Source organism: Bidens hawaiensis, unplaced genomic scaffold (genome assembly GCF_021521415.1).
Source record: "Bidens hawaiensis isolate Kalapana, Puna unplaced genomic scaffold, B.hawaiensis_p1.1 tig00007072_1, whole genome shotgun sequence".
NCBI lineage: Eukaryota > Viridiplantae > Streptophyta > Magnoliopsida > Asterales > Asteraceae > Bidens > Bidens hawaiensis.
In genome coordinates this window covers 966,257-1,033,810 of record NW_027491487.1, presented here as the reverse complement: position 1 = coordinate 1,033,810, position 67,554 = coordinate 966,257, and the positions used below count along the sequence as shown (strand labels likewise).

The 67,554-nt window shown below is 39.3% G+C and overlaps 2 protein-coding genes, 1 non-coding gene and 2 pseudogenes across 4 annotated transcripts; 3 read left to right on the top strand and 2 right to left on the bottom strand.

Moving 5' to 3' along the window:
* Window positions 1–3,042: 3,042 nt before the first annotated feature.
* On the bottom strand, window positions 3,043–3,624 carry LOC143634514 (histone H2A-like). Its single transcript, XM_077102567.1, has 2 exons — window positions 3,371–3,624; window positions 3,043–3,282 (listed from the first exon to the last, which is right to left on the bottom strand). Exons 1-2 carry the CDS (start codon window positions 3,578–3,580, stop codon window positions 3,043–3,045), a joined length of 450 nt encoding a protein of 149 aa, XP_076958682.1. The 5' UTR covers window positions 3,581–3,624.
* A 10,240-nt stretch (window positions 3,625–13,864) lies between these two features.
* Window positions 13,865–20,838, top strand: LOC143634499 (uncharacterized). The gene is made up of 12 exons (XM_077102561.1): window positions 13,865–13,933; window positions 14,925–15,236; window positions 15,462–15,650; window positions 18,076–18,101; window positions 18,184–18,492; window positions 18,602–18,797; window positions 19,025–19,117; window positions 19,206–19,297; window positions 19,422–19,539; window positions 19,615–19,700; window positions 19,888–19,939; window positions 20,010–20,838. Exons 1-12 carry the CDS (start codon window positions 13,865–13,867, stop codon window positions 20,511–20,513), a joined length of 2,046 nt encoding a protein of 681 aa, XP_076958676.1. The 3' UTR covers window positions 20,514–20,838.
* A 1,145-nt stretch (window positions 20,839–21,983) lies between these two features.
* Window positions 21,984–22,632, top strand: LOC143634513 (small ribosomal subunit protein uS8-like; annotated as a pseudogene). The gene is made up of 3 exons (XR_013153870.1): window positions 21,984–22,114; window positions 22,192–22,352; window positions 22,470–22,632. The product of XR_013153870.1 is annotated as a small ribosomal subunit protein uS8-like (transcript).
* Window positions 22,633–24,202: 1,570 nt separating this feature from the next.
* Window positions 24,203–24,277, top strand: TRNAI-UAU (transfer RNA isoleucine (anticodon UAU)). Its single transcript has one exon. It is a non-coding gene; the product is annotated as a tRNA-Ile (tRNA).
* Window positions 24,278–53,506: 29,229 nt separating this feature from the next.
* LOC143634512 (22.7 kDa class IV heat shock protein-like) lies at window positions 53,507–54,027 on the bottom strand (annotated as a pseudogene).
* Between the last annotated feature and the right edge of the window lie 13,527 nt (window positions 54,028–67,554).

The following is a 67,554-nucleotide window of genomic DNA, read 5'->3' as shown; positions in this document are numbered from 1 at the left end:
GCGCCAATGGTGAGACCTCAAATGAATTATGTTAGGATTGAACGTGTGTGAGTGTGAAGTCTTGTTTACTCTTTTCAGGCGACGATGACTCTATGCCGAATAATGGTTGCTTTTTGTTATACTGATTGAACATGCCATATTACAATAAGAATGTTTACATATATAGAGACCCGGAGGAATCTTTCCTGGGACCGTTACCCTAGGGTCTAGCCTATTATTCAATGGTTATTTCCCTCCCTCTCTGACTTCCACAGGAGGCTTGCTTTTGTCCGCTGGGTATGTCCTTTTCTCTAGGAATACGTAAGCTCCAGCTCTGTCGGGTGTCAGACAACAGCGACTGGTCCCTCGTTGACCTCAGTCTTTATCTTGGTGTGCACTGGGTATCCCTGGACTGGCCTCACTTCTTGAGCTTGCTAGTCTTACTAATGCTTCTTGGGCCTTACCAGGCTAAATCTGAGGTACATGAATATGCCTGCCCAGGCCTGGCTCCGAGAACGGTCAAAAAATTTTGGGCCGAAGGAAAAAAAAATTTTTGGGCCTTAATACAATGAGGGGTCTTGTTGGGTTTAAACAATTTAATTTTTAGATAAGCCTTAATTTTTTGGGCCTTATGATTTGGTTGTGTAAAACCTTTTTTTTATATATAAAAATAGGATCAAAATGTCCCAAGTAAGGTTAGAACCCACAACCTTTTGGTTGAAAGTTATACCCTTTGCCATTAAACCAAGCTAGTGGTTGTGTAATTATGTTTAAACATTATATATACATATGTTTTTCGTAAAAATATATATATAATATATTTTTTTTAAAATCCGGGCCTATTGGGATGTCGGGCTGGGGTCCGTCGACCACCCTGCCCTCCCTTATAGCCGGCCCTGTGCCTGCCCCTCAAACACATACATTACATTTCATTATATAGGGTCCAGGAGGACCCTTTTTGTCCCTTGGACCTTTGATTCGTTCTTTATCCTTTGGTTTCTTCTCTTCCCCCTGGAGCTGTAGCTGGCTTCTTGAAGCATGCGTGCCTTGGGACCTCCTTCAAGTCAGGTGCACAGTAACTTCTGACCCCTTTGACTTGGTCTTTTATCTTATTATATCCTTTGTCCTTGGGCCTCTTTTCTTGGACTAGGTATCATATTCTTCAGTTAATGGGTTGTGACCCAGCTCAAAAGCTCAATTCCCGGGTAGGCTCTTCAGGTGTAAATTAGTGTTGCACAAATGAAACGTGATGACTATTAATCGATAAATGTTGAATAATGTAATAAAGTGTTTGAAGGTAAAAATGAGTCAAGTAAAACCCATAGCACGTTAAATACAGTGCATAATGAATGTAAAGGAGTTTATAAAGTTAGAGAGTACAAAAGCAACCTTTTAACCTGCTTAACTTATTTTTAGAAAATAGATAAGACAAGCATGTCTACTCAAGTGAAACTAATATGTAATTATAAATAAAACACTGTTAAACATAATTTGTAATTATTTATTATAAATTATTATTAATTCCAAATGTTTGATACCAGCTTCGTGTAATACACAGAGTTATAACCTAGTTATATGCAATATATTACACTTTTTGTAATGATTGGAATTAAACCTTAATTAAAATTGGTTGTGCAAAATTTGAACAACTTGAAATATTATTTTATATTAAAATTTGAAAAGATATTACCCTTGCATGAATGAATGATACATAACATCACTAGTCTGTGCTCTTTTATTATAAAAATTTTCATACAAAATAGTATGTTAAAAGTTGGAAACTTTAAATCTTCAAACTTATAAAATCACAAGAAGTTAAAATAAATATCGTCGGTTTCTTAGATGAGTTTAAGATTAAAGTTTTGTAATCCAACAAATATTTTTAGCCATGTAAAGCCATAATTTGGTACACCATGTATGCCCGTAATTCGCTTGGATAATATGATCTGACCTTCAAATTCTCGCAAATGTACCCATAAACCATATGGATACATCATTAACAATACTGACGAGATCAAATTGATACGTAGTGGGGAACTGGGGATAGACCTTACTATCCCGAACAACTCTGATCACGCACCACATGTAGTGGGGAACTGGGGATAGACCTTACTATCCCGAACAACTGGTGTCATATGTCAAAATATACCTAAAAGAGTAAGTTGGGTAGTGACTATTCTAATTGACAAAGATTGGTTTAAATGATTATGTGCACCTATCTTTTTATTATTATTATTATTGTTATTATTATTATTATTATTTGAATGACAAATTCACCTGTGTAATTGGCAAATATTGCAAGTGTACCCGTCAAAAGGGTCGAAAATGATTTAATACAGTTCGGTTAGAGGTAAAAACTGGTATGCTCTACCAACAAATGAAATAATTTGAAATAAGACTTCTTAGGAAGTCCGTGTCATTTGAAGCTCATGATCAAGGAGTTCTAGATGTCAAGACAAGTTCATGCAACTCCCCATGTATCAAATGTAGGTGATATCAATCACATAAGATCTTAATAGGTGAAACTTATACGAATTCAGTATTATTATTAACATCAGTATGTTTGTATAGTATTTAGCATAATGAAACCTTAACTTTCAACAAAAATTATACAATAGGCAACTGAATGTAGAAAGGATTGAAGTAGAGGGTAACTATATTGACATTATTAAATCTCATAATGTGTTAAATATTGTGCATAAGGAATGTAGAGGTGTTAAAGATAGGAGAGTGCAAAGGATTTTAAACAATTTTGAACTTTAGAACAATCCACAACAAAGTCACATGCATTTGATGATAAATATAGGATGTTTAGACTTTAGATTGTTAAACAACATCAAACTTTTTGTATAAAGGTTAGTTTATGATGCCTAACTATAGAAATAAGCCTTGCTTGAAATTGGTCATACAACACACCTAACAAGTAGCTACAATATTGAAAATAATCTATTGATTTCTTAAAACAGAGTGACAAAGTAATAGCTTTCAAAATGTAACAAAGCATGCACGTAAATTAATAGACAGAAACTAAAGAATTATTAAAACAGAATCAACAGACATAATCTAAGCCTTCTTTGGAGACTTGGCAGCCTTAGCAGGCGACTTGGGCTCTTTGGCAGCAGCCGCAGACTTCTTTGGCAACAGAACAGGGTTAATGTTGGGAAGCACACCACCATGAGCAATCGTCACACCCGACAACAGTTTCCCAAGCTCATCATCATTCCTGATCGCCAACAACACATGCCGAGGAATAATCCTGCTCTTCTTGTTATCCCTTGCAGCATTTCCCGCCAACTCCAACACCTGATTCAAAATCAGGTTCAAATTCAAATTAATACCCATTTCAAAACAAAACCCTAATTGCTAAAATTAAACAGCAACTGAGACTTACTTCAGCAGCAAGGTATTCGAGAACTGCGGCGAGGTAAACCGGAGCTCCGGTACCGACCCGTTTGGCGTATCGGCCGTTCTTGAGGAAACGGCCAATTCTGCCGACGGGGAACTGGAGACCGGCTTTGACGGAACGGGTGACGGACTTCTTCCTTGGACCGCCGGCTTTGCGACCTGCAGCACCCTTCTTGGCTTTTCCGGTGGTTTCCATTTCGATTACTTGCTTACTTGCTCTTTGTGAGTTAATTAATTAGTGAGTTAATGGTTTGAATTTGTATGATATTTGGGTTTTGGTGAGTTGTTTATATAGTGGTGTGATTGTTGAAGTGTTTATTTTTGGTTTGAGCCATGATTGGGGATGTAAATAAGTTTTGGGTCGAATTAGGAATCTCAGAAGGATGATGCGTGGGTACTTCAGTTGGTTGATACATGGGTAAGTTTGGTGGGTGGTAGCTCGAGTGCCGTGGTGTTTGGTATACTTGATGTGGAGTGTTATCTAAATGGTAAATTGGACTTGGCTCAATGTTGGGATAATGATTCGGCTCACTTTGATTGTGATCTATGACGGAATTGAAAAATGCTTCGAAGTAATCTTTACTCATGATATCCTTTGGAAATTTGTAGTACTTTCTTACTCTTTTTGCTTCATGATCGTAATACTCCATTAATTTATCATAAGACATCTTTGATGGGTGGTTTAGAATGTGAAAAGGGAAAGAAAATGTTATCAACCATTCTTATCCCTGTTCAAATAAACAAGTAAATATATTTTTCTTATGCTTGGTTCGAAGCTTGGGTATTGTTTTATGATACCCAATTCGCTAAGATCGATGACTCTCATACCAACCTGTCACACCCCCATCTTAGGCCTAGGAGTGCGATCAATAGTTGGTACCACAATTGTAATTAAATCAGAGTTACGAGTTATTAGCGGAAGTCTTATAAAACATGTGGATTTAAGTTGTAAATATTTACATTACAAAAGATGAGACGAAAGTCTCATTTAAGTTTACTTGTTTATAAGTTTACAAAATCACCATTAGTTATAATTAAGTTTAACAAAACATCCGAGCCATCAGATTCTTGAGCCCTTCGTCTTTTCAAGCGTTAATCCTGATTACCTGCAAAATGTTAAGAAAATACGTCAGCAACGAATGCTGGTGAATATGCTGACGCTAAAAATATTTTCTTTACTTAATTACCCCTCGAGACCACGTAAGCCTCGGCGCATCTTGGCTTAGGAATAATCAAGTTAAAACAATATCATTATAAACTTGAGTCTCTACACTAGGTCACCTCAGCAAAACACCGCAATTTTTTGACGTACTTAGGTACCATAAATATACACATGGTCAGTCTCACTCGAACGTACTTAGGTCCAACCCATCGTGGCTGAAGGTCGTGACCAAGCGTGGTGCGATGTGCCCACCGCATTTTACCACATATGTAAGGATCCAGACAAACGTATACTACAGCCTGAGAGCTAGGCTTTTACTCTTATTCATAATGTTTTTAGAGACACTTAGTCTCATGTAAAGTTTTTCATATAACAAGTTGACTCGTTTGAAAACAAGTTTGTAAAAGTTGGGGCGCATTCATCTTTTGATCGGGATCGGTTTCCAACACCGTCCGTGGGTCTTTTCCTTGCTATCTCGTACCTATAGTACAAGTATAACTTTTGTTAATCGGATATACAATCCGGCTTAAGACCTTTAGTCTTATTTTAAAAACTTTACCTCGATGAACCTTTAGTTCAAAATATTCTTTTTACTTTAAAACCTTTAGTTAGAAAGTAATATTATAAACTCTTAGTTTATTTATAAAACCCTACGTTTCTTCTTCTTTAAGAAACATATTCTTTTCTTTGTTATTCAAGAATACTCATTATTACTTAAATAATATTTATAACAAAGAATTATTATACACACATGTATATACATAAATATTTATATTTCTTTTCTTTCTCTTCTTTGTTATATTTCTTTTATTTATCGTGGTATCGAGTATAACCTCGACTTAAGGTTCAAGCCTTTTATGATATTTTATTATTATTTTACTCGGGCATTATGCCTACCTCTTTTGGCTTAATAAACCCTACACACTTGAGCATCACTTCGTCACCGCTTGATTTCCCTATCTCTTGATCAACACCTTTTCCTTTCACGTAACTCGAGACGTCAACACTTTATGGCACACACTTCGAGACGATCGTTGGGATGTCGATATTACAATACTTTTCTTCTTGGTGTATCGTCGGGATATGGCACGATTATCGACGTATGGAACGGAAAACGAGGTAATGATCGGGTATTTGGCACAAACTTCGAGGTAGTAAGAGAGTGGTTTTTAGAGATAGAAAAATAGTACTGATTTGTGGTGTGAGGGAATGAAATCCCGATGGCCTCTATTTATAGGCTGATTTTGGAACACATCGCGGTACGCGACGGCCTCCCTGGCAAGCCCGTCGCGTATCGCGACGTAGACTTAGCCAGTCACCTCGTAGGCTTGCCACGTGGCGACACGTGGCGGTACATCGTACCACCGTCTACCACGTGGCACACGTGTCGCAATCTGTCAGACCACGTCATCGCGATATGCGATGACGTTGGTTTTCGTTGGTAGCGTATCGCTATTCACCACCTTCTAGAAACTTTGACCAAGCTCTTCGCGATACGCGATGGGCTTGTCCTTTTGTCCCGTTGCGTATCGCGATAGGACAAGAAAACAGAATTTTCATTTTAAACCTTGGAGTTTGGAATTTGGCAAGATTGGTCCTTTGACTTTGGATTCTTGACACTTTTTGCTCGAAATTTCCGTGATGTTACACATAAGCTTCTGAAGACAGTTTGTTTTAAAAAAAGATAAGAAAACTGCTTTTATGGTCTTAGAAAATAAGGTAACATCCACCATCTTCACACTTCTTAACATTCTAACAACACCTATTGTCCAACACCACCACCACCACCCACTGTCTACCATCACCATCATCTATCACCCACCACCACCGTCCACCGCCACCACCCACCAACCATCGTCCGCCATCACCACCACCACCGTCCACCACAACTATCGTCCACTACCACCACCCACCGTCTGTCACCACCCACCATCAATCATCACCACCACCCACTGTCCACCACCACCACCACCCACCGTCCACCACCTACCACAATCGTCCACCACCACCCACTTCCATAGTTCATACACCACCACAAATTATTTTTAACAGTCTACAGACGTTAAATGACTTCTATCTGTCGTGATATGTAATTATGTATGATAGATAACTAATTTTCAGCTTATGCAGACGATATTCAGTTTATAAAACAAACATTATTATATTTTCAAATTGCAGACATTTAGACCACATATTTAGTTGCATATATGTAATCAGATTACAGACAGTTTTTTGTCTTAAAAAACAAACATCACCTAATTCTCAAACTTCAGATTTTAGAGTTTCATAGGGGTTTTTTAGGGACACCAAACACCCTCCTATAAGCCATGTATAGGGGCTATAGGGCTATACGGAGGGTCATACCTCGCATGTACAGCCATTTATGGTGTCTGTAACAGGACCCTTTACATAGGGCTGTCAATTCCTGACACGATCCTAAATCCGACACGAAAAAATATAGAGGGTCGGCTGACACGACCCTTTTTCTTAAACAGATCAACCCGAACCCGACCAGTCTAAAAAGTGGGTTGACTTGTTAACCCATTTTAAAATTTTAGGGAAGTTAATATTTTAATTTTAGAGATAAGAAGTACTAAATTTTAAGTTAAATTTTTGGATTTTTAATTTTTCATACGTCTATTAATTTTTAAAAATTAAACTAATTATTTTTTAAAATATTTTTATCCAATCTTTAATTCTAATAATTTTATTTTATTAGTCCTAACCGTTTATTCTCTTATTATTTTCATTCATTTGTTCTTATTTTGAGCAAAATATATGAATATAAGTTTGTTAATTAGGAATGAGATATAAATACACAAAATAACTAGATCTATCACAAAATTATTAAAATGGTTTATATGAATAAGAGTAATTGTAATTGATTGTCTAGGTTATTATTAATTCACTAGGTATTACTTGTATTTGTAAATGGACGTAAAATGGGTTGACCGAACACGACACGAATTTAAATGGATCTACACGACACGACACGAATAAATATATGAGTTGGGTTAGGGTTGAAGAATCTAAAGTCGTCGACCCGCCAGCCCAAAACCTATTAATCCGCCAACCCATCAACCTGACAAAATTTACTCTTTCCCTACCTTTGTTTCGTGGCGCCTCTTTCTCCATAATTCCAAGACCTTTCCCTCCAAGATTCACAAACGAAAACGACGGCGACGAAATCAGTTTCAATGTGCTGAAGATTTTGAACTTCATCAATTAGGGTTTTACAACCGCTTCTGTCTATAATTCTTCTTCTTTATCAGGTTTCTTTCTTTTTGTTTTACTCCTATTTAATCTTTTTCATAACTAATTTAATATTAATACAGGCCTTCCATTTCACTTCGCACCCAAGTTGTTTAGAGTGTCTAATATCATCCCAAGCTGCACAATTTAGTTGCTCATGCTATTCAGACCACTCTTCTATTACAGTATCATTATTCTTTATGTATATGAACCCATCAAGACTTATATTGTCAATAATTATTGTGCTTTGCTCCTTTTAACGAGTTCTACAATTGTCTATTCAATTTGTTTAACATGGGTTTTTGATAACAGTTGCTATATATCATTCGCTAACTTTACTACTAGGGGTGAAACGAGCTCGATTAGGCTCATTTAACTTACACGGAGCTCGGCTCGTTTCCATCTCTGTTTCTAAAGCTCGAGCTCTGCTCGTTTTCTGTTTATTAATTTGTTTTTATATAGTTATAACTATTTTCTTATCTATATTTTTTTCAATTACAATTTTATCTATAACATAATGTATATCATTAAGTTATTTTTTCATAACATCATATATAATGTTTTGTTTTGTTTTGTTTGTGTGTATATATATACACATATATATTAAAAATTATACAAATAACAGGCTCATGAGCCGGATTGAGCTCAATAAGTGAAGCTCGGGCTCTTTTATTAAACACGCTTACTTTTAGGCTTGAGCCCGGGCTCGGTCAAGCTTTTTTACGAGAGTAGCTTTCGAGCAGTTTGGCTCATTTGCACCATTACAAGTAGCAATTCCACAAGTTTTTGTGTTTTTGGTTAAGATGTACTACTGTTTCCTTTGCTATGTCTTTGTTGCTGCAATATGCATGGCTTGTTGTAAGTTATTACAAGATGGCACCACAAGATAATGATGGAACTATATTAGAAATAATAAAAAACAGAAAACAATATTATATATTAGAATAGAGATAAAAATAGAGAATGAGATGTGGTATGATTTTTGAAATTAAACAAAATTTAGAGATAAATGTGTTTTTAAGTTAAATTATAGAGATAGAAATAGAGAAGCTGCCGTGAATGCTCTAAGAAGTTTTTGAAGATTAAACAGTTTCTTTTAAAAAAATATGTTTTTTATTAAATTATATAAATAGAAAAGGAGAATGGGATGTGAATGAGCATTTCATGGGTTTCTCTATACTTACATTATTTGCACATTCCAAAGAAAAATTCAGAGAAACACACAAATCATCATCACTTGACCAGTTCTCTATTTTAGAGAATAAATATAGAGTGCATAGGGTATTCCTGTTAATAAACATCAATTTTTAATACAGGGGAATCGATGCAAGTGCAATATTGGGTTTAAGAATTTGAAAACAGCGAGCTCGAGCTAGTATCAAGAAAAGAACTGGCGCCACACTTCTCTCTTCTACCTATCCATCCCTCTTTAAGTTACAAATGCCCGACCCGTAACTCCATTGGCATTTCCCGAGGTGAGTATCCTTAAAATCTCTTTGTTATATTTTATTATGTTACTCTATCATATTTACCCCAACTGTTAGTGAAAATGCCTCAGTATCCCTTCTTCGTTTTTTGGCACTCATAGATATTGCTGGTATTTTATGCTTGAGCTGCCAAACATGTTATTGACTGTGTTGACGCCCTTCTTAGGTTTCATTAGATTGATGATAATTATGAAACAAATTAAGTTGGAATGACCGAACATGTGTGCCCAAGGAACTGGCTTTAAAGAAAACACGTCATATAGGTCAAACAGATTGCATTGGTTTGACCGAACATTTGTGTTTGGGATTAGAGTAGGATTTGTTTAAACTTAAACTTCAAATGGTTGTCTTTCTCAATATTATAGTTCATAGCAACTATATTAGGGGCTGTTTGGCAAGTGCTAAACCACTAAGTGCCGAACCATTAAGATGTCTGAATGATTAAAATAATCTGAACCAGTAAGTGTTGTTTGATTGAACCTCTGAATGAGTGTACGTAATGACTATTTTACCCCTCTGGGCTATTAGCAAACAATCAGTTTGAACAAACAATCCACCGATTATCGAATATGTTGAACCAAATTGAACATAACTACGAACAACAAAATAGATATCGCAAAATATGAAAGTAACAATTGAACAAAATTCTTTATTCTTGAATAAATTGCAACACAATCACAAAAGGTAAATTAAACCCAAAAGAGGTCACCACACCAGTCCACTCTCATATGAACTTTATTTCCTTTATTTAATTTAGAAACAAGTCAACAAATAATAAACAGACCAGCTCGATCTAACTCATCTAACCTAACCCTTCCTCATCCGATCTAACTTCGGTGGCCCAAGAAAACTGGCGACGGAACCCAATATTCTTGGTTGGCTGTAGCGATTTCTTTCCTGACTTAGCTGGGTCTCGACAGCGTAGGACAACGGCGGCGGCGTCTGTGACCGGCGGCTCCACGGAGCCGGTGGGTTCTTCTTCCGGCGGTGGTGACTCGACTGTTGTGAACGCCGATGATGAGGAGGCAGATTGGTTGAGAGGAGTAAGAAGCAGCATCAAAAGATTTATGAGGGTAAACTTGTCCACTGAACCATTCAGCTTGATTTGCAATCTGACCGATTAAGAGGTGAATGAAATCATTCAGATATGTTAATTTATCAAACCAAACACACTGAAATCTGAGCGAATCAGATATGTCCTCTGAATGGTGCCATTCAGAGGTAAACAAACAACCCCTTAGTCTTATAATGTCAAGATACCCGAATAAACATATCCAAACCAACCTGTTAATCGAAACCCGATTGCCAATTAAAACCAAACCTTATTAGGTCGGGAACTGGGTAGTTTTTTCAATACTCAATGCCCCAATAACCCGAGCTATTTAACAACCCAAACCTTGATTACGTAAGACGAAGAATGCCCCTAACATGCGTTGGTAATCAGGAACACAATTGATAAGATAACACAGTTATATCAAAGGGGATTCGCTCTCATTAATATTGAAAACAAGAATTTCTGCGTACATAAACAAAGAAACAAACGGAGCATCTATAGCCCTGGAACATAACATAAACAGACTAAATACATGGAACAAACAAAGACTGACTAAACCTACTAACCCGGCCATAGGCTGACCAACGGTTAGCTTATCCAAAACTTAAACAACAATCTTCTAGATGGAATCCCATGCACGTGTTTTACTCATGAATTATCTTCAACAAACCCCATAATTCACAGTCCATGACCCCCAATTCATCTCTGAAATAGACAAACTTGTGTTGAGGAAGTGCCTTAATCAAAATGTTCACTAACTGATTTCTTGTGTCACAATACTTCATCTTGACTTGACCCTGTTCTACCATGTCACGGATGAAATGGAACTTCAGTTCAATATGTTTTGATTTGCTGCGAAGAACCGGATTCTTTGAGATACAAATAGCAGATCGATTGCCATAGTGAATGGTTGTAGCACCTTCTTGACTCCACCACAAATCATCTAACACCCTTCTTAACCAAATTGCTTGACAAGTAGCACCAGTAGCTGCCACAGACTCCGCTTCTGTATTTGATAATGATAAAGCAACAGTTGGTTGCTTCTTTGAATTCCAGATAATTATACCAATTTCTATAGTGAACACTTGAGCTGATACACTCTTTCTACCATCCATGCAACCTGCCCAGTCACTATCAGTTTAACCTGATAATACGATCTGTTTGTCACCTTTACCTTTCTTGTATCATAGTCTAAATTTTAGTGTACCAGCCAGATACTTCAGGATTCTTCTTACTGCCCCAAAATGATGTTTGGAGGGAGATTGCACTAGTCTTGACACATAGCTGACTGAGAAAGCAACATCAGGTCTAGGACGTGTAAGGTACATCAATCCTTCCACAATGTTTCTATAGATAGTAGGGTCTACCTTGGCTGCTTCATCTTCAATCTGTAACTTCTCATCTGAATTCATAGGAGTAGGTTCAAAAGTGCTTTCAACATACCATGTTTTTTGAGAAGTTCAGTTGCATATTTAACTTGAGACACAAATACCCCTTGGGATGATTGCTTCACTTCAATACCAAGAAAGAAATTGAGTAATCCAAGGTCAGTCATTTCAAAGTTAGTCATCATTCCTTGTTTAAGCTCATCTGCAAGAGATCTGCATGAATTGGTATATACAATATCATCTACATAGATGTATAATGTAGGCTCATTGTCACTTCTTTGATAACCATTTTCAACAAAGTATGCATCAATCTTAGCATACCTGCTTCAAACCATACAACGCTTTGTAGAGAACATATACGTGATCCTCCTTTCCTTTCACCTCATTCCCTTTCCATTAAGGAAAGCTGACTTCACATCCAGTTGGTACAAAGACCAACCTAAATAGGCTGCAATAGACAAAATGATTATTATTGTTTCAAACCTTGCCACTGGGGCAAATGTCTCTTGAAAATCGATCCCCCATTTTTTTTGAGAATAGCCTTTGGCCACCAGTCTAGCTTTGTACTTGGTCACTTCTTCTTGAGGGTTCAACTTGGTCTTGTATGCACCAGTTAAGTTCCTGTCAACCGGTGGTTAACAAGTTTCCAGGTATTGTTGTGATTAATTGCATCCAATTCCTCTTTCATTGTAGCCTGCCATTTCATTCTTTTACAAGCTTCATTGTAGGTTTGGGGATCAGTAGTGGATAGTGCAAATTGACAAGACCTGTCTCAAGGTTCCTGATCTTCATTGGAGAGGTACTAGTATCTGTTGGAACAATCTAAGACCTGTCATCAGTAGGAGTAACAAATGAAGGTGAGGGAACTCACCTTGATTAGAGCTTTGGCCTGGTTCAGTTGTTGAGGAGTGATCATAAGGTGCATCTTCATCTGACAAGTCTTCTGAATCATCTTCAACCAACTGATATGATTCATTGACAGTTTTGCCCTTCTAATCCCACTGTGCATCTTCAATGCATTCAACATCTCTTGTTGTACTGTTTTGCTTAGTAATAGGGTTATACAACCTGTACCCTTTTGTCTGACTGGAGTATCCTATGAAAAATACGCTTGTCAGATTTGTCATCTAAATTTCTTCTGCGTTGGGAAGGAATCAAATCATATGTAATACACCTAAACAGCCTCATATTAGTCACAACTGGTTTTATGTTCATCCAAACTTCAAAAGGAGTCTTGGTTACTAGGAATTTAGCTGGTGACATATTTAGTACATGTGCGGCTGTGGCAGCAGCCTCTGCCCAAACATAATTAGGTAGCTGTTTTGCTTTAAGCATGCTTCTAGTTAGATTTAGCCTTTAGGAGTGTTCTGTTTCTTCTTTCTGAGACCCCATTTTGTTCAGGGGTTTATGGCGCAGTTAACTCTTTTTTGATACCATTGAGTTCACATAACGAATTGAACTCATTCGAACAATATTCCCCACCCCTATCTGTTCTTAAGACCTTAAGTTGGTGCTCACTTTGCTTTTCAACTAAGGCTTTCAATATTTTAAATCTAGTGAAGGCCTCAGATTTATTTCTAGGAAGTAAATTAGGGGTAAGGCTTCTCAAAACCTTCTTAACTCCATTAGGTTAACTGGGGTCAGTTGAGTCAGATCATAGGCCACCGCTATGGATGGCACCTCATAGTCGAACTTAGAGGTAAGGGTTCTCAGAACCCTTTTAACCATCTTTTGGTCTGTTACTTCTTCCCCATATGCACGTTGCTGGCTCACATAGCCATTACTCTAGAGAAGTAGTCACCAATCAACTCTCCACTCTTCTTCATAAGTAGATTTTCAGAATCCCTTCTCATCCCTTGTAACTTTACGGCTTGAATTGTGAGTCACCCTGAAAATCGATCTTCAGGGTTGTTTCTTTGGCAGACGATGCCGAGGCTATTCTCGAAAACAATTTATCATGAAATGTCTATTGGATCAAGGCCATGGCCTTAGCATCTTTCTTCATTGCATCTCTGGGAGCCTGTGCACTAATGTTTAGTTCGGCAGTATCCATTTGACCAGGCCCATAGATCCTTCGACTCAAGGATCGTCTTCATGCGAATATTCCAATACTCATATCCTTCCTCTTAAGACTGGGATGTGCGAGTTATTGGCTGGTTCACTCCTGCTTGAAATAGAAGGCACTCATAAAAGATCAAGGAAGAAGGTATGTTCGCTCACTCCTGTGCTCTGATACCACAATGTTGGTAATCAAGAGCACAATTGATAAGATAACACAATTGTATCAAAGGGGATTCACTCTCATTCATATTGAAAACAATAATTTCAGTGTACATAAACAAAGAAACAAAGGGGCATTTGTAGCCCTGGAATATAATGTAAACAAACTATAAAACTGTAACAAACAAAGACTGACTAAACCTACTAATCCAGTCATAACAACCTACTAGATGGAATCCCATGCATGTGTTGTACTCCTCATGTGAATCATCTTCAACAATATGATCATAGATACGGACTTAAAAACCATATTTGGAATGCTTCATATGATTGAAGTCTCACTTTTGTTAAAAATATATATTGAAAGGAAAAAAAGAGATAATAATACAAAATAGTTAGCAGTTAAATTTGCAATTGAATAAAGAGAAAGACATAATAAAATAAGAAGAGATAAATTTATATAATAAAAGAGAGAGAGAGAGAGAATGAGATGTGGGGTGTGTTTTGTAAATCAACAAAATATGAAGCTAATGTGAATGCTCTAAGTAACATTAATCGGTTATATATATAAATGCTTTATAATATTTCATAATACTATTATGTAAATTAGATTCAAAACTTGTCAATTATTGAACGTAGTATAATAATAATAATAATAATAATAATAATAATCCCAACACTTGTTTGCTACCTTTTACTAACCAGTTTTGTATTTGCAGGAAAATTATGCTACATGGTTGATTGGTTTTATAATAAACTGGTCATTAGCAGCAACTTGTAGCAGTATCCCAGTTGATTCATAGATATCTAATCCTATGAAGTTTGTACGTTACTTCTCTCTCCACTCATGAGTTTGCTTGTGTTTATGATTATTATCAAATGTAGATACTTGCACACATGCATTTTGTGTGTGTGAGTGCATATATGTTCAAATCTTCATCTCAATATATCTGTCTTCTGTTTTTATTTATGTGCAGACGAGTTTGAAACAAACTGGTGGTTACAATCTTCCACCATGCCACATTGTCAAGTTATGTGGCTTCCATATATTACTTGATTGCCCTCTTGATCTATCTGCGCTAACAATCTTTTCACCAATATCTACTGCTCTATATGAAACCAAGAAGCTGCTTGACAAGAACAATTTAATATCTGCAGAGCCCTACTATAAAACTGTTGAAAAGTTGCACTTATGGAATGCTTCCCTGATTGATGTTGTACTGATATCTAGCCCAATGGGGATGATGGGGTTGCCATTTCTTACTCGCACTAAAGGTTTTTTGGCAAAGGTATTTAAAAATGATTTCTTATTTCAAGAATACGGTAATGGGTCAAAATGGGTGATCAGTTTGACCTGTTTTTGTTAGGGCTATGCGTTTAAATACCATGTGAGGGATTGGCTCATTTCAAGTAAATGGGTTGAAATTACCACCTCTGAAAACATTTGCTATTATTTCTTGTAAAGTTAATGTTTTTTTGTTGTTTTTTTTGTTTTTGTTTTAAATTATAACTAGATATATGCAACCGAGGTGACTGCAAGGCTCGGTCTGCTTTTGATGGAAGATCTTATTGCAATGCATAAGGAATTTAAGCATTTTTATGGACCCAATGAGACTAATTTATTTCAGTTCAAGTGGGAAGAGATTGAAGCTCTTCCACTTGCACTGAAAGATGTAGTTCTTGGTAAAGATGGGACGGAGCTTGTGTTAGGAACAAAGCGGCGCGCGGAAGCGAAACAGCACACACATGCACAACGATAAACACGCATAAACGAAAATATAAACGACACAAGAATTTAACGTGGTTCGGTCCCCGCGAGGGGACCTACGTCCACGGGCTGCAACTAGGTTTTCTTATTAGCTCAGAACAAAGATTACAATTACATGATGGGATATATATAATAAACAAGATTAGGGTTAAACATAATTAGGAGCCAAAACCGGGCCTCCTAATAAAACCGGCCCAAAGGCCTTCATAACCCAACAATCTCCCACTTGAAGGCCTTGCGATAAATTCCAGCCTGCCATCCAAGTAAATATAACAATCTCATTCATCCAGTAACTCTAGTAATCTTCAGTAATAGAAATCTACCAAGCCTCCAGTTCCAAGAACAAGCTAAAACTTCAACAAAAGAAGTTCTCCAAGCCTCCAGTTCTCTAGGAACAAACTAAGATTTCTACCAATCCACACCCTGGTTGCATCCGCCCTTCTCATCAGTTACCTGAAAGGCCTATTGAAGCTCCCGAGAACTCCAATCCGGTCATCCCAGACCCAGCCATGACAAAACTCGCCAATGACTCATCCTCAATCTTAACCGACTCTCACTTACTCACACAACCGGCTTCAAAGACTTCCAGAGGATAAACACTCTCCAAATCAGCAGACTATACCAGGAGAGATTTTCACATTCGGATTCCTGGTCCTCCGAACCCAACGTCCCTTTGGAAACGAACCTAGAACACACCGCGTGCTCCCACTGTTGCCAAAACCCCGAACATGTTCAGACCTCCGAATACGCTCAAACTAACATCACTGTGGCTCCAGGCTTCATGTCTGCAAACTGAAACCCCTTAGCTCTACCCGATTCAGCGAGCCAGGACCTTATAACTCGGAAGTTGGTTCACTTCTTCCGACGATACAAAAAAAACTCGTATCTTCCAAAAGTCTTTAATTAAAAGATTCAACAATGCTTCATTGAAGTGAGTAACAAATAAAGCATACCATAATCTTGAACCCAAGAGTCGTCACCGCCTTCACTGAGTCCCAATGTATCAACCTCAGATACATTCTCAAAAGCAGAATTCCAAACCTTTCGACATCGACCCTTAAAATGTCTCACCTCTACGCAACCTACCAAGTCGACTATGCCCAGCCCCCACTGTTTCTGTTATCCCAACCCATGCCACACCAACACTCCATGAGATGAACCCCACTCGTACTATCCCGGCAAATAACTTTACCCAACACGAGATTATGAACCTCTCAAATGGTGTACCACTGATCACCACCAAACAAGATATAACTTCACAATTCCAAACGAACAAGAAGTAATAATCACAGTTTCGAACCAGCTAACAGGCAAACAGCTATAACAACAGTAGAACTTTCATGAAATCAAGCGGTACCAAAGGTTCTATGACCGTACACATGATCAGTTAACTCAAACCCTAACCGAAAGATCATCCAAACGAGCAATAGTTTACATGACTTGCCACTAACCTCATTTTTTTTTTCACTTATGCCGTCACCAGCACACCCGCTGGTTCCATTTTCTCCAAGTTTATCCATCACCAGTACTATATCCAAGTTCACATGACAAACCAATCAACCAAAATCCATAACCGTCAACATTCCGATCATAACCACCTCGTCTTCAGTTATAACAATAACAAACGAGAACAAATCGAAAACAGTGAACAGACACAACAAGGGCACGGGCCTAAACTTGACGATTGTTCAACAGAACACTGCCAAATAAACCGATTTGCTCTTGCAATAACCGATAAATCAACTAACTGTAAATAAACTATATAAAGTTACCTCAGACTAATCTCTTGCAAACAAATCTGAACCCGAACCTAAATGGTCTTCACAAAACCCGGTTCCCTAATTTACGGTTGATAATAAATAGTCAAACCCTAACTCAGCCTGACAGCCACCAATCTTGACTGTCGATCACTGATGAACACGAACCAGAAATTAACCCTGCGATCTCCAAGAGTTATTCACGGTGACGGACCTACCCAACCCTAATCACCAAAAAACAGATTCGAACCAAAACCTTCTGCGAAATCGTTACCAGTGCAACGAACCGTGTGTCCAACAAGCCAAAGCTCTGATACCACTTGTTAGGAACAAAGCGGCGCGCGGAAGCGAAACAGCACACACATGCACAACGATAAACACGCATAAACGAAAATATAAACGACACAAGAATTTAACGTGGTTCGGTCCCCGCGAGGGGACCTACGTCCACGGGCTGCAACTAGGTTTTCTTATTAGCTCAGAACAAAGATTACAATTACATGATGGGATATATATAATAAACAAGATTAGGGTTAAACATAATTAGGAGCCAAAACCGGGCCTCCTAATAAAACCGGCCCAAAGGCCTTCATAACCCAACAGCTTGGTAGTTGGTTGCCATTGTACAGGTAACAGTTGCATCATCAAGTTCTAGATTGAAGATTATTTATATATATTTATGTACAAGGAATAATATAAGATTCTTCTCAGTGCAGCTGATGTGAAGGACTGTTTGCAGAAAGTTGAGTGTCTTAGATATGCAGAAGAAGCTTGCTATAATGGCACTTTGATGGTTAAGGCTTTGAGCTCTGGTTTAGAAATAGGTTCATGCAATTGGAGTCTTAAAGGTCCAAAAAGGAATATTTCGTATATTTCGAGCTCTGTATTTTCATCTGGAACTGCAATGGATTTTGAATTCTATGCTCTCCAAGGAAGTGACGTACTTATATTTTCTGATTTTGCTTCATGGAATGAGAATAATTGGTCATCTATTTCCCCCGTTAATGACTCAACGAAGAGGTAATGGCTCTTCTATATAAATTACTATGCTATTACTATCAATTTATTTTAAGATTTCCTTTGAATATTAGGAAAGGTTTTGATATTAACTGGGAATAAACTTGTGCAGTGAGAATGCATGTACATGGGAGTCACTTGGTTTTGATGAGAGTTCAGAAGAAATGGAGAAATTAAACTTCATATGCTCATGTTGTATGGACTCTGTGAAAGCTGGTGGCTCTGTTCTAATTCCCATTGGAAGGCTTGGCATCATGTTGCAGCTTCTGGAGTTGTTTGATTCACACATTAAGTCATCTGACATCAAGGTGTTTTATTTCATTTGTTTTAATTATTGTTCTCTGCATATAGTATTTTTTTTTCTTAAAGATTTGGATTTTTATTGCTGTCATTCTGTTTTTATAAATAAATTAAGGCATTATATGTGTATAATGTCAAGGATGCTGTATCTAACAATATGGATTATATATAAGTTATTACAAATAGAGTTTGTTTTTATAAGAATATAAAATATTGGAATTTTTTATTTTTGTAGGTTCCGATATTTATCATCTCGAGTGTGGCAGAGGAGTTGCTGGCGTACACTAATATTTTACCAGAATGGTTATGCAAAGATAGGCAAGAGAAGGTACTAGTGCTCATTATATATGTTCAAAGTTCAAACTAAAGGCATATGATTATTTTATGTGTTATTATTGTTTCTCTGGATTTTACAGCTGTACTCCGGGAAGCCTGTTTTTGGTCATGAAGAGCTCATAAAAGAGAAGAAGATCCATGTATTTCCGACACTTCATTCACATCAATTACTGTAAGATACGTTATGTACTTCTGGAATTTCAATAATCATGTACTCGTATATTGCTTGATTTCGTTGGAGATTATTTACCATGCTTATGCTTATTTTAATTTCTAGTTTCATTTTTTGTACACAGAATGGTGTGGCAAGAGCCATGCATAGTATTCTGTTCTCATTGGAGCTTGAGGGTTGGACCTGTTGTACATTTACTTCAACGTTGGCATGCTGATCCGAACGCACTTTTAGTTGTCGAGGTATTATTCATCTCTTTAACTTTTGAATATATAGCATACCACCTGTGTGGGAGGGTAATATTTAACTATGCCCAGGAAGGAGTTGACACTGATTTTGCACTCTCGCCTTTTAAGCCTATAGCAATGAAGGTTTTGGAGTGTTCTTTCGTTTCTAGTATAAAGTAAGTCATATGTCAGTTTTCCGTTTGCATTTTCTTCTAATTAAAACACATTTTTATATTATTATTATTATTATTATTATTATTATTATTATTTTATGTACACACTTAAGACCAAAAGAAACAGATAGCATTTCTAGTTTTTTAGCAAAGAAATTATTGTTATAGGTTATCACTCTTTGCCTTGTAGGTTGGAGAAGGTTCCGCAATTGCTTAAAATGCTTCGGCCAAAACTGATATTGGTAACATTATTTAGCAAATTTAGATTTTTCATTGTAATTGCAAACTTTCTAACATCTGCTTTGTTAACAGCTTCCAGATTGCACAAAACCATACTTCAATTCTTTGAACGAGTCATTATCGTGTCTATTTTTCACTGAAGACGAAACAGTTCGTGTGCCAAGCACTAAGAATCTTGTAGAACTAAATATTGCAACAGCCTTGGCTTCACAGTTGACTTTATCGAGGTTGAAATCTGAAGAGTTGACCGTTTCAAGGTTAAAAGGCAAACTCTTTGTGGATCAAGGGAAACACTATTTAGTTGACGAAAAACTGGCAATGTCTTTAAGAATGACGCCTTTGGTGCATTGGGGTAAGGTTGATTTGCAAAATCTGGTTTTGGCACTGGAGAAGATTGGGGTAAAAGGGTCAATGGAAGAAGTCAAAGCTGAAGATGAATGCGTGTTGTTGCATGTATTTGAGCCTAATAAGGCTTTGATACAAGTGAAAGAAACAAGTACTGTTATCAGCACTGGAGATGAGAGTTTAGCTTCTCTTATCTCTGATGCAGTTCATGGCCTTTTGAATGGCGTTTGAGGTCTCAGATTGGGAAATAGATAGATCAAAACTTTTGATGTTTTGTTTGGTAGAATCGCTTTGTATACTTTTTGATGAATGAACAGAATGTTAATTATAATTAGTTAGTAATAATGTTTGTGTTGGTTATTTTGCAAAATGATTTGAGAGGTATTATGCATTTTGTTTCATTTCTATGCATAAAACATACCAAAAATTGATATTGGTTTGAAAATTTTATCTTACTAACCAAAGTTCCTAAATGTTTCACATAGTCGCTTTAACACTGAAATCACAAACCCTAAATGGCACATTTAATCCCGTCTATGACTACTCTCCCTTGTAACTAACTGGCTGAAGCGTTCATCCATATTCAAATGGTAGGTGATTCTTATTCTCTGGAAACGTCCAAACATATGTCTAAAGCTGATATGTCCACGGTATTGGCTTGTGAATACTGTTTCAAGTGTTTCAAAATGGTCGGCGTGTAAATATTCCACCACATGACATATTTTAGAAGTTTTATGGGTTATCTTATGTTAATTGATAAAATGAACTAAAACTTTGTAATAAGAAGTTTGCAAAGAGTAGCACGTATATAACAATTTACAATATGAATATCTTATTATAGTAATCCCTAGCCTCACAAGTTCCTAACCATACAACTTTCATAACAATTTGTACAACCGTCCTTGTGAATCAAATTTTTCATTAAAGAACTACAAAGTCCACTCGAGCTTTGAAGATGCCCAATTTGAAACCGTGGAACATGTGATCAAGACAAGAATTCACCAATCCCATCTACAAAATGAAAAACAAATAAATCCAATTAAAATAAGAGACATCCAACGCAAGCTGTAATTTACCTGATCCTGTTGGTTAACAATGTATTAGTCTCAGTATGGTTTTCAATAACAAGCTCCCATATCCACCAAAAACAAAACAAATAAATCCGATTAATGGGATTTAATTTACTAAAATGGTAGAGTAGATTAAAAATAAATTTTATAACCCTTATTATATCTACAAGGTAAAAGAAAGAAAGGCCCATATACGTAGTATATAGTTTAGGGGTTCGTGTAAGTTGACCCCTATAGACATGCCCTATAAAGTCCAAACCAAACCAAACCAAACCAAACCCTAAGGCCCCACATCAACTATCAAGCACAAACGCCGTTGCTTCGAGGTAAACCCTAATCTTTGGTGAATTATTATTTCTGTTACTATTATTGTGTTTCAATTCCGTGAATAATAAACTCATTTAGGCTGCTGCTGCTTATGGGCTGGTGATTGTAAACTTTGATGATCTATTATATTAGTACACCAATTGTTGTGGTGGCTAAGATAATTGCAATATGATTAAGTGATCAGGCTTTTGCATTAAATGCATGTTTTGGTTTACCAGGGCTTGTTTATTGGTTTTGTGTTTGGGTTGTTCGGTTTCTTTGGTGTGAGCATATTTTTTTGTTTGTTTTCTTGCAGTATCTTGAACTTGTAAACATGGGGAGAGTTAGCGTCCTAAACGATGCTCTCAAGAGCATGTACAATGCTGAAACGACAAGTCATGATTAGGCCATCTTCAAAAGTTATCATCAAGTTTCTTATGGTTATGCAAAAGCACGGTATGATCATTCTCTATTTGGACACTCATTCAGAGCAAGCTGCTAAATAATATGTGTTTCTGAACGCAACTCTGCAGGTTATATTGGTGAGTTTGAGTATGTTGATGACCACAGATCCGGTAAGATTGTGGTCGAGTCGAATGGACGTTTGAACAAATGTGGGATCATCAGTCCTCGTTTTGATGTTGGCGTCAAGGAAATTGAACCTTGGACCGCAAGGCTTCTTCCTTCAAGACAGGTTAGTAATGTTTAGAAAAACAATATTTATAAAATAATAATAATAACAACGATACCGATAACGATAACATTTGATGCTGGTGTCAAGGTACATTTATAACTGATTGAACATTTGCAGTTTGGTTACATTGTGTTAACAACATCCGCTGGAATCATGGATCACGAAGAAGCAAGGAGGAAGAATGTTGGTGGCAAAGTGCTCGGTTTCTTCTACTGAGATTTTTGGGATATTTTTTTTGGTAACAGTTTATTTTTATGCTAATGGCGATCATGGTTTTGTATTGATTCAATATGTTTTCGTTACGTGTTTAGGATTCTAGATTATGGTATATTATGTGTTTTTTTACCCGGAGTGTTTTTAATTCAAGATGTTATGTTTTTTTCGTTTTGTATTAAGATAATGAGACGGAGCATCTCTCAAAGTCATATAACTCGTTATATTTTGCTGATTTGTTGATAGATATCACCCAGTGCTAGGGGCAATTGCATATTTACAAATAAATGACCATAGAACATACAAACATAAGAGTATAAGACGCAAATGCCCTATATTTAAAGCAAGTAGATCTGGCAGTTTTTTGTTAGATTAGATTATTTTTTGAATGACAAGAATCAAATATATATGACATCTGGGAAGAGCTAGCAATGTACCAGGCACGAGAAATTTGCTGTTAAATTTTCTCATTTCGTGTATTCCTGGGAACCCATTTTTTTGACATTAACATACTGCGTTACTCTGCTAGCCGACATTGAGCTTAATGTGGACCAATTCAGTGATTGAAGATGATTAGATCAATGGTAAATGACAACATTTGGAGATCAATACCCAAGTTTCTTTTGCCATACTACAATCCGCAAGCAAATGGTTTAATGACTCCAATACCACACGGCAATTAGCGCATGATATACACCTGCACACCTGTTTTGCTAATGTTTCTCTTGTTGGCACTTTGTTGATAACAGCCCGCCAAATCAACAACTTATCGTTGTATTACTACATTTCAAACACTTATTTTATTGTAAATTCACTAGATGAAACGAATTATATGATTTTCGAGAGCTGCTTTGTTTTGTTATCTTTCGTGTTTTGTATGCGACAAGTGTGTTACATAAAAGTGCAATATAAAACAACAGTTGTATGCAATACAAAAAAAATGATCGTATAACAATACATGACAAACTTCTAAAAGCCGTTACATTAGGTTTCGATCACACCACTTACACCAAAATATTCATACCAATACATTTCTCAACTTATTTTAAATAGAAACAGAAAATAGCTTTTCTTGTATCCTGCCAAAGCTTGTGTAGTTGCCCACTATTCAAAATAGTTTCACTACTTCACCACCACTTCCATCGTCATCACCACCACCTTCCTCTGCTTTGAGCTGCCACCACAGGTGGTGGCCCTTATGTTGAACTTCATTGGAGCTTCATGTATGTGACAATCATAAACCTAGAATATGTGAATAAAAAGAGTCTAAAAGTGATCATGAATTGTTTGTACATAAAAAAATGAGCTTTTGAGTTAATGGTAGAGCATATGTGAGGCATATTCTTTGAGCATTAACTTTAGAATATATTGCTTTTTATTATACTGTTATAATATATTCAATGTGTAAAGGCATAAATCGTAATAGATTTGTGTTTCTGAAAAGGTGTATAGTTAAAAAAATGACATAATTGTTGTGTAATCATATCATGTTATTCAGGAAATTATCTATACTTTTATCTTGAAAATTATGGAGTTGGTTCCTCAACCTTATTGTATCCTTAAATTTGAGCGACTCATTTCAGTGTTATTTATTAAAGTTGGTTCATAAAATTACGGACATTTTTATAGATATCATTGGTCTCGTAGCTCAGTTGGTTAGAGCGTTGGTCTTATGAGCCGAAGGTCGCGGGTTCGGGCCCCGCCAGAGACCAATAAGTTAATTTCCAAATCTTTAGTTAATTAATTTTACATAACATGAAATGTTAACTATTAATTCCATATATGTTTATTTATAGGGGTTTTAGAGTCAATCTTATTAAGTTTTTTGTCTTCACATAAGAGTTGGCGAATGCAATGGAGTTATTAACTTATTATGTCCCGAATAAACTAACAAGAAAATTCGTGGATTAACAATGCATTCTTGAGTTTTTAATTTACCGAATAAACTAACAAGAAAAATTGTGGATTAACAATGCATTCTTGAGTTTTTAATTTACCTAATAAACTAACAAGAAAAATCGTGAATTAACAATGCATTATTGAGTTTTTAATTTATGAAATTGGAAAATAAAAGATAAGAAAATTTTTCTTTTTTATTCTTGAGTTTTTTCAATAAAAGAATTGAAAGTGAAAAGAAAGAAAACTTATGTCTTTTTTCCTTCAAAACTTTCCTGTCAAATATGACATGATTGTGAAGGAAAGTTTATAACTCATTACAATATTACTAATGTATCCTATCTCAATTTTAATTCCATATTGCTATGAGGACATAATTGTAAAGTTACAATTCTTTTTCCCATCTTTTTCTTTCGATCTAACTCAAGAATGTAATTAACATTTTCTTTTTTCTTCTTTTATTTTAACTCGAGAATGTCTTTTAAATATATAATTTCTTTTCCTTTCTTCCTCTATCCAATCTTATCATTTCCTTTTCTTGTGGTTCAAGTCTCAAGAGGAATAAGAAATTTGTAGATTGATATAACAAATCATGAATCCATTCACATGCTTAAAAGAATACACTTTTAGTCATTGCTTTTAAAGTTCCCTTGTTGTGAAGAATATTCGGACATACTCCAAAAAGTTATCCTTATGCATCACTTCCTTTAGCATCAAGTTTAAATTTTTGCATTTGATTTATGAACATATGCAACATGTCTATCATTTTTGGGGATATCTAGCTTAATAAAGCCAAGAGAGTAGAATTAAGTTCAATGCCAAATGTAATGTCACCACAACCATTAATTAAGTTGTACTTGGCTAGACATGTTACAATAAGGTCTAATAAAAAATGGTGTACGTCAAGTGTCCACAGTCGATTGGTTCCCCGACCAACATGAGGGAGGTAAATCACGTGTCTTAAAGTAAATCAGATGGTTCCGTAGTTTGATACCCAGACCTCCGATAGATTTCCATTTCCTTACATTAATGTCAAATAATGACGCAAATATGCGGCAAAAAATTATCCTTAAGGTGACAAACTTTTTGGTTTCATGTGAACCCTATAATTTCTATTAGACCTTGTGATTCTACCACAACAGTCATTTCAAACCTGAGCTAATGTCACCTTAAATGGACTCCATTAATTCATGCAAAACGCCACTATTGTAATATTATGAAGAATAAAAGAATATAATTTCTTATTGAAATTTAATGGAGTACACAACTATGTGAAGTTTCCATTATAATTTTATGCTTTGTAAATAAATCGAGGCTGAAAATTGGTAAAGTTTGTGGTTACTAAGGTTGGGCGGTATACACCCCCTCACATCAGTGAAGGGTCTGACGTGGCGCATACATGGAAGGTGGGCTCATACGTGACACTCCTGGAACACCCCCATCCCCCCAAACATGCATGATTTGACCAAAAATGACCATCCTCATTCACGTGCCTCGCTCTCTTATATTGAATAGAAATAAAAATAATAAAAAAACGGAGAATGATGAAGAATGAGGAGAATGATGTGTATTTTTAATTTAAGGGTGAGGTTGAATAATAGGGGAAAGAATAAGGTACATAGTTTTGTCATATTAAACAAAAAAAAAAAAAGAGAAAATTCCAATTTGCCTCCTTGGGTAATATCGGCGGGAGATAGATTGACCACTGAAAAAGAATTTGCGCATTATGTAACAATATGTTTGTTATAATGGTCAGAATGCTCCCTGCAGTGTTAATAATTGTTAAATGACCATTATACCCTTCATTTTCATCTTCATCATCAACATTCAAATACATCAAGAACACAAACCCAGAAAATCAAGAACACAAACCCAAAAAATCAAGACATCAAAAACCCTAACACAAACACAAACCCAGAAAATCAAGAACATCAAGAACATCATCTCCGTCTAAGAACCCCAACCCATAAATCTTATACAAACACATAAATTAACATCATCATTCAAACACAAACTCATATCTTCATCATTCATCTTTATCTTCTTCACCCGAAACCCATCACCGCCACCGTCACCACCATTCCGTCGCCACACCACCACCACCGTAGTCGAAAAATCACGAACATGTTGCCGGAAATCAACATACCCACTACTCATATCTACATCTTCAACACCACCACCATCATCTTCACCCGCAACCCGTCACCGCCGCCGTGTCGCCGTCGCCGTAGCTTATAATCCGTCCCGTTGCCATTTCCATAGCTTCTAATCCCTTAGATCTATGTTTTTTTAATTCTTGTATAAAACTCATGTGGTTAGGGGTTTAAATCTGGATGAGGATAATAAATATGTTGGTTTATGTTTGTTCATGTTTGGGTTTGGGTTTGGTGGTGGAGTTCATTTTCCGGTGGACAGCGGCGGCGGTGACGACGGAGGGTTTGGAGGTTATGAGATGATGATGCTGATAATATGGAGCGTCTGGAATTCTTCTTCTTATTGTTATTATTATTATAGATTATTGTTATTATTATTAGAGAAAACTCTTATTAACAGATATTATTATTATTATTATTATTATTATTATTATTATTATCGAATTATTAAAGTGCCCTTGACACAAACGGTCAACTACCAGTCAACTAACGGCCAACAAATAACAAGGGCTCAATATGCGCAACCAGGGGCTCATGTGACCATTATAACAAACATATTGTTACAAAATGTGCAAATTCGTTTTTAGTGGTTATTCCATATCCCGCCGATATAAACCAGGGAGGCAAATTGCAGAATTCTAAAAAAAAATGAAAAACCGAAGAACTTCCGGGAGAATACAAATCTAATGTAGTGGTCATTGGTCAATGTATTTGAAGTCAAGCATTAAGTGGCCACTTTGAAACTGCCAGAAAAAAATAAATAAGAAAATACATGTGTTGGTGTCCTCGAAGTGCTAATTAAACAATAAATTGGTGGGCAAATACACAATTAAAAAATTCCCACGAATTCACATATTTTAAGTTTTTAAGAATTTCATGACATACTATGCTAGGATTTGAAAATACTAAAGTGATTTCAGTATAAAATTGGAGTCTTGTTGGTAATAGCGTACCAGGCCAATTGATTTTGAAGAGCCTACACTAGAATTGGGCTTTTATGACCCACTAAGCGGCGATGGGATCGAAAGGCCCATGAAGTAAGCCCAAGCCCAATGGCATCTAACACACACCAAGACAAGAGCCGGGGTCAACGGAGGACAAGTCGCTATTGACCTGGTCGTGAGAAAGGTTTGAAACATACGTACTCCAAGAGGAAAGGAAAAACCCGGTGGATAATAGCGAGCCCCCTGCCAAAGTCAGGGAAGAGGGAAGAAACCAGCGGGCAATAGACTAGGTCAAAGAATCAAAGATCATGAGGGAGATTCCCCGGGGATCCTGTTGGTTATTTTAGTATTATTGGATTAACTTGTCGATGGAGGAAATAAAGTTAGAGATTAAACGAGTTAGGTGACACGGGAATGCGGGCTAGTTTAACAATAATGTTATTTGGGCTTTATATACCCAAGCTTAAGTGTAATGTTAAGTGGGCTTTTAACTAATTTATTTGGGCTCATAGGCACAGCGTATCAAAGCTCATGTAGATTTGTTGCTGGTTGCCAACCAAGTAAAGGGGGATTACGAGGCCAAAGATCCCAAAATGGTGGAATATCTTAAGCAGACGAGAGAGTTTTTACAATGTTTCAAAGAATTTGAGGTCATACACATCTCTTGGGGGCTCAATAAGAAAGCTGACGCCTTGAGCAAACTAGCGTTTGTGTCCTTTGATCATTTGTGTAACATCGTGAATATATCGAATAAAAAATACCAAGGTTTCAAAGTTAAAGGACCAAAATGAAAAATCTGACTTTCTGGCCAATCACGATACGCGACGGCCCAAACCATAACGTCATCGCGTATCGCGATGACGTGGTCTGACAACCAGACACGTGTCCCGCCACGTGGCACTGTGTCCCGCCATGTGTCCCCACGTGGCACTGCGTCTGCAACCTGGCATACGTGGCAAGGCTACGTGGCGAGTCATCAAAGCTACGTCGCGATACGCGACGGATTACTCCTTAGACCATCGCGTATCGCGATAGCCTACCGAATCAGCCTATACAAGGAGGTCACCAGCCCTCTCACTCATCACAAAACTCAAGTTATCACTTTCTCTCTCTAAAAATATCACTCTATCACTACCTCGATAAACGTGTCGAGTCTCCTCGTAATCCGTGCTTTAAACCGACGATACCCCGAAGTATGTGCCTTACACTGACGACATTATCTTGAAGAACGTGCCACCACAAGACACGCTGACGCCCTGCCTTGAAGTACATGCGAACGGAGTACGAAGATTGGTGTGCCTCGATTTGCGTGCAAGAGTTGATCAAGATTTTCAAGAAAACGTAAAGGCGTTGAAGTGCTGCTCTAAGAGTCTAGGGTTTAATAGGTCAACCAAGGTAGGGATAATGCCCGAATATACTATTAAAATGGCTTAAGCCCTAGGTGAGGGTATAGTCAATATCTCGAAAATAAACAAAAGTATAAAGTAAAGAAAATATAAAGGAAAGTTATAAATAGAATTCTTTGTTATGAATAAAGTATGATTTATTATTTAAATAGATTTTAAATAGTATTAAAATAAATAAAGTATACGTTTCTTCTTGAAGAAGAAATGTAGTGTTTAAGAAAAGTAAACAAGTAAAACTAAAGGTTTAAACTTGTAAAAGAAAGAAAGTATATTTTAAACTAAAGGTTTAAAAAGAAAATATAATCTAGGTAAAGATTATACAAAAGAGACTAAGGCCCTGCTTGTTTTTGCCTCTTTTCTCTGAATAGAGGAAAACGTCTGATTCGGTCAGACGTAATCAGACGTGGGGCTGTTTATTTTTTTTATGGCATTAAGAGGTTCGGCGTCTTAATAGCATCTGAACCAGTAAGAGCTTTTAGTGGGTCTGAAAACCTCTTAACCAAAAAAAAACATGCGTTTGTCTCCGGCCTCCGTTAACTTCTAACCCGGAGACTAGGCTCCATCTCCGATGACTAGAGGTTCGTCTCTAGCCTCCACCTCTTAATGATTCAGATTTCAGACATTTGAACCACCTCTTAACATTCAGATGTGGTATTCAGATTCAGACTTAAATCTCTAAAAAAAACAAACGGGGCCTAAAGGTCTTAAGCCGGATTAAGATATGGTATTAACAAAAGGTTATACTCGTACTATAGGTCCGAGATAGCTAAAGAAAGACCGATCAGTGAAGTGAAGCTGATCCTTTAAAAAGTGAATACGCCCCAACTTTAATAACTTGTATTATCGAGTCAAACAAATTGATTACATGAGATTACGTATCTTTAAAACATTATAAAAAAGTAATCGCTGGCCCTCAGGCTGTCGTGTACGTTTGTTTGGATCCTTACATATGTGGTTAGACGGTGAGCATACCGCGCCACACCTGGTTATATGCCTCCGCTATGATGGGCCGGACCTAAGATACGTCCAAGAGAGGGTAATCATGTGTATACTGATGGTAGCTAAGTAATCTCGAATGTTGAAGTGTTTGCTGAGCGATTTCGAGTAGAACTTAAGTTTATAATTGTGTTTTAAGTTTTAACTTGATTATTCCTAAGCCACGATGGGCTGAGATCTAAGTTATGTCTCGAGGGTAATTAAGTAAATACAATATTTTTATGCATCAGCTTATTCACCAGCATGTGTTGCTGACGTATTTTCAAACTGTTTTACATGTAACGAAGATTAGACATGCTTGAAGAATCGAAGTCCTCAATAGGCGATCTGATGTTCAGATCTTTTTGTTAAACTTTAATTATGTAAATGGTGGTTTGATAAACAAGTAATCATTTTTAAAACAATAACAGGTATTTTTAATTACCGTATTTTGTTATGTAAATATTAATATTTTAATCCACGCTAATATTTCCGCACAAACCCGTAACTCTGATTAAATTACAAAAAGGGTACCAACTGTTGGTCATACGCCCAGGCCCGAGAATGGGGTGTGACAATTTGGCAAAAGACGTTAGGGTGGAAAATATCAAGCAACCTTCGATATTGGAGGATACAGTAGCCAACATAGAGACCGCCGAACCAAACTGGATGACCCCCATCTTTCGTTACCTATAAGAGGGGGTCGCGCATGAAAATAGACAGGAAGCACGCATGTTGAGGATCCGAGCTCTCTAGTACGAGATCATCGACAGAGCTTTATAAAGGAGGTCCTACTTGGGACCGTCACTCAAGTGCATAGACTACGGGGAGGCTGAGTATGTCATACGAGAGATCCACGAAGGAATATGCGGGATGAACATGGGGGCAAAAATGGTGGCAGCCCGAGCCATGAGAGCTGGTTACTACTGGCCAGCTTTGTTTCTGAGTGCTCTCAAGGAAATACGGAAGTGTGACAGCTGCCAGATATACTCTCCTGTCACTCGACAACCAAAGCTCAACCTTGTTCCAGTCAGCTCGTCTTGGCTGTTTCAAAAATGGGGGATTAATATAGTGGGTCCATTTCCTGAGGGATCAGGGAAAGCTAAGTTTTTGGTGGTGGCTATTGATTACTTCACCAAGTGGGTAGAAGCGAAACCTCTAACCACCATCACGGGGCAACAAGTGAAAATGTTTGTTTGGGAAAACATCTTGTGTCGTTTCAGATTTCCTCACACTATTGTAAGCGATAACGGGAAGCAATTTGCAGGTGGCCTCTTTCAGGAATGGTGTGGCCAGCTGAAGATCAAGCATATCTTCACATTTATCGCCCACCCCCCAGGAAAACGGGCAGGTGGAGAGAGCAAACCGAAGAATTGTTGAAGGCATAAAAGTTAGACTAGGGAGGCAATGAAATTCATGGGTAGACGAGTTACCACACGTCCTGTGAGCTCATCGGACCATGCCCAAGGTTAGCAACAGAGAAACACCTTTTAGCCTGACCTATGGGATAGAAGCCATGATACCCGTTGAGATAGGATTACCGACTAGCCGAACGCAACTGACCGAGATAGAAAACGAGAAAGATCTCAGGCTAAACTTGAACTTTGCAGAAGAAAGAAGAGAGAAGGCAGCCATGCGATAAGTTGAATACAAGAAAAATATGGAAAAATACTATAACTCGCGGGTGAGGGAAGTCAAGTTCAAGGTTGGGGATTTGGTCCTTCGAGAAAACGAAGCAAGCATGCATGAAGGCCAAGGAAATTTAGGACCCCGGTGGTAAGGGCCTTACCAAGGCATATGGGCCGGAGGGAAAGGTTCTTACAAATTGGCGTATCATTCAGGGGAAGAAGTTCCCAGTTTTTGGAACACGATGCAACTAAGGAAATACTATGCTTAAGCCCCTTCGAGGGGGAAAGCTAAAGGGAAAACACATCAGGAGAAAGCTAGACCTTTTGTTACTGAAAGCAACGTGTTCCACATATGAAACATTAGAATCCAACAATAACCTCTCCGAGAGGGCATTTACACACGGAAGTCGATCTTGATTAGTGTTCCTTTTGTAATTCATATGTGTAATGCAACATGAATTCAATTATAAGGAGTTTTGTTCTAAGAGTTTAACAAGAACCTCCCCGAGAGGGTATTTACCACATCTTTTTTATGTTCGTGCACCACAACAAAACAATCATCATAAATGGTTAAAATAACTACTATGAATGGTCCATAACGACCCAAAACCTTCTTCTTCCCGAGAGAAAAATTTAAATGAGCTCATACTCACCGCTAGTTTTATACCCTCATGTCACAAAAGATGTGGGGAAGGCCTCGCCGATAGGCTACCTGGTTAACCAAAACAACTAATGGAGTCAAGAGACTCCTGAAAAAATCGTAAACATACACGATTAAAACATAACATAATCATAACATCATATCCATTCGGCCCCGAGAACATAGCATAAACATATGAATCCAAACCCATACCGGGTCAACATCCCAAATATCCATACAGATATTAAAAGTTCAAAAGAAAGTTCACAAAAGACAGCAACACCACATGCCTAGTAATAACCCCATGCCTACGGGTAAGGAGAAGGAGGATCAACTACTGAAGATAGTTCCTTTATCTCATTCACAGATACCTCAGGAGTAGTGGAAAGCTGCTGCAAGGTCGGGGGCTCATGGGCATTGTAAGCTGTGAATGCTTCTTCAGCTTTAGCCTCGGCAGTCTCCGAGAAAGAAGGTACCTCGAGGATGGGGACCCCTTGAGCATTGTAATCGTAACCTGCCTTCAAACCATGCTGGAACCCTGACATAAAGACAACCCTGTTCAAAACGTTCCGAACTTGACAGTTCTCCTAACATGACCTAGCCCACTCATACACCAGCTTAAACCCCTCCGTCACCATCCAGACTCGATCAGCCTTTTCACCATCACGTTCCCGCTGCAACTTCTCACATTTTTTTACGAAGATACCCAATTAGTTGGTCTTTCTGAGCTCAGATCTTATCAGCCTCACGCTTCAAACCTTCACGTGCCTTGTTCTTGTTTGAAAGTAGTTTCCAAATAATAACACAACCACAAGCAATCAGACGGATCATGAGGAAAAACCCCTTTTGTTGGGAAGTAAACGAAAATGAATAGAAAAGCACTCACCTTATGAAATTTCTCTTGGTTAGCCTGAGCAGCAACACACTTAGTCTCTAGTTCAGCAACTTGTTCTTGAGCCGCAGAAAGATCAGTTGACAGGTGAACAATTTGATCTTGGGAAGCTTTTAGATTAGCCTCCAGGTCAGACATTTCCAAATCTCTTTTCTCAGCCAAAACAACCACTTGCCTCAAATACTTGATTCTCTTCTTGTCCTTTTCGATCGTATGTTTCAACCGCTCAATCTCCTCTTGATTTTGACGTAAAATCTGATCCGTATCAATGACCGCTTGACGTGTGGTGGCCCCCAAGGCCATGGCACGGTAAAGATGTGTTCCAAAGTCGCCCACCAAATCATCCACGCTCAAGGACCGAATGTGTTCATAATCCACTGGAGGGAAAACCTCCGTGAGAAAGTCATGTGCTTGTTGAGGGGTATACACGGAGGATACCGCGTCCAATTTCCACTTAGGGATGAATACTGTACAAGTAGGGGATACTTCATGTTTTGAAGGAAAGGGGTCATGGGGATGTGAATTGGGTACTTCAGGTTGTTTCCCTTTAGGGTCAGCATGAATGGATGAGGGAGAACTGGTGCCCTGATGACCTTTTGTTGGGATAACCACAGGAAATGCAAATTCAGAGTCCAAGTCAACAACCTCAGTGGCAGACCGGGTAACAGGATGATATGAACGCGATTGACCAAGGTAAGGACGCTTGGAGCTTCTTAACCGTTTTTTCATGGAAGCATTAAACACATCCGAAAGAGGGTTCTTGCGCTTGGGAGTTTTATCCAAGCGGGGAAGGGAATCTGGAGAAGAATGGTCCAACGAAGCTTGATCCGTCTCTGAGCTGGTCACTGGAGACACAGGAATTCTAACGAACTCAGCAGCCTTCATGGAGCCTTTTCGGAGGTTTCTTTCAAACTCATCTCCGCACAAAAAAATATACAACGTTAGTAATCCAAAACATATGATAGCAAGCTAAGATAAGGAAGTAAACGAGGACAGATGAACTCGGTCACCCTCGAATACGGCTGTCCGGGTAGACGGATCTGACCATATTGACTCAACCCTTCCATGTATTGCATAGGCTCAGGGTATGTCATGGCTTCTGTCTTGTTATTAATAAGCAACCTATACAATCATCTTGGATTGTAGGAGGACATGAGGCTATATCTTTAATAGGATACGATAAAAGACGACGGCGGTAGAGGCCAGGTGCAAAGTTAGGAGAGACAAAGAAAAAACTATTTTTCCAATCTCGGGGGTAGAACCCGGTAGGCATCTTCGAATTACAAGGCGGGTGTTTCTTAGCCGAGCGGCGTTCAAAGGTGAACCAATCGCCATCAGCTTTCAGACGGTAAAATCGACGAACAAGGGTACAGTTAGGGATGAGCACGGTACCGTACCGGTACTGACCGGTACCGATACTGAAAATCCCGACCCTGAAAATCACTAATTCTTGGTATCGGCACCGAAATATTCGGTTCAGTACCGGTACGGTACCGGGACGGTACCGAGATTATACCGGTACCGAGGGTAAAAAATCGGGAAACACCGGTACCGTACCGATCCCGAAACTTAAAACTTTGGTACCGATTCGGTACCAATGGTACAAATCGGTACCGATTTCGGTACCGGTACCGATTTTGCTCATCCCTAGGTACAGTAGCAAAACCCCCCATTTATCGGCAAGCGATTTCGAAATGTGTCACCCTGAGAAAGCCCAATGGGTGAACCTGTGAAAACCCTAACCGATGATACTTCAGCAGAGCCGTTTGAAAGTCAGTAAGAGGATAACGGATATTAGCACATTCCAGATATTAGTGTATAGGTTTATAAGGTTAGGATAGCTGACAACTGTTTCATGAGGTTTGGGTAATATCAGAGACAATGACAATGAAATATGGTATCGCGAACACAAAGTGAGCATTTTTTTCTTGAGTAAGGACAGATGTGATCGTAGACAGACCCTCACGACTCATGATGGGTGAGGGTGGGGTGGGGGGGGGGGGAAATAAAACAAATATGAAATGTAACACTAACCTGGCCGGAAAATGATGAGGGGAAAGGTTGGCAAGAAGGCGAAAAATCGCCGAAAGATTATGAAGATGGAAGAGAGAGGATGGAGTAAGTGAGAAGTTATGATGAAGCGATGGGTAAATCAGGGCATAATGACGGCGTGGGAAAACATGTAAGTTCAATTTACACTACACGTTTTACTGCTAACCTCGTGGATCGAGATTGGGCCCGGAAAGCGTAATGGGCCAAGCCTAGGCGAAGACGGACTCAACCAATAAAACCTCCCCGGAGCAGCCCATCAGGGAACTAGTCTGCGAATAAAGAAGAGGCGAAGTTGGGCACGGATTAAGTCCATTACCCTTGTCATAAATAATAAGGATAATAGACTGGGGGACTTGAACTACACCAGAATTGGGCTTTTATGACCCACTAAGCGGCGATGGCATCGATAGGCCCATGAAGTAAGCCCAAGCCCAATGGCATCTAACACACACCAGGACAAGAGCCGGGGTCAACGAAGGACAAGCCGCTATTGACCTGGTCATGTGAAAGGGTTGAGACGTACGTACTCCAGGAGGAAAGAAAAACCCGGTGGATAATAGCGAGCCTCCTGCCAAAGTCAGGGAGGAGGGAAGAAACCGATGGGTAATAGACTAGGTCAAAGAATCAAAGATCCATAGGGAGATTCCCCAGGGATCATGTTGGTTATTTTAGTGTTATTGGATTAACTTGTCGATGGTGGAAATAACGTTAGATATTAAACGAGTTAGGTGAAGCGGGAGTGTGGGCTAGTTTAACAATAATGTTATTTGGGCTTTATATACCAAGCTTAAGTGTAATGTTAAGTGGGCTTTTAACTAATTTATTTGGGCTAACAGGGGAATGGATTTGGATTATAAATTAATCTATGTTTATTAATTCCCTAGATAATAAATATTCTGACTCCATCGAATACATAAAACAAAGAAGATTTCTTCTCTAGTTCTTCAGTTCACAGACACAATCAAAATTCAATTCCATGTGTCTTATCCGATAAATCATTGCGTGTAACCCACAAATAAGTTTATCTGAAAGTGATTCACGATTTAGAGATTAATCCAGGAAATTGTTCAAGAAACTAAGATTGAAATCATGATTACATGTTTGCATCGTTGATCGAATTCATCCTCCAGGTACGCAATTATACAACAAAGATAAACCTATTAGGGTTTGATTTGGTTATTAATGAACAATTCTGGGTTCGTTAATGTGTCTGGGTTGAGTGTAAGTTTTCTTGAAAACCTAATTTTGTATGTAGTGATTTCATTGCGATTTGAAAAATAAAATAAATTGTGAATTGTTTTATGATGGTGTCGCTGGGATTTTGAGTATGCAAAAAGATTTTTTATCAAACCAAAAGGTGTTTTTTTCAATTTGAGAAAATTTTCAAGATTTGATTAATTTCCAATCATGGTTATATATACAAATTTGGCATGTAAAGGAAATTTGTTTTCAACATCTTATGGTAACCCTCTTAATTAATTCATAATTAATTAATTGAGTTTGACCACCGGTTCAGATATAATGATTTTGGTCAATGTGATCTGGGTGGGTACTAATTATATCAAATTTTTGTTTCTTGAGTTAGTCTGGTCGTAAGATTTTAATTATTTGTATGTTCATTATTAGGTCAAAAAAAAGAATTAATGATCCTGAACGAATCATGTTAATGATATTAAGAGTTCAAAAATCATGTTAATGTTTCACATAAGAAACTTTTGATTTTGATGATTGAATAAAAGGGTTCAATCAGATCCTTGTTGCTTATCACGAAGTTTTCTTTTGATTTGGGTGTGCATCAAATTGGGAGATTTGGAATTAGAAAGGGTGTAAACTGATACTAGTTTTGTATCTGAAAGTAACGGGACAGTTTGGTTCCAATTCATGATTTTGGCCACTGAAATTTATGTTACAGTTTGAATTTATTTTTAAATTAATATATTCAATCTTACGTAAACAAAGAGAGTAATGATTGGTCAAATATTATTTAGATGGTGGAATTAACATCCATCCACTCATCATTCAGGTATGTATTTTATACTTTCTATATTCTATCTAGTTTTGTATATAATGATTTTAATGAGTATAGCCTAGTGATTTGAAAATAATATAAAAATTGATTTTGTGAATTATTCTATGATGATGGCGTTGGGTTTTGAATACACAAAAATATTTTTTTTGTTAAACCAAGAAGTGGTTTTTTCAATTTTGAATTATGATGGCTATATAATTGTATATTGGTAGTTTGGCACTTCGGCATACATACATAGAGTATTAGTTTGACTCATAATTGTAGGTTCCTGGACGGATCGTACACGGGATATCGCTATCTACGCAGGTGCGGAATCCCTGCGTGGGTAGATACGAGCGTAGAATACGTAAAACACGAACACACGATACAAACGAAACCACGTTATATTATAACTCGAACCACGTCTATTACAGACACTTGACACGTGAAATGATCACAGCTATATCGAACTCTCAAACAAACTCTCTAAAAACCGAACGTAAACAGTAACCCGTAGGTTACTTAAATACACGACAACTTCGCCTCAGGCGAAGTTGTCAATAACTTCGCTCGTTGAACAAGTTCGCCTAGGCGAACTTGTCAACAACTTCGCTTGGTTAACAAGTTCGCCTAAGCGAACTTGTCAACAACTTCGCTGTTACACAAACAATTACATAAACAATATTACAGACTCGATTACAGACTTTATACATATGAACTACTGACATCTATGTACCAACAGACTCCCCCTTGGCAGTAGCTTCATATCTTGATCTTTCAGCTCTTGTCTTGTAATCCTGTATCTTCATGCGTGCACTCCTTCTCTAACACACACCGTGACTACTCGCTGATATTTCCTTGCTTCATCCTTCCAAGCAGGAATATAGAATATCTTCTTTTCGTTCAACGCTTGCAAATCAGCTTTCGATAAGTTAACAAGATGCATCGGGTCATACACCCTCAGCACTTCTTGTTCATCTTCGTCTTCCATCACGGCTTCAGCAGTCTGGCAATCAACGTACCACCATTTTAGATTCTTCAACACATCTTGAGGCATATTCTTCATTGGAACCTCCTTGATGCATCGGATCGGCTTGTACTTCATCACCATCCATGGCTTGCCATCTGCTCTCAATCCCCTCTCTGTATCCTCCAGGAGCTTTCCCTTCTGTGGCTTTAATAGTTCAAACTTCTTTTCTTTTACGCCTTCTTTCCACACAATCTTCTCAATCATTCTTGCCATATTGTTGTCACTTCTGTTTATCAGGCCCAATCTGCCCAAATCTTTCACCTCGCATTCCGGCAACGTGTTGAAAGATCTCAACATTCTCTTGAAGTATTGAATGCCATCATAACGTTTTACCACAAATAACTTGATCTGTTCATCATAAATCCAACAGATGATTCCCTTCTTCGCCTCAGCATAGCCTTTAATGTTATAGCTCTTCTTGAACATGGCTGGAACAGCAGGCTTCTTGGTTTTGATAAACCAATGAGCACAGCCTTCCTTCCACCTAGGCTGCTCCTCCCACTCAGTAGTCTCATCCATCTCAGCCCTCACATCGGCTTTCTCAACCTCAGGGATCTCGTGTTCAACGTTTTCTTCTACAATCTCTCCTTCCTCTATCACATCCTCTACCACAATTTCTGCACCAATCTTTTCAATCTCACTGATTGGCAGAACATCTTCATCAAATAATACATCGTCGCTGAACATGTCATCATCAAGTTCCTTCAGCGCATCGATCACGTCATCCTCCACCATCACTACATCATCACCACCAGCCGCTTTGGTAGACTCCCCCTCAGCTGTGGAAGCCCCAAGAACTTGAGAGGTTCTTGGCAGCTCACCACCTGCACCTTCCGGTGCATTGGGATCATCGTCTCGGTCTTCTCGACGCTTGGTCCTCAACTCATCACCTCTACAGCTCATCTCCCCCTGAGATGCCAATAACGCTTTCAAGGCATCTATGATTTTCCCGTGCTCAGCCAGGAGGGATGCCTGCAGTTGATTTGCTTCCACTAGGCTTTGAATAGTCTTTGACTGCTCAGCTACAATCCGCTCTAGTGAAGCTATCCGTTCCGAGTCAGAACTGGGCGTGTCCGCAGGTGGTACCGTACCCGATACTCCTGCAGTAGTGGTGACCGTAGACTCAACAAATCGTGCTACTACCACCGATGGAGTAAGCGTTGGAGGTGGTAGAGACACAATTGCTGGAGCCGACGTCTGGACGGCCGTGACCGATGGAGTGTCAGCCGACGATATAGCCACTACGGGAACAACCGTAGCGCTTGTACTCGATACCTGCACAGAGGTAGGAATAAGGGACATACCAGACGAGGCAGGTGGAGCAAAACGTGCAAACCTTGAAGTCTCTCCGGCTCTTACACCCATACCTGTCGTTTCCCTTCGTGAGCGCTTTCTCACCAGCTGCACGGCTTCTTCTTCATCTTCTTCCTCATCATCGTTGTCAACAATTCTCTTCTGCTTACCCACCGTTCTCTCATGCCTCACCATCATCTGTCTGGCCTCTTCCATCACATCATCAAAATCAGCTTGTGGACCTGAGACTGGTATATTCTCATGTGGATCAAATCGGTCCATATCAAACAACCCTTGCCCGCCGAACATGGCGTCAAGATCAATCTCAGAAGCTGTCACAGCAGCAGATACATCAGTAGATACAGCAGGCGCAGCTGATACAGCCTGGGGTGCTGCCGCCTGTTGTTGTCTTGGGTCCCTAAACTCGTCCCCTGCCGCAGGCACATACTCCGGGTTTATAAGATACCCAAAAAGCAGAGTATGCCTGGGACGCAGTTCAGGCTTGCTTCGTGCGCTGGAAGTGCGACACTGAGCAAAGATACGTTTCGTCACACATTCCACGTATCGAATAGGGCGTCTTTGAGGTAGCGACGGAGCCACATGATTTAAAATCATCTGTAGGAATCGTGGATACATTGTAAACCGCTCACGCGCCACAGCCCTCCTCTGACGATCGATCTCGTAAAAGATCATCTGACTAAAAGAATATCTTTTATTGTAAGTCAGGGCAGTCATAGCAGACTGCATCGTCGCACCCATTCCATCAGTGCCCGCCTTCCGTCCTGACATACATACTATCATGACGTGCATTAGGAAGCGCCACTGATCTAAAAAGAATCCTTTCCTTCGCTGTGTATCCCCTAAGAGACCTGAATACCCCATCCTTAGGAACGCGCCATCACGAAAAGGAGCAACAAACTCCGTTGGGTCATCTCTTGTTTCTTCTCCAAATTGCAACGCCACCCGTATGTGTTCAGAGGAAAACTGAACAACTTGACCATTAACGGTGGCTCGCATCACCGGGGGCTCAACCCGGCAATCATACTCTACCGTCTGCCAAAAGTCTTCAATATTCGGTAGTGAAATAGGCAGGGTAGTTGTGATAGCGTGAAATATTCTTGAGCGCAGGAGAAAAGTAATAATCTCCCTGTAGTCCTCCACGCCTTTTGCATCTGGATCTAGAGTGATGAACTGGTTATGAGCTGGAAAGAATTGCCTCTGATCGTCACCGTCATCACCACCAGCTCCGCCAACAGCAGCCATATCTGCACTAAACGAACCAAGTTAGATAACCGTTAAGCAACTCACAAGTTCGCTTTATACCATGGGCGAAGTTGTGATCAAACATGTATAGGCGAAGTTAAAGATGAGGCGAGGTTGGGAACAACTTCGCTTCATCTGTAAGTTCGTCTAATTAATTTTGAGTAAAATGATCTAGGCGAAGTTAGTGATAACTTCGCCTCTTCACAACATCGCCTCAGGCGAAGATAAGGGTTAGGGGAAATTAAGCCTTAGGCGAAGTTGTGGATAACTTCGCCTCAGGCGAAATTAATCGTCAGGCGAAGTTGATGATAACTTGCCGAAACCCTAACTTCGCCTGAACTGAATCGACGACTGTTCAGATTCTAACAGTCGGAATCCGATGATTCGGCTAAGTTTGACGATGAAGAACTCAATAACACTTGGTATTAAGGTTATATGGACGAAAAGTTTGTCCATGAACACGTAATACAAGCTTGTAAATCTCGGTTTTGAAAGGTCACCGGACCGAGGTCACGACACCGTTCAAAACGACCTATGAAAAGCACCACTGTCGATGGATATACTGTTAATCAATAACACACACCTCGAATCTAAGAACGAAACTGAGAAAAAGGGTCGAAATCGAAATCGAAACAAGTTTGCCGGAATAGGTATATCTTAGCCGGAAATTTCGGATTAAGTTCGCTTGATAATCTGTGAACAGTTTGACCCTTAAAATCCTTTATATAGAGGCGGAGTTATACAGGCGAAGTTACGGATAACTTCGCCTAGGCGAAGTTATTCACAACTTCGCCTATTCAACAACATCGCCTAAAATTTTCAAATTTAACCCTTAAGATTTTAACTGTTGTCCTTTAAGAAGTAAACGACATGATCAATTCTAAGTAACCAGATAAACAATCATAAAACTATCTAAGTACAAAAATTTAAAAATTTAAGGGATCAAATTTCAGTCTCGGTAGGGACTGCTACGTTTTAGAAAAGATCCGAACAGGAATCATACTAACTACGTGACTGTCACATAGATCCGTGTTTAGCTGTATTATGACATATAGAGACATGTTGTAAGCAGGTATAACTTAAAGTGGTTTTCATCGTTTCTGTGATACGAGTTAGGTTCAATTAATCCTTAAAATTTAAGTGGGCAACAACTCAGAAATATTGATGCCTCCTATCTATCCTCAAAGCGTATTTGGCTTTCCCCAAGTCACCCCGAATTGACTTCGACCCATAGTGTCTGATTAACTTGTATGTACTCTCCTTCTGGTTCCCGTTCTTCTTCTTGCTCTAAGATAGAGAAGTCATGATTTTATGATCACTAATATGTTACAATAAACCCAAATATATATATATATATATATATATATATATATATATATATATATATATATATTTTAACAACATAGACTTCAACGTAGAAATTAACTGCAAGTCCCGAATCTGGATCACTGCAGTGTCTTGAAACGCTTTCTTCACGGGAATCAGAACACACATGGGCTCGTGTATGACTGGGTAATCGCTTTTCTGCCTATCATTCGAAAAGATATATATGAAGACACGCAAAACTCTTAAGGAGTTTCCACGTAAAATCAAGTAAAATTAGTTTGTATCACATCTACTATTACGCACCATAAAAAGTTACCATGACATACAATGATTGTCCTAAAGCCTTTTAAGCCTAATAACTTCACTAGTTAAGCACACACAATCAGTATATATATCATTTTCCAAGGTTAGATCAATTTTCCGTTTAACATAGCTAACGAACTTCTTACGAAGTAACAGACTTGAAAAGTAATTTAATTTCCCTTTAACAAAACTTTTGACTTCAATCGCCCCGATCACGTCAAAGCCTTCAGGTAAACGGCAATCCTGAAGATCCAATGGATCAACTGGACCGACCACATACAAGTATGTGTCCTTCTAACTAAGTATGACCGACTAATTTTCAGCGACAGAAAGAAAACACATCATAACCGCCCCGGTCACTTTCAGTCGTCTGGTTAATGGCGACCCTCATTCTCTACAAGTAGAAACGAGGACCAAAACATATCCGAGGATATGTCCATCAAACTGAGGTAACCGACTAATTTTAAGCAATAGTGACGTTTTTTTTTTTTTTTTTTTTTTTTTTTTTTTTTTTAAACACAAAAACATGGTTACTCGGGATTGATCATCCCGTTCAGCTCAATTAGGTTTTGAAATCTGGATTTATCAAACGCTTTTGTAAATAAATCAGCGAAATTTTCTAGCGTATCAACCTTTTCGACCTTAATCAGTTTCTTCTCAGCACAATCCCGTATGAAATGATGACGAATGTCAATATGTTTAGTTTTACTATGTTTCACGGGATTGTTAATTACTGAGATGGCAGCAGTGTTATCAATTAAAATAGGAGTGAGTAAGAAATTCAGACCATAGTCGCGCAATTGTTGCTGAATCCACAAAACCTGAGAACAGCAGTTGGATGCTGCCATATATTCAGCTTCGCACGTTGAGATTGCGACTGACGTCTGTTTCTTGCACTGCCATGAAACTAATCTTCCACCGAGAAACTGACATCCTCCTGTAGTCGACTTCCGACTCTGATTGCATCCTCCATAATCAGAATCCGTATAAGCAACCAGTTCCACGTCTCCTCCCTTCGGGTACCACAACCCTAGCTTCGGCCTGCCTTTGAGATACCGCAAAATCCTCTTCACACCCTTCATGTGAGATTCCTTTGGGTTTGCCTGAAAACGAGCACAAAGACAAACAAAAAACATTATATCAGGCCTAGAAGCAGTCAAATACATCAAAGAACCTATTATAGCCCGATACAGAGTTGGGTCCACATCTGCGTCACCGTCTACTTCAGCTCCCAACTTGTGGTTGACGCAAATTGGAGTGTCAAATGGAGAAGAGTCCTCCATCTTGAAGCGCTTGAGGACATCATGAACATATTTTGTTTGATGAATGAACATCCCATCCTTCTTTTGATCAACCTGCAATCCTAAAAAGAACGTTAGTTCACCCATAGCACTCATCTCGAATCTTTTCTTCATAACGGCCTCAAAATCCTGACACATGGAGACTCTTGATGCAGCAAATATGATGTCGTCCACGTAGACTTGAACTAGCAGGAAGTCACTTCCATCTCTCTTCACAAACAGTGTGCTGTCAATCAAACCCCTTTCAAAACCATTCTCTAGCAAGTAGTCCGATAACGTTGAATACCAGGCACGAGGTGCCTGATGTAATCCATACAGCGCCTTGCTCAACTTGTATACATGATCAGGAAAGTCTGGGTCAGGAATACCCGGAGGTTGCTCAACATACACAACCTCATCAACTTTCCCATTGAGGAACGCACTCTTCACGTCCAACTGAAACACTTTCATCTTCTTAAAAGCAGCAAACGCCAAAAACAATCTAATCGCTTCCAACCTGGCCACCGGAGCGAACACTTCATTATAATCTATCCCCTCTTGCTGATTGAAACCTTTAACGACCAGTCTCGCCTTGTTTCTTATTATAATCCCCTTTTCATCTCTCTTGCACTTAAACACCCACTTTGTGCCTATCGCATGCACATTCCTTGGTTTTTCAACCAAAGTCCAAACTTCCATCTTCTTAAATTGAGCCAACTCTTCTTGCATGGCCTCGACCCACGAGCTGTCCTTAAGAGCCATTTGATAATTTTTCGGTTCAATCTGGCTAATAAGGCATTAGTACAAACATTCGTTCATTATACCCGTTTCCTTAATGCTTGTATAAACACAGGTGTGCTCATTCAAGATACCTCTGGTTTGTACACTGGAGGACACATCACCTATAACATTCTCCAGAGGGTGATCTTTGTGAATTCTCGTGGTCGGCACAGCACCGACATGCAAATTATCTTCTAAATTAGTAGAGAGCTCATCAATGGTTGTTTCTGGCTGAGAGTGAAAAGGATTGATAAAATCTTCTTCAGGAGAGACAGCAGAGGAACCGATAGAATTTGATGAGGAAGGTTGACAATCATCAAATAGCTGTCTATGTGCCAAATTTTCCTCCTCATCTAGAATCATCTTCGTAGCAACACGTTCTTCTTCTTCTGTACGAACCAAATCAGGTATGTTAAAAGACTTGAAGAGCCTATCATAGTCGAAAATCCCAGGAGGTCCGATGCTCGGTCTTGGCGATCTGTAACTCGTAATGTCGGTGTTACATACCACTTCAACCTTGCCGTTCGTTGTATTAAAGACACGCCTGTTGGGAGTCCCAACTTCATAGCCGACTAAGATTCCTTCATCGGCTGCTTCACCAAACTTTGAATGTGCCTTTAAAATTGAACACGGGGACCCGAAAGCTTCAAGTCCACACAAATTGGGTTTTCTTCCATGCATCAGCTCGTAGCATGTTTTATTAAGTCTTTTTACCGTTAACACTCTATTCAGGACATAACAAGCTGTAGAAACAGCTTCAGCCCAGAACACCACCGGAAGCTTCGAATCAGCCAGCATCGTCCTGGCTCCTTCAATTAAAGTTCTATTCTTCCTTTCAGCCACTCCATTCTGTTGCGGAGTATACGGAGCGCTGAATTGGTGTTCAATCCCTCTTGACAGACAGAAGATCTCCATTTCAAAATTTTTAAACTCGGAACCATTGTCACTTCTGATGAACTTCACTCGTTTATCCATAATGTTCTCAACTTTTTAAGGGAACACCCAACACAAGCCCATGTCTGACAATATGGTTCATCTTCCGAAGATGAATATGCCCCATTCTCCTGTGCCACAGTTCAGATTCCGTTTCGCTTGCTTTCGTCAAAAGGCATGACTCTTCCGTTGACATTTCAGTTGAACTTAAATCTATCATATAAGTATTTCGATCACGTGGAGCCTTCATTACTATCCACTCCTCTGGTATTTGAAAACCAGGCTTCAACACAATCGCATCAGTCTTCGTGAAGTGTACGGTATAATCTTTATCATAAATCTGCGACACACTCAGCAGATTGTGCTTTAGCTCTTCAACAAAGTTCACATTTTCTAACGTCATCTTCCCGTTAGTTACCGTACCCCTTCCAGTTATTCTGCCACCACTCTCACCGGCAAAACTGACTCTTGCTCCCTGAACAGGTTTTAAATCTTGTAACAAATTCTTGTTACCAGTCATGTGCCGGGAACAGCCGCTGTCCACAACCCAAAGATTCTTGGACGCCCTGTTCAATTGTTCCTGCACAAACAAAAAGATTATTAAAATTTGGGGACCCAAGACCTCTTGGTCTTGGGTCGACTAACCTTCTTATCAGAACTCACACACCTTGACTGACCATAGTTAGCATTAGGAAAATTTTCACGAGTCCTAACAGGATACCTCCTTGGAGACTGATAGTGAGGCCAACCAAACCGATGATCATTAATAGAATCAAAAGAATTATAGCATTTGGTTTGGTTATTAGTGGTATAAAAACGAGATGTGTTTCTTTGAAAACCTGTATTATATTTCAAATTTGAATGGTTTTCATTTAAACGATTTCCAGAAACCTTAGTCTCAGTTTTCGACGGCCTCACCTCTCTGAAACGCTGCTTCAGAGTGCTATCAGCAACAAGGTGCCCTGTTTGATTACATCTAAAACAACAGCTATATTCAGCTTTCTTTTCAGCAGATGTTTTAGATGTGGAGGCAGTATTACCACCCGTACGTCTCACATAAGGTGGGACATATGGGTTGAGTGGAGTACTCTTTTGAGTTGATTTAACCTTTTCTCCACTAGTGGGTAATACTTCCTTCTCTTTTGTCTTACCCGACTCGGATAACTTATCCGAATCAGATGAGACTGGACTTGAAATTTTAATTTTTGAGACAGGCGAACTTGTTTCGCCTTTACTAACTTCCGGTACTTTACCAGTTTCCTTAGCAGTACCTGTCTGATCAGCTACAAAATTAACAGATTCATGAACACTAGGATTGAAAGTATAATTATGGTTATATGGTGGTGGAAACTCATGGTAACCAATTCCTCCCCTCTTTGGTGAGGAACCTTGATCACTGACGAGGTGATCAAGAATAGCAGAGGAATTCCGGAATTGCTCCAGTTTCCTATTTAGTTCCACCACTTTTACCTGGTGATCAGCAATCTGCTTTTCCTTCTCAGCAATTAACTTGGTTTTCTCTTCTAAAACCTCGTAGCTTAGATCGATCACATCAATTTTTTCAGCTAATTTTGTTTTTAAACTTTTAATGTCCTTTTCACACGCTTTAATTTTTATTCTATAATTATTTTCTCTTGTCTTTGTAAAATGATGATCTTCTTTCAAGGTTTTAAATTCGGCATCCAATTTAACATACTGATCAGTAATTGTTGCAAGCTGTTCACACAAGTTTTCACACTTAGTACAGATAGGTTTAGTACATACCTCGGTGTTCTGATCATCAGCCATGAAGGCTTTTTCATTTTCAGCAGCTTTCACACACTCTTCAGCTGCAACCTTCGCCATGTGAGCTTGTTCAAAGAGTTCTCCAGAGAACATATTCCAGTTGTATTCACCAGCATCAGACATCATGGCTCTATTCCCATTGTTATTTCCACTTTGCTGTGTAGTCCTCCCCTGACTACGTTCTACCCGTGCATTAGTGCACTCTTTTGCAAAGTGTCCATTCTGTTGGCAATTGTAACACCTCACCCTTGACTTGTCAAATCCTGGCTTTCCACCTACGAACTTTCTGCCAGTCTTCTTCATGAAACGCTTCACTCTTCTGACTATCATCGCCATCTGCCACTGCAGATCCATCTCCTCCAGATCATCAGGATCGATCTGGTCATAGTCTTCTTCCAAAACAGCAGGGTCCACAATCTTCCCTTGTATGTAGTTCTCGTAAAAAGCAATAAAAGATGCATAGACTGCAAACTGCTCTTCAGCAGATTTGACACTCATTGGCATCTTAGTGTAGTTATTGCTAGAAGCACTGGGAGAGAAACTACTTTTGGATGCTTGAGGTTTTGAAGCACTTTATCCTCCAGCAACGAAGCAAACATCACCGTTCATGTTTACAGACACATTTCCTTCATGAGAAGAGTCAGAACCTGACTCTCCTTTGGAGTAGTAAGCAGCAGAGTCAGGCTTCGAACTTGAGCCTGAGTTAACTTTGGCACCATACATACCAGGGTCTTGAATCTGATCTGTTGGTGTCTCTTTACGAACCATATTAAGCTCAAAGGTTCTGAGCTTGTTTACTGCTGTCTCCAAATCACAATTAGGAAAGTCTCTGTCTTCCCTCATTAGAACAGTGTACATTTCCCACTTCGGTGGGAGAGCATCGAGAAGCTTCTCAACTATTTCCTCTTCTCTGTAAGCAATCGAATAGTTGTTCAGCTCTGTCATTAGATGATAATATCGTGTGATAATATCATCGAGTGATTCGTTCTTCAAATGCTTGAATACAGAGAACTGGGTCTTTAACAGCTTAATCTTCGAGGCACGAATACCCACGTTCCCTTCGAATCTATTCTCAAGAGCATCCCAAAGCTCTCGTGCAGAAGTGTACTTCCTGAATGTATGGAGAACCTCTTGAGGAAGAGCCATAGTAATTGCAGCATGGGCCTTGCTCTCGGCCTCATACATTTTCTTCTCTTCTTCCTCCATCTTGCTGTACTTCTTAACCACATCACGACCTTCGTACTCCATTGTCGGTGGGATATATCCATCCTGGATGCACACCCACATCTTTGCATCCTGGTATTTAATATACTGAATGAATCTATCTTTCCACGCTACGAAGTCAGTTCCTTTCATCAACCTTGGGGCCTTAGTAGCCGACCCCGCTTCTACTTCCATTTTGACTAATTCAGAGATGTTAATTGGCGACATCTTCACGAAAACAAGAAAAACCCGAAAATTCAAAAAATTCTTCCAAACAGTACTATAGGCGAAGTTAAGGCTAACTTCGCTTAAGTGTTAACTTCGCTGGAAAATTCTTAAATTCGCGTGACTTGGCGAAGTTGAGAATAACTTCGCTTAAGGTAAGCGAACTTAGGAGGTAAGCGAAGTTGAGGATAACTTCGCTTAGGCGGACTTATGAGGTAGGCGAAGTTGTGGATAACTTCGCCGAAACCCTACTTCCAGTGACGGCAACTTCGCCTGAAGAACAGCAACTTCGCCCGAAGAACACTGAAAATATTCAGATCTGTTTTCGACGATTTAGCAGTTTCCGGTCGGTGTAATGGCTTGAATAAGACTGTATAAGGTGAGTATAACACAATCCCAACGAAAACGTGTCCCGCGAATAGGTCAAACGAGACGTTTTCTACACCCGCGTGAAATCCCGAACCTCACAATCGAGCCTAAGGCTCTGATACCAATTGTAGGTTCCTGGACGGATCGTACACGGGATATCGCTATCTACGCAGGTGCGGAATCCCTGCGTGGGTAGATACGAGCGTAGAATACGTAAAACACGAACACACGATACAAACGAAACCACGTTATATTATAAATCGAACCACGTCTATTACAGACACTTGACACGTGAAATGATCACAGCTATATCGAACTCTCAAACAAACTCTCTAAAAACCGAACGTAAACAGTAACCCGTAGGTTACTTAAATACACGACAACTTCGCCTCAGGCGAAGTTGTCAATAACTTCGCTCGTTGAACAAGTTCGCCTAGGCGAACTTGTCAACAACTTCGCTTGGTTAACAAGTTCGCCTAAGCGAACTTGTCAACAACTTCGCTGTTACACAAACAATTACATAAACAATATTACAGACTCGATTACAGACTTTATACATATGAACTACTGACATCTATGTACCAACAATAATCAAAATCAATCATTTGTTAAAACAAAATATGATGGTTATAAATGATTAGGAAAATTGAGAGATCTTGTTTATTCAAACCGGTGAATCATATAGACGTGATCCTGTGTTCTGATTTTGTCAGAAACTTTTACATTTGAAAGTTCTAATAGGCTGTTTTAATCAATTTTGATTCACAAGTTAGTTTTGTGTCCCCATTAAAGGAACAAAGCCATTGCTATTTGTTCGTTCTAACAGTGGGTTCATCAAAAAATTATATGATAATAATTAGATTGTTAAGATATACACTGTATGGTGTGTCATCTTTTAACTGGGTTGAATATTCTTTTGCAAGAAAGAAATAAAGCAAGATCAAACTAAATTTGATGAGTGTCTATCTAGACGGTTTTCAACATTTTAGAAAGGAAACGATTTAGAGTTATAATCATGACTCATTTCTTTATTTGAAAGTTATTCATATTTATTAATGTATTTGGCTACTAATTTGAAAGTTATAATCATATTTCTTTATTTGAAAGTTATAATCATGACTCATTTCTTATTTCAATCTTTACATTGAAAACTGATTTATACATTAGTTGAAAAGTTATCACGTATTGTTTTAATTAATTGTAAGTCATTCACTATCATCGCTTATGGCTTTTGCTAATTGCTATTGAATTTTGGCCACTAATATTGGTTCCAATTTTTAACCGAATGTTATTAATGTATTTGGCTACTAATTTGTTTTCTCCTTTGATTCCAACAACTTCAAATTAATATGATTGATGATTGTGACAACTGGAAATAAACGAAAGTATATATGGGTTAATAATTATCTCAAAAAGAAGCCTAACTAGTTATGTTGGAGACGTGGCAAGTCGTAACATCTTGAGAAAGGTTGTTGAGTGAAGCTTGCTGGTGGAAACAAGTGCAATGTGACAGGTTCAGGTGGGTCGAAGGACCCAAATGCTATAAAAGGTACGTTCATTAATTCTACTTTAATTTTGACAAAACGTATAAGCTTTGTAGTTGATTCAATAAATCATTTGGAGCATGTTAATTATTTGCAAAACACAAAATTTGGATTTGATTCAAAGAAACAATATTTATTGTATAGTTTGAAAGAAATATAAATATTGTTAAAACATTTGCCCCAATGGTACACATATAGAGTTAATGGGTCATGGCCCGGGTAATAATTAACTCATTAGAAGTATAAAAGTTGGAAAACCCTTTGGGATGTGAAATAAATGAAACTCGATCTTCGGGTTTCTTATTGGACTCGAAAAGTATAATGGTTTTAAAATAATTCGGTGAAGAATTATTTTTGGTTTATTTCTTATTCCTAATATGTACAGGACGACATGCTTGCATGGTGAATGGACTTGGGTGATACGAGTCATGTATGCAAGGATCTAAGATGGTTTGAAGAATTCATATCATATGAAAATGGATCCGTACTTAGGATGTGAAATGTAAAATTTTAACTTGTATTGACTTCTGGAAAACATTTGTTTTATATTATGTGTTGTATGCTTTATGGATTAAAAAGAATCTCTTGTATGGTGCTTTTAACAAGGTTATTAAGTCAGATAAATATATTTTATCTTGACATGAACCTTTGTTGGATTCAGATATTTGTGTAATGGAGTATTTAAACCAAATATTAATGTCCCATTTACTATTGAATATGTTTGTATGTCACAATTATTGCAAAGTAGCATAAACTATGTGTATATCTTGTGACATGCCAAGTTAGGTTATGTGAATTATTTTAGAATGAGAGGAAAATACATTATTAAAAGAAATTGTCAATTCCTTGTTATTTTACTCGGGTTTGAATGATTAATAAGACATAAATTATTATATTCTAGTTTTCATATAAAGGATCTGGGGGAGGTTTCATTACATTGAGAAAGTATTGAAGAAATTCAATCAGTTTGATTATTCTTCGGTTAGAACTCCTATAGACCCTAATATCAAGTTTTGTCTAATCAAGGTGATTCTATTTCATAATTAGAGTATTCAAAGTTAATTGGATATTTGATGTATGCTATGATTAACACAAGGATACATAGCTTATATTGCGAGTAAGCTGAGCAGATATACTAGTAATACTAGTAATCCTGGTGCATTGACAAGCAGTGAACAAACCGCTTAACTATGGATGTGTATTCTCTTTTGGATAATATTTCATTTCTTAGGTAAGTAAGGAATGAAATTGCAGCACTCAACAATGAAATTCGAGTTTCTAGCGTTTGCCACAATTGATAAAAGTGGTTGAATGGCTAAGAAAATGTTATTACAAAATCCTATTGTGGTCAAACCGATATCACCAAAATCTATCAGTGGGGTAGTGATGACTCCGTCAAACGTATAATGGAAAGTCTAGACGGTTATATATTATACTATGCAATGTGTGATATCAGTTCAGTTTGTAATATTTGAGTATAATTTGGCTGATGATCTAACTAAAAGGTTAGTAGGAGATCTCGTGAACATATCAGTCATGGGGATGGGTTCAAATTACATACTTTAATATCCTATGTCAAGACACCTAATTCCCATCTAATACAACGTTAGATGCTGAATTCAGTGAGGAAAGCTTGTCATAGAGATATTGGAACACAATATCATAAACATCCCAAGGTTTATGTTCGGACTGCAAGATAAATAAGGTTGAAGTATAGCTTCTTAATAGTTCATTGATAAATTGCAGTGCGGGTGCGAGAATAATGAATTCAACCTATGAGAATATGAAGTTTAGTTACTTTAAGAAGCTTTGGGCTTGAGCTTTGATATATTCTTTGAAGGATTAGGACACAGGCTAGTAAAATATTGTGTCGACTGGAATTTGGATTTATAAATGTATGTGTATTTTACATTCAAGTATTCAAATGAATAGCAAGGGTTCAATCCATAGGACACCCTGATATTCGAATATTTGGATCGTGTAATTTACTAAGATGAAAATACAATCCGTAAGACATTTTCATTTATGCATACGTTTGCGTTTATGTGACGATGGTTAAGTTAATCATGGATAATAGGGGAGGATTGTTGGTTATTTTAGTGTTATTGGATTAACTTGTCGATGGAGGAAATAACGTTAGAGATTAAACGAGTTAGGTGACGCGGAAGTGCGAGCTTGTTTAATAATAATGTTATTTGAGCTTTATATACTTGGGCTTAAGTGTAATGTTAAGTGGGCTTTTAACTAGTTTATATAGACTCATAGGGGAATGGATTTGGATTATAAATTAATTTGTGTTTATTAATTCCCTAGATAATAAATATTCTGACTCCATCGAATACATAAAGCAGTGAAGACGGTTACTTCTTCTCTAGTTCTTCAATTCACAGACACAATCAAAATTCAATTCCATGTACATAAAAATCTCTGTCTTATCCGATAAATCAATGCGTGTAACCCTCAAATAGGTTTATCTGAAAGTTATTCAGGATTCAGAGATTAATCTAGGCAATTGTTCAAGAAATTAAGATTGAAATCATGATTACAGGTTTGCATCAATGATCGAATTCATCCTCCAGGTATGCAATTATACAAAAGATCCTATATATGTAAATGGACCCATTGTATAGATGTCATGTTGAATCAATATTACTACCCTCCTTCATATATGTGTGCATGGCCATTCGTAACTGAAACGTTTCACCGAATTCTCATACTCACTATCACGTCAATATATACACGATAATTCACCAAGGGTTCCAACAGATTTAATCAAAACCAATCAAACCAAAAACAAACCATAAACAATCTAGATTAATAAACCGTAAGGTAAGCTAAACACTAAATGTTTATTACAAAATCTTTTAGTTTATTTCAATAATAACTTGTACATTTACTTTGGATTACGATGATAAACACATATTATTATTATTATTCACGATCTATAATGCAACATAAGAACAACCACAAGTTCATCAACCAACATGAGACCGATGTATATTGTTATGTTAAATTCAAGCAGCAGCCTTGGTTGCTTTAATATCCTCACCACCAGAGGTGGTCCCTTGCTCCATAATATCAATAACCTTGGAGTGCTTCTTGACCTGAGCCAACTTAGGCACCATGATCTTCAACACGCCGTCTTCTAGGTGCGCCATTACCTTCTCCATATCCGCGTTCGCCGGAAGCCTAAACTGCCTCCAGAACTTGCCACTGGTCCTCTCCGCCCGGTGCCACCTGTCACCCTCAGCTTCCTGACTCGCAACAGGCGGTTGTCTTCGACCTCTATCTTAATGTCATCTCTCTTCATCCAGGGAGATCACGTGATGGCCCGATGTCTCCTTCGCGTGCCAGGTTGATAGTGTCGAGGTCTTTAGAAGCGATGTTGTTGAGTGGGTTTTGTTCGAGGATCTTGAATGGGTCTTCGGTCATCATGTCCCATAGAGGTGGTCTGTTAATGTAAGGGATCAGAGCCTCTGTTTTTGTGGGAATTAAGCTGATGATCGTCATCAACGCCATTGCTGTTAAAACGAAGAGAATGCTCGTCTTTATCGCCATATACGTTTGGTGGTTAATTTGCAACAAATGTATGTATGTGAGTAATATTGCTGTGTGTGATCTATGGATTTCTTTCAGTTTGTGGGTTAAGAAGAGGAATGAATGCTTATATAGATAGCATTGGGGATTTCTGGAGTATTCCTTTACTTTATAAGGAAGGCTCGCTGAGTTTCGAGAGACTGCAGGAAGACACGATCTGGAAGATGCCAGCTACATGTTAGGATGTTACACCACGTCATGTCATAACAAAAACACAAACTTTCTCAAGTCATAGATTTTTCCTTTATACGAAATATTACTACCTCAAACATGTGAACAAATTTGAAATGCATGGATGGTTGAAAAGTTTGAACGGCAAATTGCAAACAGCAAGCACATCTCATTTCTAAATGTGGAATCATAAATTCATCGAGCTACTTTAATACTTTTGAGGTTGGTTGATTATTGTTATATGAAGAGGTAGGTCCCAGCAGAGCCCAGTTGGACCCGCAAGACTCACCTTGAAGAGGGACGTCTGCGCAGAAACCAACTGGATCCGCAGGACCCACCATGCTCAGAGACGTGACGTCCTTACGCGCAGTACGCAAGCTGTTCCCGCAGGAAATGCCTCCCAATGGTGAAGGACTCCGCCTGTTCTCGCAGCTTCGGATACAAGCCATCAGGGAAGGCCACCCGCGCAGCAAGGCTACACGCACAAGGCACTTAGCTCTCAATCACTCAGTGTCACCTGAAGGAATGAGCAAAGCCGGGAACAATCCCGCACAAGGGCGGGAGGGGGAATACTCCCGCCCAAATAAGCCAGTCCGTACGATACGGGAAGATCTTCTGTACTGTACCTGACGAGGTATGGGCAAAAGATCTGACTAAAGATACGACAGCTTATTGACAACAGTATGGCGAGCAGCATGCTCCTGTACTGTATGTCACTATTAGCCGCTGCCTACTCACCAACTACTGCCATACCACGTGCGTAGCCGGCAGTTGGTGGAAAAGGAATAGTACACAGCAGGCCTGGTCACTATCAGCCGCTGCCTACCCACCAACTACCAGCAGGGCACGTGCGTAGGCCACTGTTGGTGGAACAGGAATACTGTTGCAGCCGGCCACACCTCCTTGGAAACCTACCTTCGGCTATAAATACCACAAATGGTATGATCATCTTATCTTAACATATTACCAACATATCTTATCATATTATACCTGATATCTGCTCTATCAATCTCTTAATATACATTTATATTTAAAGAGCAATCTAATCTGATTCTCACGCCGGAGGGTGGTCACAAGGAGGAACCCCCCCCCTTCTCAGTGACAAGCTCACGGTGTCTGTTTTGCAGGTTATCAGAAGAACCATCTTCTCCGGGTCTAACCCCTCGTGGGAAACATCTATCTAACCCCCAGGTTACCCGTAATCTGCCATGGTCCCGGTCGAAATTGGTTTACCCTCACCAAGGGTCATGATTCAACCAGAGGACAATAATGCGGAAAGACGGTTAGACCTCATGCTAACCGAGGAACGCAGAGACTTAGCCGCAATGCGTGAAGAGAACTACAAACGACAAATGCAAAAGTACTACAACACGCGGGTAAAACTCTGCAACTTCAATGAAGGAGACTACATATTGCGTAACAACGAGGCTTCGAACCAAGATCGCCCAGGAAAGCTGACTCCTGTCTGGGAAGGTCCGTACGTTATCAAACAAGTGCTGGGAAAGGGCGCATACCGGCTCGAAAGGCTCGATGGCACTCCCGTCCCAAGAACATGGAACGGAGCTCAATTACGTAAGTGTTACATGTAGATCAATTCCAAATTTGTAAAAGGCCCAGAGCCACTTTTAATGGAAATGATTCTCTTTAGAACATTAACGCTGATGATTTTATACTTGTAAACTTTCCACACGGATATGCCGGTCTTCACCGCATAATTACGAGGAAAGTCGTTGCGTGGGGAAGGCGGCAAAACCCGCATAAACCCAAAAAACGGCAAACCTTCACGCAGGTCAGTTGAAGGGGAAAAGTTCAGTCATCCCACTAAATGAAAGTGCCGGTCTATCCGCATGAATCATGATAAAAGAAACTGAACACTAACCTATTGACAACCGCGCGTCGAACGGTTAAATTATTCAAAACAGAGAATCTCAACAAAAAGAAACAAAGCATACCGTAAGGAACAGAGTTCGAACCGTATTCGAGGACGATTGGGATCTTTTGCGCATCCGCAGCCTTCCACACCCGGCTCATCCCCAGCATCACCATCCCGGACTTCGCAAACCGGTAAACCGGAGATTGGACTCGGGATATCTTCGCAAACCATTCCGCCTCCTGGTAGTTGGAGGCGTGAAGGCTGGGAAGTGCTTGCCCGTTCTTGAATTTCATGGCTAGGGGGATGGCGCGAGCGGAAATGTAGAAGAACTCTCGCTTCCACGAGCGAAGACTGCGCTCGGTTGCGCAAATCTTCAAACCCTTAATCCGGGTTATCAACGTGTACCACCCCTGGATGCACCTCCAAGTGTAGAAGGTCATCAGGCGGTCAACATAGGGCTCAATGCCCAGAATCCGACACACCCACTCGAAGTGCCGAATCTTGGCAATCGCCATCGGGTGCACCTCGGTCAGGTGCACACCGTGCCTCTCAAGGACACGGAAAACAAACTTTGTCAATGGGAACCTAAGATTCCCATAAACAAAGAATGCAGCATAAACCCCGATCTTGCCTCTGGGGGCATCATACACCGTCTGGTGGGGTTCAGGAAACTCAGGCTCGAGAGACTCGAGCATGAACTTCCTGACAATGTACTGATACAGATCGCCAGGCAGAGCACACTGGCACTCACCAGCAGTACTCTTGTCATCGGCTGTAGATTCGAGATCACGAGACGACATCTTGCAAAAAGAAAGAAGAAAACGATTTCAAGAGAATGCTCGACTGAAAGATGAGTATTGAAGGTTCCTGGACGGATCGTACACGGGATATCGCTAACAACGCAGGTGCGGAATCCCTGCGCAGGTAGTTACGAGTGTAGAGATAGAATCACACGAGCAATAAATCAAACACGTTATATTGATAACCGAACACGTGACTCACGGTCACTATTACAGAAGATGACACGTAACAATACGAAACACACTGAAACAAACCCTAAAACGACCAACCCTAACTGTTTCGTCTGAAACAGTTTATATACACGACAACTTCGCCATAGGCGAAGTTGTCAATAACTTCGCTGATTCAACAAGTTCGCCATAGCGAACTTGTTGACAACTTCGCGCATTACAAAACAAACATAAACAAAACATAATTACATTACAGACTCGATTACAAATGCTAGACTATGAACTACTGACATACATGTACCAACAGACTCCCCCTTGGCAGTAGCTTCATATCTTGATCTTCAAATCTTGAGTCTTGTAATCTTCACCTCTACGCGTGCGCCCCTTCTCTCACACATACCGACACTACCCTTTGATATTTCCTAGCTTGATCCTTCCAAGCTGGAATGTAGAAGATCTTCTTCTCGTTGAGCACTTTCAAATTAGCCTTCGATAGATTAACAAGATGCATCGGGTCGTACACCCGAAGTACTTCTTGTTCATCCTCATCTTCCATTACCGCCTCAGCTGTCTCACAATCCACGTACCACCATTTTAAATCTTTTAGGACGTTCTTGGGCATAACTTTCATCGGTACTTCTTTCAAATGACGGACTGGTTTATACTTCATTACCATCCAAGGTTTGCCGTCAGCCCTCATTCCACGATCTTTGTCTTCTATCAACTTTCCTTTTTGAGGCTTTAGCAGTTCAAACTTTTTGTCTTTAATGGCTTCTTTCCAGACGATCTTCCCAATGATTCTTGCCATATCATCATTACTTCTATTGATCAGCCCCAATCTCGCTAAATCTCTCACCTCACATTCTGGTAAGGAATTCAGAGATCTCAACAATCTCTTAAAGTACTGAATGCCGTCGTACCGTTTGATCACAAATAGTTTCAGCTCTTTGTCGTACAACCAGCATATGATTCCTTTCTTTGACTCTGCATAGCCCTTTATATTATAAGTCTTTCTGAACATCGTTGGCACTGCAGGCTTCTTGGTTTTAACAAACCACTGAGCACAGCCTTCTTTCCAGTTCGGCTGCTCCTCCCATACTGTATCTTCTATCACGCTCTCATCCCCCAATTCTGATCTCTCAACAGCTGGAATCTCATGTTCCACTGAATCATCTACAATCTCACCTTCTTCTAATACATCTTCCACATTAATCTGTTCTCCAATCCTCTCAATCTCATCCATAGGCAACACGTCATCATCATCCATCAACTCATCGTCCTCCTCCTCATCCAACTCCTTCAACGCATCAATAACGTCTTCAACATCAGCGTCGTCATCCACAACTACAACATCATCACCAGCTGCATTTGTAGACTCCCCCTCAGTTGTGGAGGCTCCAAGAGCCTGAGAGGTTCTTGGCAGCTCATCACCTGCACCGGAAGGTGCATTGGGATCATCGTCATGATCTTCACGTCTTTTCGTTCTCAACTCATCGCCCCTACACGTCTTCTCCCCCTGAGATGCCAAGTAATCCTTGAAGGCATCTATTATTCGTCCATGTTCAACCAGGAGGGCAGCTTGTAGTCGATTGGATTCCACTAGGCGGTCAATAGTCTTTGACTGTTCAGCAACAATCCGCTCTAGCGAAAGAATCCTCTCGGTATCTGAAGTAGGCAATGGAGTTGGAGGAACATTAGCAGAAGTGACCGCAGGTGGTACACTTGGTAACCCTGCAGTAGAAGTTATTGTCGACTCCACAAACCGTGCAACTACCACCGGTGGATTAAGCGGTTGAGGTGGTAGGGACACAATTGTTGGTGCCGACGTCTCGATCGCCGTAACTAGTCTTGAAGATTCTCCAGCTCCCGAACCTATCCCTCTCTGTTCTCTTCTTGAGCGTCTTAGCACAATCTGTACTGCCTCCTCTTCATCCACTTCATCCTCATCCTCCTCCACAGTTCTCGGCCTCTTTCCCGTAGTCCGTTCACGAGACACCATAAGTCTTCTTGCCTCAGCAAACGTCTCGTCTAGATCAGAGTCAGCTACCGAAGTAGCTGCTCTGGTAACATCCATAAACTGAGGACCCGAGACATCCATATCAAACAAACCATGTCCACTAAAAGCAGCATCTAGATCAACGTTTTCAGCAGTGGACACAGCCTGAGATATAGTAGCTGGCACAGCAGCAGAAGATACAACAGGCGCAGCCGATACAGCATGAGGTGCTGCCGCCTGATGTGGTTGCGGATCCCTGAACTCGTCCCCTCCTGCAGGAACATACTCCGGGTTAATGAGATACCCGAAAAGTGGAGTATGCCTGGGACGCCGCTCAGGGTTGCTACGAGTGCTCGACGTTCTGCACTGAGCAAAGATACGTTTTGTTACGCACTCAACGTATCTGATAGGGCGTCTTTGCGGTATAGACGGAGCGACATGATTAATAATCATTTGTAGAAACCGAGGATACATAATAAAACGCTCGCGCGCCGTCGCCCGTCTCTGACGATCAATCTCGTAAAAGATTAGCTGACTAAAAGAATATCTGCGGTTGTAAGTCAGCGCAATCATAGCCGATTGCATCGTCGCACCCATCCCGTCTGTTCCTGCCTTTCTGCCGGACATGCATACTATCAACACATGCATCAAAAAGCGCCATTGATCCAGCAGAAAGCCTTTCCTCCTCTGCGAGTCCCCCAGCGGACCCGAATAACCCATCCTTAAGTAAGCTCCGTCACGGAAAGGAGCTACGAATTCCGTTGGGTCGTCTCTCGTTTCATCACCGAACTGCAGAGCCAACCGTATGTCTTCCGAGGAAAACTGTATGTCTTGACCATTGACAGTTGCTCGCATCACTGGAGGCTCAGGTCTGCAATCATAATACACCGTCTGCCAGAAATCTTGAATGTTGGGCAGAGATATGGGTAGTGTATTAGTGATCGCGTGAAAAACTCGTGATCGTTGGAGAAATGTGATAATCTCCCTATAGTCTTCAACGCCTCGTGCGTCTGGATCCAAAGTGATGTATTGGTTATGGGCTGGGAAGAATTGTCGTTGCTCATCACCATCATCACCTCCAGTACCTCCAACAGCAGCCATATCTGCACAAAACAAATCAAGTTAGAGACCATATAATCATCTCACAAGTTCGCTGTGTACCATATGCGAAGTTGTGATGTACAGGCGAATTTAAAGGTGAGGCGAAGTTGGGAACAACTTCGCTTCATCTGTAAGTTCGTCTAAAAACTTATAAAAAATTTGAAATAGGCGAAGTTGTGTTCAAGGCGAAGTTATGGATAACTTCGCCATAGGCGAAATTAAGCTTCAAGCGAAGTTGTGGATAACTTCGCTGAAGGCGAACTTAAGCCACTGGCGAAGTTGAGAATAACTTCGCGTAAACCTTAACTTCGCCTGAATCTGAAACGGCGACTGTTCAGATTCAAACAAGGTTTATCCGATGTTTCGGACCGATTTAACGATCTAACAATGAAGTCCAACATATTTCAATGGTGTTAGGATGAAAAGGTCGTCCATGAACACGTAACGTGAGGTCGGAAAACTTGGTTTCTAAGGTTCGACGACCCGAGGTCTCGAACCGGGTAAAACTATAACGAGAAAGATAGGATGATATTGACTACACATACCACGAGTATAGTAGAAACTAGGAACACAAGATCGAAATCGAAAGCGAAGAATAAGATCCGGATGTATTGGTTATTCGAACAAGTTCGCCGGTAATTCGAAAAAAGTGATATAGTTACTGTTTACAATCCCTTATATAGGGCAGAGTTGGTTCAGGCGAAGTTACTCTTAACTTCGCCAAGGCGAAGTTAAGCACAACTTCGCCGAATTCAACAACTTCGCCCGTAATTTTCAAAATCAGCCCTTTAAGTTTGAATAATCCTGAATTTAACCTTATCAATTACCAAAAAGAGTTAAACAAATATGATCAAGACCTAGTAACCAACAATAATATAACTACAAAAAAACAAAAAACTTAGAAAAATTTTAACGAAATAAGGGATCAAATTTCAGTCTAGTCAGGGACCACTACGTTTTAGAAAAGATCCTAACAGGAATCATACTAACGATGTGACTGTCACTTAGATCCGTGTTTGGCTGTATTATGACATAGAGACACAGGTTGTAAGCATGTAAATAACGTAAATGGTTTTCATCGTTTCTGTGATACGGATTAAGGTTCAGTTAAGCTCAAAAATTTAAGTTGGCAACATCTCAGAGATAATGATGTCTTCTATCTATTCTCAAAGCGTATTTGGCTATACCCAAGTCACCCCGAATTGACTTCAACCCATAATGTCTGATTATCTTGTAGATACACTATGTCTGCCTCCCGTTTTCTTCTAACTCCAGACTTGAGAAATTTATATACACGTATATATATATATATATATATATATATATATAAATATATATATATATATATATATATATATATATATATATTTTTTAAATCAAAATTGTTATCGACTTCGGAGTACTAAATCACTGCAAGTCCCGAATCTGGATCACTGCAGTATCTTGAAATGCTTTCTTCACGGGAATCAGAACACTCACGGGCTCGTGTATGACTGGGTAGTCGCTTTTCTGCCTATCCTTCGAAAAGATATGTATGAAGACATACAAAACTCTTAAGGAGTTTCCACGTAAATTCGAGTAAATTTAAGTTAGTATCACATACACTTTTACGCACCATAAAAATTACCATGACATACAATGACTGTTCTAAAGCCTTTTAAGCCTAATATCTTCACTAGTTAAGCACACACAATCAGTATATATATCATTTTCCAAGGTTGGATCAATTTTCTGTTAAACACAGCATAGAACTTCATACGAAGTAACAGACTTGAAAATTAATTTCATTTCCCACAAAAAAAAACTTTAAATTCAATCGCCCCAATCACGTCAAAGTCGTCAGGTAAACGGCTATCCTGAAGATCCAATGGATCAACTGGACCGACCACATACAAGTATGTGTCCTTCTTACTAAGTATGACCGACTAATTTTCAGCAACTGAAAGAACACACGTCATAGCTGCCCCGGTCACTTTCAGTCTTCCAGTTAATGGCTATCCTCATTCTCTACGTTGAAACGAGGACCAAAACATATCCTAGGATATGTCCATCAAACTGAGGTAACCGACTAATTTTAAGCAAAAATGACCCATGTTTTTTTTTTTTTTTTTTTTTTTTTTTTTTTTTAAATCAAAGACATGGTTACTCGGGATTGATCATCCCGTTTAGCTCAATTAGGTTTTGAAATCTGGATTTATCAAACGCTTTTGTAAACAAGTCAGCAAAATTTTCAAGTGTATCAACTTTTTCGATCTTTATCAGTTTCTTCTCAGCACAATCCCGTATGAAGTGATGGCGAATGTCAATATGCTTAGTTTTACTGTGCTTCACGGGATTGTTAATTACTGAGATGGCGGCAGTGTTATCAATTAAAATAGGAGTAAGTAAGAAATTCAGACCATAGTCGCGCAATTGTTGCTGAATCCACAAAACCTGAGAGCAGCAGTTGGATGCTGCCATGTATTCAGCTTCGCATGTTGAAATTGCAACTGATGTCTGTTTCTTGCACTGCCAGGAAACTAATCTTCCTCTAAGAAACTGACAGCCTCCTGTTGTTGACTTCCGACTCTGATTACAGCCACCATAATCAGAATCTGTATACGCCACCAGTTCAACGTCTCCTCCCTTTGGGTACCACAACCCTAGTTTCGGCTTGCCCTTAAGATACCGCAAAATCCTCTTCACACCTTTCATGTGAGATTCCTTTGGGTTTGCCTGAAAACGAGCACAAAGACAAACAGAAAACATTATATCGGGCCTAGAAGCAGTTAAATACATTAATGAACCTATTATCGCCCGATACAGAGTAGGGTCCACATCTGCGTCACCATCTGATTCAGCGCCCAATTTGTGATTGACGCAGATTGGGGTGTCATATGGAGAACTGTCCTCCATCTTGAATCTCTTCAGCACATCATGAACATACTTTGTTTGATGAATGAACATCCCATCCTTCTTCTGATCAACCTGCAATCCTAGAAAGAAGGTTCGTTCACCCATAGCACTCATCTCGAATCGTTTCTTCATGACAGCCTCAAAATCCTGACACATGGATACTCTTGATGCAGCAAAAATGATATCATCCACGTAGACTTGAACCAGTAAGAAGTCACATCCTTCTCTCTTCACAAACAGCGTACTGTCAATCAATCCTCTTTCAAAACCATTTTCCAGCAAGTAGTCCGATAACGTTGAATACCATGCACGAGGTGCCTGATGTAACCCATATAACGCCTTGCTCAACCTGTATACGTGATCCGGAAAGTCTGGGTCAGGAAAACCCGGAGGTTGCTCAACAAACACAACCTCATCAACTTTCCCGTTAAGAAACGCGCTCTTCACATCCAACTGAAATACCTTCATCTTTTTAAATGTAGCAAACGCCAAAAACAATCGAATCGCTTCTAACCGGGCAACAGGAGCGAAAACCTCATTGTAGTCAATACCCTCTTGTTGATTAAAACCTTTAACAACCAGCCTCGCCTTATTTCTCACGATAATCCCCTTTTCATCTCTCTTGCACTTGAACACCCATTTCGTGCCTATAGCATGCACATTCTTTGGTTTTTCAACCAAAGTCCAAACTTCCATTTTTTCGAACTGAGCCAACTCTTCTTGCATGGCTTCGACCCACGAGCTGTCCTTTAATGCCATTTGATAATTCTTCGGTTCGACTTGGCTTATGAAGCAAGAGTACAAACATTCGTTCATGATACCTGTATCTTTAATGCTTGTATAAACACAGGTGTGCTCATTCAAGCTACTTCTGGTTTGTACACTAGAGGACACATCACCTATAACATTCTCCAATGGGTGATCTTTGTGAATTCTCGTGGTCGGAACAGCACCGACATGCAAATTGTCTTCCAAGTTTGAAGAGATCTCATCTATGGTAGTTTCAGGCTGAGAGTGAAAAGGATTAATAAACTCATCTTCAGTTGAGGCCGCAGGGGTATCGATAGGGTTTGATGTGGAAGGCTGAGATTTTTCTGTCATCTGATGTTGCACTACCTCCTCTTCCTCATCAAAAATCATCTTCGTCACTGCTCTTTCGTCTTCTTCAGAAATTTCCAAAGTAGGTACGTTAAACGACTTAAAAAGTTTAACATAGTCAAACAGCTCAGCAGGTCCATTGCTTGGTTTTGGCGGTTGGTAACTAGTAATGTCGGTGTTACAAACCACCTCCACCTTGCAAGTTGTCGTATTGAAGACCCGTCTGTTGGGAGTCCCAACAACATAACCGACTAGGATTCCCTCATCAGCTACTTCACCAAATTTCGAATTAGTCTTCAAAATCGAACAAGGAGACCCAAAAGGTTCAAGACCGCACAAGTTGGGCTTCCTTCCGTGCATAAGCTCGTAACAGGTTTTTCCAAGTCTCTTAACGGTTAACACCCGATTCAGAACATAGCAGGCTGTAGCAACTGCTTCAGCCCAGAACATCACAGGAAGCTTTGAGTCTGCCAGCATAGTTCTGGCTCCTTCAATCAACGTTCGGTTCTTCCTTTCAGCTACTCCGTTCTGTTGTGGAGTATACGGAGCGCTGTATTGATGCTCAATACCCTTCTGAAGACAAAAGATTTCCATCTCAAAGTTCTTGAACTCTGTCCCATTGTCGCTTCTGATGAATTTAACTGATTTACTCATGACGTTCTCGACTTTTGTAATTAGATTCTTCACCATCTGAGTCGTCTCGTCTTTCGTTTTCAGAAAATATACCCACGAGTATCGCGAGTAATCATCAGTTATCACCAAGCAGTAAGAAGTACCACCTAGACTTTGTACATTCACCGGACCGAAGAGATCCATATGAAGTAGTTCTAGAGTACCAGCAATTGAGTTGATCGTCTTGGTGAGATGGCTTTTCTTGTGTTGCTTTCCCTTCTTGCACGCTATGCATTTATCTTCAAAGTTAAAACTCTTTAAGGGAACGCCCATCACAAGCCCATTTTTGACAATGAAGTTCATCTTACGAAGATGAATATGTCCCATTCTCCTGTGCCACAATTCTGATTCTGATTCGCTTGCTTTTGTCATTAAACAAGATTCTCCGGTGGCCATTTCAGTAGACCTCATATCCATCACGTATGTATTCGTTTCACGTGGAGCTTTCATTACTATCCATTCTTCTGGTATATGAAAACCAGGCTTCAATACAATCACTTCATTTTTAGTGAAATGGACAGTGTATTCTTTATCACAGATCTGCGACACACTCAGCAGATTGTGCTTTAATTCCTCCACAAAGTTTACATTTTCAAGTGTCATTCTCCCATTCGACACAGTTCCTCTACCGGTAATCCTTCCTCCGCTTTCACCAGCAAAACTAACTCTAGCTCCCTGAACAGGTTTTAAGTCTTGCAACAAGTGTTTGTTGCCTGTCATGTGCCTGGAACAGCCGCTATCTACAATCCAAAGATTGTTTGCAGCCCTGTTCAACTGTTCCTGCACAATAAAACAAAGAGTTAGAATCTTGGGACCCAAGACCAATTGGTCTTGGATCGATACGTCCCGTACCCTGGCTTACTCAAGTTAGAGACTCGATAATTTCTGTAAGTCCTGTTAGGGTATCTCCTTGCAGATTGGGTGTAATGCCTTCCAAACCTTTGAGAATTGAAAGTGTTATATCTTGAGGTTTGGTTGTAAAAATGAGGTTGGTTTTTATGAAAACTTGAATTCGTTATATTTTGGCATTTTTTAAAGTTTTCATTTTTAGCAGGAACAAAATGACGCTTATTCTCATTTTTATTTGTCTTTACATCTCTAAATCTCGGTTTCAAAGGGCAATCTGCAACTAGATGTCCTAACTTGTTACATCTAAAGCAACATCGACTCTCCATTTTCTTGTCAAATGTTGGTTTGGATGTAGAGGCAGTGTTACCAGCCGTTCGTCTCACATAAGGTGGGACGTACGGATTGAGTGGAGAACTCTTTTTAGAAACTTCATTTTTATCTCCATCGGTGGGTAAACCTACCTTCTCTTTTGTCTGACCAGATTCGGACAACTTATCCGAATCTGATGAGACTGGAATTGAAACAGAAATATTCACACTAGAAACAGGCGAACTTGTTTCGCCACAGTTAACACTTGGTTCAACACTTGTAATCTTGATAGGAGTTGTCTGAGAAACCTCGAAATCAACAGATTTCTGAACACTTGGATTATAAGTATAGTTGTGGTTAAAGGGTGGTGGAACTTCGTGATATCCGATTCCTCCCCTCTTTGCAGAGGTACCTGGATCACTCACGAGGTGATCAAGGATGGCCGAGGAATTCCTGAACTGCTCAAGTTTGCGGTTCAGTTCCACCACCTTTACCTGGTGGTCAGCAATCTGTTTATCCCGATCAGCAATCACTTTAGTTTTTTCCTCCAAAACTTCATAACTAAGATCAATTATTTCAATTTTCTCAGCAAGTTTAATTTTTAAGCTTTGAACGTCTTTTTCACATGCTTTTATTTTAATTTTATAACTCGTTTCTCTTGCTTTCGTAAAATGGTGATCTTCTTTAATAGTTTTAAAGTCAGCATCTAAATGGACATACTGATCAGTTATTGTTTTAAGTTGCTCAGACAAATTCTCACAACTAGTACAAATAGTTTTAGGACTTACCTCGGAGCGATTATCTTTGTCATTTGCCATGAAAGCGGTTTCTTCTTCATTTGCTTTCTCAATTTCTTCAACCTTCTCACATTCTTCAGCTTCAGACTCAGCCATGTTTGCTTGCTCACCAGAACCACTTGAGCGTTGATTCCAGTTGTACTCTCCTGCCTCTCTGGTCAACATGGCATTTATCTCTCTGTTAACTCCTGAGTGTTGTGTAGGTCGACCTTGTCCTCGTTCAACCCTCTCATTTCTGCATTCCTTGGCAAAGTGCCCGTACTGTTGACAATTATAGCACCTTACTTTGGACTTGTCGAACCCGGGCCGACCACCAACAAACTTTCTCCCCGTCTTATTCATGAAACGCTTGACTCGCCTCACTATCATGGCCATTTGCCATTGCAAATCCATCTCCTCCAGATCATCAGCATCGATCTGGTCATAATCCTCATCCAGAACAGCAGGGTCCACAATCTTCCCCTGGATGTAGTTTTCATAGGAAGCAATAAATGATGCATAGACTGCAAACTGCTCTTCAGCAGATTTTACACTCATAGGCATCTTGGAATAACTATTGCTTGATGCATTTGCAGAAAAACTACTTGTGGATGCTTGAGGCTTTGAAGTACTAGATCCTCCAGCAACGAAACATACATCACCATTCGTGTTTACAGAAACGTTTCCTTCATGAGACGAGTCAGAGCCTGACTCCCCTTTAGAGTAATAAGCAGCAGATTCAGGCCTTGAACT

Excerpts from the sequence above, each read along its gene's own strand:
- LOC143634514 (XM_077102567.1), bottom strand. The coding sequence starts at position 3,580 with ATGGAAACCACCGGAAAAGCCAAGAAGGGTGCTGCAGGTCGCAAAGCC. Across the intron at positions 3,283-3,370 it reads TCGAATACCTTGCTGCTGAA|GTGTTGGAGTTGGCGGGAAA; the intron begins GTAAGTCTCAGT and ends ATTTTGAATCAG.
- LOC143634499 (XM_077102561.1), top strand. The coding sequence starts at position 13,865 with ATGTGCGAGTTATTGGCTGGTTCACTCCTGCTTGAAATAGAAGGCACT. Across the intron at positions 18,798-19,024 it reads TTAAGTCATCTGACATCAAG|GTTCCGATATTTATCATCTC; the intron begins GTGTTTTATTTC and ends TTATTTTTGTAG. Across the intron at positions 19,540-19,614 it reads ACGCACTTTTAGTTGTCGAG|GAAGGAGTTGACACTGATTT; the intron begins GTATTATTCATC and ends AACTATGCCCAG.